Source organism: Podarcis erhardii, assembly GCF_964252035.2.
Source record: "Podarcis erhardii genome assembly, chromosome: 1".
Lineage (NCBI taxonomy): Eukaryota > Metazoa > Chordata > Lepidosauria > Squamata > Lacertidae > Podarcis > Podarcis erhardii.
Genome location: NC_138497.1, coordinates 84,482,919 through 84,555,007, shown reverse-complemented (window position 1 = coordinate 84,555,007; position 72,089 = coordinate 84,482,919). Strand labels below are relative to the sequence as shown.

Here is a 72,089-nt window from a genome sequence, read left to right as displayed (position 1 = left end):
AGCCCTGTTGTAAAACTCTAAGTCTGTGTCTTCCTCTGACATGGCTGATGAGGTGAATCCTGCCTTGAATTTCTAATCTCAAATTGCATCTCAGAGTGTGAGAGCAGTTTCAGTGGGAAAGTGGAGAGCAGAGATAGGGTTCTACACTCCCTCTTGCCTTTCATTTGAAATTGCTCCCTATCCTGCTGTTTTGTGCCAGTCTTTGACACAACCTGCATTCTTAGGTCATAAGTCAGTCCTGTACTGCCTTGTGGTTGCATAACATTGAAACCTCAGTCAAAACAAAACAAATTCCTTCCAGTAGCACCTTAAAGACCAACTAAGTCAGTTCTTGGTATGAGCTTTCGTGTGCATGCACACTTCTTCAGATACACTGAAACAGAAGTTTCCAGACCCTTCTATATAGTGAGAAGGTGGGGAGGGGTATTACTCAGAAGGGTGGTGGGAAGCTCATACCAAGAACTGACTTAGTTGGTCTTTAAGGTGCTACTGGAAGGAATTTGTTTTGTTTTGACTATGGCAGACCAACACGGCTACCTATCTGTAATTGAAACCTCAGCTCAGAGTTTGCAATATTATGCACATGTATTTGGGTATAAAATCTACTGATGTCAGAGTAGCTAATGCCTCAGTAAAACAAGATAACATGGGATTGAAAATTTCCACCTTCCTTTAAAATATGGGAAAACTCTGCCCATGCAGATTATGATGATAATTATGATGAGAGGTCCTAAAATGTGAACAGTGAAAATAAGGAATGAGTGACAAACCTACATTTGTGTTAGGTCAAAATATTATCTTCTACAGAAAACAGCATGTGATAAAATAAAGATGACTACCAGTGCATTACATCTGAGGTCGCCAATATGAATGGCACATTGTGTATTATGAGTGAAATGACCGTAGCTTCCATTGGTTTGGCTCAGAAATAAACTAGACACACACACACCAAGAAATGGGGGAAAGGAGACTGAACATTTATGTGCCAATCTGTTTTTTGCTCCCTGACCCTCATTTGGTAACAAGAACTGTCCTGGTCATTTGCTATTAGTAGGCTGTGGAGAAGAATCTGAACATCCACAGAGGACCCTTGAGACAAGAGCAAGTGAAGAATTCTTGGTTGCTCACCTCTTATATGAGGTAAGAACTTTGAGTTCCTAAAGCTTATTTCTGGGGTGAACTGGCCAGGGTGGGAGCGGGTTAAGCAGTTCCTTGTTATCCCTCAGCTTAAATATGTAGCCTCCAAAAACAGCTTTTGATTAAATGAGAGAGGGAGGGAGAAGAAAATACAGTGGTGCCCCGCAAGACGAATGCCTCACAAGACGAAAAACCCGCTAGACGAAAGGGTTTTCCGTTTTTTGAGGCGCTTCGCAAGACGAATTTCCCTATGGGCTTGCTTCACAAGAAGAAAGCCCATAGGGAAATCTCCGGGGACCTCTTTTAAATGCTGGCGGTGGGGAGCAAAGCCTTTCCCCCCCCCCTCCGGCCTTCAGAAGAGGTCCAGGAAGGCCGGCGGGGGCCGAAAGGCTTTGCTCCCCACCGCCAGCATTTTAAAAGCGGTCCGGGATAGCAGGGAAGCGCTTCCCGCTATCCCGGACGGCTTTTGAAGGCAGGCGGGGGGGAGCAAAGACTTTCGCCCCCCACCGGCCTTCAGCAGAGGTCCTGGACCTCTTCTGAATGCCGGCGGGGGGCAAAAGTCTTTGCTCCCCCCTGCCTGCCTTCCCAGGAGAGCGGAGAAATGCAGCGCTTTTCTCCGCTTTCCCGGACGGCTTTTGAAGGCAGGCGCGCGGGAGCAAAGACTTCCGCCCCCCACCGGCCTTCAGCAGAGGTCCTGGACCTCTTCTGAACGCCGGCGGGGGGCAAAAGTCTTTGCTCCCCCCTGCCTGCCTGCCTTCCCGGGAGAGCGGAGAAACGCGGCGCTTTCTCCGCTTTCCCGGACGGCTTTTGAAGGCAGGCGGCGGGGGGGAGCAAAGACTTTTGCCCCCCACCGGCCTTCAGAAGAGGTCCTGGACCTCTTCTGAACGCTGGCGGGGGGCGAAAGTCTTTGCTCCCCCCCCGCCTGCCTTCCCGGGGGTTTTAAAATCGCCCGCCAGCATTTTTAAAAAACCCCGGGACAGCGGAGAAGTCCTCTGCTGTCCTGGGGTTTTTTAAAATGCTGGGGGTGGGAAGAAAAGCCCTTGTTCCCCCCCCAGCCTTCAGAGGAGGTTGGGGGACAGACTGTCCCCGGACCTGGACTGAAGGCGGTTTCCTTAGGAACGCATTGATTGATTTTCAATGCATTCCTATGGGAAACCGTGCTTCGCAAGACGAAAAACTCGCAAGACGACAAAACTTGCGGAACGAATTAATTTCATCTTGCGAGGCACCACTGTATCATTCTCTTTCATCATTGTTCTCAAATGAGAGCACACCTTTCTTAAATGGAAGAGGGAAACTTCACAATTATTGAGTTTGGGATTCACGGATAATCGGAATATGCACTTTCTCCTCTAGCAAGCTGATTTACATGTCATGACAGAACATTCAGAGGAACCTAGCACTTAATTCTTCCCATTGTCCTTCAAGTCATGGAACGTGATATTTTAAAAGATTGTCATGGTTTCTGATCCCTTCTGCAATTTTCATACAAGTCATCACTTGATTGTGCATTAATTAGCCCCAGTGCTGGTAAAGGTAGTCATAACTAGGGGTAGATGAGAATTTGGTTTGGGTTTAAATAAGAAACCACCCAGTTTGCACTTTTCAAACAAATATGATAACCCAAATCTTTCAACCAAATCTACACTTCAATGAATTTTGTGATGCAGTTCTCCCAGCTAATAATATGTTTTTAAAAAATGCATATATTGCGGAAAGGGTGCACAAAAACGAATACAGTACTGGAAATAACACAGAGAACTGAATTAGGTGAAATCACTTGCCAATATGTATATATTAATTGAAACTTCATGCAAAAATGTGTTTATTGAAAGAAATTCACACAAAAATGCTGACACATTTTCATGAGAATTTTTAAGAATAAAAAAATAAAATTACTTGCTTTTTATTTCCTTTTTGCTTTTCCTCCTAGGGAAAGTATGGAGTTAATGATGGAGTACCGAAATCAAACCATGGTGACTGAATTCATCTTCGTAGGCTTTATGGAACATCCAGAGCTGTGGGCCCTTCTCTTCCTGCTGTTCCTCTTGATTTACATTGTCACAGTGTCAGGGAATATTGGCATCATCATACTAGCCACCCTTGATACAAACCTGCACACGCCCATGTACTTTTTTCTCAGCAACCTATCCTTGGTTGATGTTGGCTATTCCACCACTATCGCTCCCAGGTTGCTGATGACCTTCCTACAAAAGAATAGCACTATTCCGTTCTCAGAGTGTACCATGCAATTCTTTTTTTTCTGTCTGTTTGTCACAGTTGAAACTTGTCTTCTAGCTGTTATGGCTTATGATCGCTTCACTGCCATTTGCAACCCGTTACTCTATTTTGTTTCCATGTCTAAAAAGCTCTGTCTGGTGTTAGTAACTGGTGCATATATTTGTGGCTTTGTAAATTCAGCTGCTCAGACTTTGGTGATATTTAGCCTGTCCTTCTGCAGCTCAGATGTTATCAATCATTTCTTTTGCGACGTTCGTCCCATCCTGAAACTTTCCTGTTCAAGCACAGCAGTGGCTAACACTGTGCATTTCATCTTTGGTACTGCAATAATTATGACCACTTTGTTGATTATCCTCATCTCCTATATCTACATTATTTTTGCCATCCTGCGGATTCGCTCTGCCCAGGGCAGGCACAAAGCTTTTTCCACCTGTGCCTCCCACCTCACGTCTGTCACAATCTTCTATGGGACCATCATCTTTATGTATATGAGGCCCAATTCCAGTGTCTCAACGGATGAAGATAAAATTGTTTCAGTGTTCTATACGCTTGTGATCCCAATGCTAAATCCATTGATCTACAGTTTGAGAAATAAAGATGTGAAGGATGCTTTCATCAGGATGAGGGGGAAGATTTCATTCAATTAATACATTTCCTTTTCAAGATGAGTTTCAGTTTCCAATAGATATTAACCAAGAAATAAAATGTGTATTTGCTTCATTTGTGTGTGTGTGTGTGTGCGCGCGTGTGTGTGTGTAATTGTCCTACTGCAGTGGTGGCAAACCTTTTAGAGACTGAGTGCCCAAACTGCAGCCCAAAACCCACATATTTATCACAAAGTGCCAAAATGTCACTTAGGGGATAAACAAATGAATATACTTCAATTTTTTGTGTATACCATGCCCCCAGAGTTGTTGAGCTTTTTGGGGGAGGATTGCTCAGAGTTGTTGAGTTGTTAAAGCTTTCTTTTTTGGAGCGGGGGGTTGCAGAAAAACACTCACACGCAGGAAAGAAGCAGAAGCAACCGATAGTCTTAACGCTCGACGGCAGGGAGCAATCAACAAAAAACCTTGACGCAGCAACCAATCACGTGACCTTTTCATTTTCCTACACAGTTTCACACCCACAGTGGCATGGCGGCAGTGACGCAGCCAGAAACCAGCTGCTTGGTGGGAACGCTACTTCCCCCAACGCTGCTGTGGGCGGAGAGTGCTCTAGGCAGCATTTCCACCCCACAACGACATGGGGGGGGCAGATATACACCTAGAATGGCACTGCTGGGGCAATGGTGCACATTCCCACAGAGAGGGCTCTATGTGCCCATTCTGGCACGCTGTCAGGGAAAGGGAGACAGCTAGAGAGACGAGGGGGGAGAGAAGCAATTATTGAGAGCCAAAAGCGCTCATTAGCAGTTTGTCTTCCGACTCAGAAGAGGAAATAGGGAGGGGGCAACCAGTCCCCAGAACTAGCTACTCACAGAACAAAGGAAATAGGAGGCGTGCCCTGCACCGATGGGCATGCTGGGGAAAAAGAAGTCACAAATATTCAGTCGAGACATCTGATTGACTGAAGCATGAACGCGTTTGTTTGAACTCTTGTAACTGCTTTGAACTTTTAGTAATAAATCAACAAGACAGAAATGGCTGTGTGCCTGGAGCGTTATCTCTACTAGTTTGGTAGCAACAACTTACACACGCATGCCATAGGTTTGCCACCACTGTCCCAGTGGGTTGCTTTTTTTTGGCCTATTCCTCTCTGAGTCGTCAGTAGGTGGCATTAGTATTCCACAGCATGATTGGCTGTCTTCTGTCGGCCCTGGGAAACAATGGATGAGTGTGCCTTCATGGGTGAAGTCAAAGTGCTGGAGATTTACAGCACCTGCTTTGGCTGTAGAGACTGATACAGGCGAGGCATGTTTTGTTGGTTCTGGGGCAGATGAAGGCATCTGGTTTTGCTGCTAAAGATGCACCATGGCGTTCCTTCTTTCTGCACTCCATCCAGCAGTCCTTCCTCCTCTCGTCACTGCTGTGAATACACAACCTGACTGTCTCCAGGCACTATGGCCACCTGCAAGGGATTCCCACACAACAGGGTTAATGTTGCCAGGCTTCCCGTCCTGTTTACAGACATCTTTCACAACACAGAGTTGGTCTGCCAATTGGTCTGGTGCCAGAAGCCAGCTCCCTTTGCAGCATGTCCTTGGGGATCCTGTCGTTTTCCATTCTGTGGTCATGACCAAGCCAGCATAGATGTCACTGAGAGATTCTGGGATGTGAACATGATGGGAATGTAGGTTTGGAAGACCACATCTTTGTTTGAGACTCTGTCCTGCTTTGCCATGCCCCAAATCTTCCTGACGCATTGCATTTGGGAAGTGTTGAAGCCTTGCTCCTGAAGTTTATAGGTTGCCCTCCGCTCTCGTGGCATATAAATATGTTGATTAAGTCACTTTGGATGGTTAGGTGTAGGAAGGAGCTTTAACCTAGGTGATCTCCTTAGGCACCTTTTGGGTGAGGGGATGCCCCTGAAGTTGAATCTTGGGACTCTGGGGCCCTGGAGCTGGATAGGGAACACCTATGAGACCAACTTGCCTCATCTGCTAGGAGCTCTGGGACCCTGGGCTGGAGTCACGCAGGGGAAACCTGCTTATTTGCCTTCAGGGTGTGGCCAGGTAAAGTGGGTAGGTGGTACTACTGCCACATCTCCAATTCCCACAGGCAGGGGTTGGGTTCCCTTATGGGTTTCAGGCTTTGCCTGGTGTTTGTAGTTAATTTCTGCACTTAGAGGGGTTTTCCCTCTGGAGGTTTTGATTGGTTTGGCCATCAGGTCACCATCACAATACTCACAGATATAAATGGTGGAATGCTTGAGCTGGGAGGGAGTGCTTTATTTCCTGTTCAATGTTACCTTCTTTTAATTATTTTTTAAAAATATACTTCTTTCATTTATTCAAAAATTTATACTTCACTTTTGAAATATAAATCAAAGCCGTCATGGTTTGCAGAGAATCATAAAATTGTTAAAAGACAATGAAAACAGTTCAAACTACTGAAATCATGGTTAGCACTCAATTTTAGTAATCAGTTAAAACCAACAGAGGGACCAAATAAAATTAGTATAAAAACTAGGCAACCCAGACAAAAACACAGTAGAATAAAATGGATTGGCTGCTAATCTGAAGTTTAAGAGGCTCTGTCTTGCATTCTTTTGGATATGAGACACATATTGAAAGCCCTGAAAGCAAAGTCAATGCACAGAATTGTGTTTCTTTGCCACTGACAGCATGGATGACATTACAGTCTCATCATGTTACCACCCTGCTCAGATAACATCAGGTATTTTATAAACAAATTCAAAAGAACCAGTCTTAGCATAGCTCCTTGTGTGACACACTTCTTGCATCCCGTCAGGAACTGTCCCCACTTATTCCCATTACTGCTAAGCTTACTCAGGAGTCTCTGACTAGATAGTGCATGTTTTTGAATGGTTAACAACACCTGTACAAGCTCTACTGTCAGTGATGTGTATCCTTTGGAGTATATCACACACAGCACACCACTAGCAGAATGATATTGCAGCTTGAGTGCCAAGCTGAAAAATGCAAGGTGCATGTAATAGATTATTCAATATCCTCCACTGAGACTGGGAAGAATGGAGGGTGGGAAGAATTTTAGCAAAGGAAATTCTCCACCCACATCAGTGGCTGGTGAAACTGAGCCATTTTGTTTTGACTAATATGATTTTTTTGAAGTGATTCTCCCTAATGTAATCGAGTTTTGAAGGTTATTTTCACTAATATATGTATTTTTGTACCTAAAGTCCCCCATTTTTCTTAAATACACTTCCCTTCTTTTCTTTCCCACATCCAAACTGATTTATTATACCCATTCCCAGGGTTGCCAACTGGATTATTTCAAGGATGAGCTAGTGTGGGGACTTCCATGGAGATGAAAAGGTGAAAAGCCCTGTAGTGGGATTGGGAATTTCTCAATCCAGCATTTTGTTTTCTTCAGCCTCTGATGCAGCCTTCCACCCCATCAACTTCGAGAAATGATCCCTCTCGTCTCCACTGCACTGCAAATGAACATAAATAATAAACACCTCCTCTGGTCCACACTGTCCAGTTTCCAGTCCTTCCTCTCAGCACTCCAGCCTCCACAGGCCATCCCAAAAAATACTGCAGGTGGTGGAGGCAGCAGTGCTAGTCTCCTGCCACTCCAGCTCTTTAATTTGCTCTACTTGGTTTCCAGCCCTGCATCTCACGCCAGGTGTGCAAATTGACTCAAAGCCCCATCTTCCTCTCGAGGCCAGCCCAGGCTCTCCCACTGCTACCTGGAAAAACCCAGGCAAAACTGGAGACTTCAGGTCAGCCCTTGGGGATCATACAGCCCCAAATCTTCCCCTGTATATTTTCAAATTCTATTCCAACACAATGAGTTAAGCATTTTACTATTCCCCTATATTATAGAATCATGGAATTGTCAAGTTGGAAGGGAAGTCAATCCTGCCCAGTGCCATTTCTGCATCTGTACAAACAAACTTCTTTTCCAAAATTCAAAGGGAGATCTTCTTCCTGTGAAACCCCACAGAAGCATGACATGGACAGAACTCTGCCCCTCAGTTGACGCTCCACTAGTCCTTACCCCACCAGGCAAAAGGGGCCCCAGCCTATTTCAGCCTAAAATAAAACCCATTGCAATTCACACAGTCCTGTGCATCAATTGTGACCAAGCTCAGAGGTTCTTTTGTGTGTCTCACCATGCTGAGAAGCATAACTGATTGGGATACAAGACAGGGCCTTTTCTTTCTAAGCACTCTCCTGAGAGACATTCATCTTATCTCCCCACTTTTAACTTCAGATTAGCAGCTAGAACCATTTTACTCTGCCTAGTTTTTGTGTGGCTTTATTTTACCCTTCTGTTGGTGTAAATTGTTAATTTAAAGGGAGTACAAATATTGATTTTAGCAGTTTGGACTATTTATATTGGCTTTTTAAGATGGGAGCCACTGTGAATTAATCTGATAAATAAATGTGAGGTATAATTTTTAAAGTAAATAAAAGAGAGTAACATAGAGTGGACAAAGACCATTCACTTACAGTCTAGTAGTTGTTCCAGTATTTAGATCACTGAGTACTGCTGTTGTGACCTGATGGCTGAATAAAATGTCAGACACATTAGGTTGGCTTTTAAGCCACTTTATTGATTCCGAAACCAAACCAATCAAAACCTGCAGAAGGAAACTTCTGTAAGTGCAGAAATCAACTGTGAACTCCGAGGGGAGCCCCTGGGCAAAGAATCCAAAAAGCCAACCTTGTGGCCAACTCCTAAGAAGATCACTTAGGCTAAACTTGCTTCCTGCACCTAACCACCAAAAGTGATTGAATTGCACAGTACACTCTGTGAACGAAATAGTGCTATTCTTTTGTAGAAAGGTCATCAGCAACCTAGGAGCGATAATGGTGGAATAGCCAACGTCAACCAAGGATAAGTTGCTGAGGAAAAAGTACATTGGGGTATGAAGGTTTGCATCAAGAGCAGCTAGGATGATGATGCCAAGATTTCCTGAGACTGTGACAATGTAGATCAAGATAAATGCCAGGAAGAGAATGGTCCATAACTTTGGATGGTCCATGAAGCCCAGAAGGATGAATTCAGTCACAATGCTTTGATTCATGTATTCCATTATTTACCCCAAAGTTTCCCTAGGAGGAAGAAAATGAAATTGTGAAACAAGTACTGTATATATTTTTAATCCTCATGAAAATTTCCTAGCAGTTTAGTGCAAATTTCTTCTAATAAGAACATTTTTCTATGCTGTTTAACTAATACGAATTTTTTTGAAGTGATTTTCCCTAATGTAATCCAGTTTTGAAGATTATTTTCACTAATATATGCATTTTTGTACCTAATGTTCTTTTTAGAAGGTGGCATCATAAAATACAGGGAAGTTCACATTTCTAAGGATAGCTGAATTTTGGTTTGCATATTGGTTCAAGAAGTACAAATTAAATCATTTCCACTAAAATGCAAACAAAATTCAATGGCGCCCTCCCTGTGGAACACCCTCCCACCAGATGTCAAAGAGAACAACAACTACCAGACTTTTAGAAGACATCTGAAGGCATCCCTGTTTAGGGATGCTTTTAATGTTTCATGTATCACAGTATTTTAATATTCTTTTGGAAGCCGCCCAGAGTGGCTGGGGAGGCCCAGCCAGATGGGTGGGGTATAAATAAATAAATAAATAAATAAATAAATAAATAAATAAATAAATAAAAATTAACCTTCGTCGCTAGTGGACCTCAAAAATCCACTCAAAAATCTGGGACTGATTCTTCCTATCACCTCCCATAACCTCAAGCTCAGTGGGAGAATTCAGTATCACCTTCCAGGCAGGCAAAAATCCTTGAGGAAGGTAGGCTAATGAAAGGCATTGTCTAGTGAGGAAGTGTTAGCTTGGAAGGGTCCTATGGACTTAGACTTACTTGAGGACCACATTTGTCATAGTCCTTACACAGTCCTGTGACAGTCCTGAATGTCACATTCCTGTAATTCTTTACTCCCTTACACAAAGTGTGTCTGCATGTTACTATGTCACAGTGATTCAGTCTCCTGTTGGCTGAAACCATGAAGAAAATGTTTAACAGTAATTGGAACAACAAATGCTCCTGGCTGGAATCTGTCTCCGGTGACATCTGTTTTTGCTAAAGTCACTTAAAGGGAAAATACTGGAACTTTCTCTGTTAGTGTTTTAAACAACTGGAAGACTGCACTGGATATCAAAACAGGATTTTCCAAGTACTGCACTTCAACTAAAGCACTCCTACCCAGCCTCTGCTTTAAACTGAAACACACACAACATTTATTCCTCAAAGTCAGTGTTTAAGATGGGAATTGTAGTCCACCAAAATAACAATGGCAAGGACCTCTTTTCACACCAAAATCAGACATTTCAACTTTCTATATTACACAACAACACCATTTATTACCCCCCCCCCAATACCACTGGCTAGTTGAAGCCGCCTTTGTGAATCAATATAGCTCTATCTTCAGTCCTGGTTTTAGTCTGAAAAACTCATCCATTTTTCTTAAACATACTCCCCCCTTCCACCACTCCTTTCTTTCACTCTAGCATTTTTTTTTATCAGCCTCTGATGCAGCCCCCCGTCCCCCCTCTACCCCATGCACTTCTTTAAATGACCCCTCTAGTCTCTACATGAAATAAAAATAAATAATAAACACCTTTTTCAGTGCTGACTCTGAAGCCTCCAGTCCTGTCTCTCAGCACTCCATGCTCCACAAGGCATCCTGGAGATGCTGTAGGTGGTGAAGGCAGGAGTCCTAGGCTCCTACCACTCTAGTTCTCCAATGCACTCTCCTTGATTTACAGCCCTGCATCTCATGCCAGGTGTGCATGAACACTCAAAAAACCCTCTTTCTCCTCTTGTGACCAGCCCAGTTCTTTTCCTTCACCTGCTCTCACCCTGGAGACTGAGGTCAACTGGGAGGGAAAGATGCAACCCCCCCTGGAGAGTCTATGCAATATTTTGCAGAAATGGGAGTTAATTGGGAGAGGAGAGGAGAGGAAAGCAGACTCCTCAGAGAATCTATGGAACTTTTTAGTTGCTCCAGCTGGGATGAAGCTTGCAAGCTCCCTCTTCAACCTTCTTAGTCATATCTGAGCAGGGTGGTAACAAGATGAGATTGTCATATTGCTCTATGCTGTCAGTGGCAAAGGAACACAATCCTGTGCATTGACTATGCTCAACTTCAGAGGCTTCCAATATGTGTCTCATTACAATTAATTTGGCTTTTTGCTCAGAATATATTGCTTGAATCCCATTATTAAAATTTTCTCCAAAATTCATTTCTTCAAGGACTTTTTTCATAAATTCCCATGAAATGTTATCAAATGCTTTCTCAGCATCTATGAACATCAATGCTGCCTGCTTTTCATTTCTTATTTTCAAGTATTCTACGATATCTATAATATTTCTTATATTATCCTTCATTTGTTTCCCCGGAAGGAAGCCTGCCTGGTCATGATGTATAAATTCCTTCAGTATTATTTTCATCCTATTAGCCAATATGTTAGCAAACAGTTTGTAATCATTATTTAATAATGAAATAAGTCTATAATTTTTTTATTGATGTCAAATCTGTCTCTTGTTTCGGCTTTAAAGTTATATATGCCTCTCTCCAAGCCTCTGGGACCTTACCTAACTTTAAGATTTTGTTCATTGTAGCTTGTAATGTTGTTAATAATTGTTTATCTAATTTTTTACAGTATTTAGCTGACAGTCCATCTGGTCCTGGCGATTTCCCCGTTTTTGCCTGACTGATTGCTTCCAATAGCTCTGTGGATGTCATAGAGGCATTTAAAATTGCTACTTTCTCATCTGTGATTTTTGATAGTTTACTTACTTTCAAATATTCCTCTATCTCTGTTTTATTTTCTGATCCTGTTCTATATAAATCTGTAAAATTCTTGACAAATTCTTTCCTAATCTCTTTTGGGTTGTCTAGAATTTTTTCCTTGACTTTAATTTTACTTAGAGTATTTTTTTTGTTTGTTTAATTGCCATGCCAACAATTGCATGCTCAAAATATATTTGTTTCTTTTTAAAAAAAATTCCACTCTACTTCTTTACAGTGGTACCTCGGGTTACATACGCTTCAGGTTACATACGCTTCATGTTACAGACTCCGCTAACTCAGAAATAGTACCTCGGGTTAAGAACTTTGCTTCAGGATGAGAACAGAAATCATGCAGCAGCGGCGCAGCTGCAGCGGGAGGCCCCATTAGTTAAAGTGGTGCTTCAGGTTAAGAATGGACCCCCAGAATGAATTAAGTACCGTATTTTTCGCTCTATAACACGCACCTGACCATAACACGCACATCGTTTTTAGAGGAGGAAAACAAGGGAAAAAACATTCTGAATGAAACAGTGGATGTATCATTTTTGTGCTTCATGCTGTGGCCACAGACATGTGATCTGATGGTGAATTTGGGGTGACCCAATGCAAAAATCCTGAGAATCCCTGTGGATCCATGCTTTGTAACCATGTTTTTGCACCATTGCAGCCCCAGGCAACAGTGGGTGCGTGATTTTGGGGGGGCAGGCTGTAGCCATGGACATGCTATGTGCTCTGATGGTGAATTTGGGCTGACCCAATGCAAAGATCCTGAGGATCCATGTGGATCCATGCTTTTTAACCACATTTTTGCACCATTGCAGCCCCAGGCAACAGTGGGTGCGTGATTTTTGGGGGGCAGGCTGTAGCCATGGACATGCTATGTGATCTGATGGTGAATTTGGGCTGACCCAATGCAAAGATCCTTAGGATCCATGTGGATCCATGCTTTTTAACCACATTTTAAGTGGGGAGGGAAGGAAAAACACAGAAGGGACAAGGAGCAGGAGAGGGGTGTGCAGAGAAGCAGCTGGCTAAGAATGCAGGAGAGGGGTAGGGAGGAAAGGAAGGCAAAAGTTTTCCCTCACCTACCCACCTAAGCCAGCTAGCTCCCGCTCTCTCTCTCTCTCTCTCTCTCTCTCCCTCCCTCCCTCCCTCCTGCATGTTTTCAGCTTTCCCCTCTGCTTGCCTGGAGGGGAGGGGCTTTCCCTGCTCTTTGTTCCGTTTGAGCAAACACAGCAAGGAAACAGAGGTGGATGGGCAGTAAGACCCTGAGGCAGAATGCCGGAAAGCAGCCGCTTCCTCTTTTCAAGTTTCCCTTCTAGGAGACGCGCGATTTGATTTTTGACTGCTTTTTTTGCCTCCCCTCGCACCAATTGGCTCCAGGGACCACACATTCGCTCAATAACATGCACAGACATTTCCCCTTCCTTTTTAGGAGAAAAAATCTGCGTGTTATAGAAGGAAAAATACGGTATGTAACCAGAGGTACCACTGTACTGATAATCATTGAATATTGTGTTTGTAATAGCTTGATAGCTTGCTTTGTACTCTCTTTGTTTGGTTTGTATATTAACTCTTTTTCTTTATTTATCAGGGCCTCTAAGATTTCCCTTGTCTTTTGTTCTCTCAATTACTTTTGGTATGCATTTTGTTGAATTAAAAAAACCTCTTATCACAGCTTTACTGGCATCCCAAATCATCTGAAGGTCTGTTCCTTTATTTAAATTTGTCTTGAAATAGTCCCCTAACATTTTCTCTGCCTTTTCTACCAAATTTTGATCATCTAATAAATCTGCATTCAATTTCCATCTCAAAGTAGAATGTTTTTCATTTTGTAATTCTAAAATTAATGGATTGTGATCTGTTCTTGGTCTTATTTCTTTTTTTAAACTATTAATTCCAATTCTTTAGAGACCCACATTGCTTTGATTCTTGCACTGTTTTTATGCACATATGAAAACAAGTGAACTCTATGCCTAATGGGTGCTTAAAGGTAAAGAGACCCCTGACCATTAGGTCCAGTCGTGGACGACTCTGGGGTTGCGGCGCTCATCTCGCTTTATTGGCTGAGGGAGCCGATGTACAGCTTCCGGGTCATGTGGCCAGCATGACTAGGCTGCTTCTGGTGAAGCAGAGCAGTACACAGAAATGCTGTTTACCTTCCCGCTGGAGCGGTACCTATTTGCACTTTGACGTGCTTTTGAACTGCTAGGTTGGCAGGAGCAGGGACCAAGCAACGGGAGCTCACCCCGTCATGGGGATTCGAACAGCTGACCTTCTGATCAGCAAGCCCTAGGCTCTGTAGTTTAACCCACAGCACCACCCGCGTCCCAAATGGGTGCTTAGTTCTCCATATAGCTGTCAAATTTAGGTTCTCTACCATGTCACAGAATCTTGTTGGGAGTCTCCCTTCTTTAGTGTCTTTTTCCATTTCAAGTGAAAACACCCTATTTAAATTGCCCATTAAAATCATTTTCTGATCTGCAAATTCCAATAATTCTGTCATTCATATATATATATATATATATATATATATATATATATATATATATATATTCTGCTTTCTTAGGTTTAATGTACAAAACCACGCCTCGTTTTTATTTATTTATCTGCTGTTATAATTTCCATTCCTAATTTTTTATTGATTAGGACTCTTTTACAGTATGTCTACTTGCTATGTGGGTCTCTTATAAGCAAATTACATCTAAATTTTGTTTTAGAATTATATGTTCAGGTTTTTTCTTTTTACTTTATAGTTCAAGCCATTTACATTCCAGCTCCATACCTTTAGATCTGTCATTTTATTTATCTGTTTTCTTTCCCCCATGTCTTATCTTTTCCTCCTCTTGGTTATTTTAATTATCTATCCCCCCCGTATCTCCTTCACCTGTTCCCCCTGTTTCTCCAACCGGTTCTGATGGTGTATATGGGTTATCAAAATCTCTGCCATATCTTTGGCAGGAGTCCTGTGCCTGCTCTGAGTTTGTAAGTCTGTGTCTTTGTTTCTTGTATGTAAAGGAGATTTCTTCTGGAAACTCCCATATGAATTGTATGTTAACTCTAGTCAAAACATTTGTCAGGAATTTGTACTTTTGGCATTTTTGTAACAAACGGGGAGGGATTTCTTTCACCATGAAAATCAGGTTTCCATCAATCTGGAGTCTGTTTTCATAATTATTCTGGACTATCGCGTCCTTCAGCTTTTTAGAATTAAATATCACCAAACAGTCTCCAGGCAACTCCCTTGCTTTAGTAGATTTAGTCCTCACCTGATAACAGCTGTCCATTGCTTCTGCAATGTAATCCTGTTCTTCACCCAAACATTCAGCAATTACGTTGGCTAGGTAGGTTTTAAGATCCAATTCCCCCTTGTCTGGGACACCCCTCATTCTTACCACCTGGGATTTCTGCCTCATCTCTAAAACCGCTACACAATCTTCAAATTGATTCGGTCTACCAGACAGTACCACAATATCAGCCCTTATTGTCTCCTGTTCCTTCTTTATGTCTGCATTCTCACTTGCAATTTTTTGAGATTTAGCCTCTAATCCTTTCACAGAAAGGTCCAAAGCTTCTGTTTTGTTTGTTTGTTAAATTTTCCAGTTTGTTGGAGATTTCTGTGACCATCTCAGTATTTTTCCCCAATTCAGCTACTACCATTACAAACTGTTTTCGCATTTCTTTTAACATATCTTTTTAAAATTCTGTCAGAAAATCTGCCATTTCTGGAGAGACAGGTCTATCAGGTGTCTCCTGCATAGATCCTCTTCTAGCCACAGGAGCCTGTTTCTTAGTTGTTGTCATTCTGAGTTGCACTACTTCTATACCAACAAAACTTCTTTTCCCCCTCAAAGCAATAATTCTTTTAACACTATCTTATCACCCCTCCAAAGTCATAATTCCCCTTGTTTTGTTTCTACTGCCTGACCTTAGTTAGAGCACACAGAGTGAAAGAAAAAGAGAAAGTATCAAACAAAGGAGAAGGAGCAGTTCAGTAGTACAAATACCCTGAATTACAAAGACATCTCCAGAATGTAAAAGTAGAGATTGAAATTTTGATTAATCCTCTCAACATCAGTCTGTCGCCATCTGTTGGAGCTGTTAAAGAAAAAGGCCACAAGAGTAAAGATTAATTTTCTCCAGTCCAAGTAATGTCCTCTGCCTTCCTTTTGTAGTCAAATGTAACTTTCACCCAAAATTCTAAATGCTCTGGTCTTCACCAATCAATTTATTTAACTTGACAATGTGCAAAACCTCCAGCTATTTCCAAGCACTCACCTCTTCCTCCTTGTTTCCAAGGTTAGATAAGTGTTCCCCTGCATAGCTTTGGTTTAGATTGTGAAGATCTAGGTATTTTCAAATAATTCCAAAGAATCCAGTAATATGTTGTCCAAATAAAAGGGAAAAGGAAAAAAAGAAAAGAAAAAGGGAAGAAGATTCCGGTGCTCTGGTCTTCACCAATCGTTTTATCTGGCCTGACTACAAGCCAAACCTCCAGCTATTCCCAGGCACTCACTTTTCCCCCAAAGTTAGATGAGTGTTCTCCTGCGTAGCTTTGGTTTAGATTGTGAAGATCCAGGTATTTTCAAATAATTCCGGAGAATCCAGTAAGATGTTCTCAAATCTAGGAACTGTCACTTCAAGTTCAAGATCAATATTATATCCAATAGAGTTCAAGATCAAGATCAATATTATATCCAATAGTGTTCAAGTTCAGCAATCAAGTTCAAACAGTATTAGCCTCACAGAAGGTATTTCTCACCAGAGGGATTAAGGTAGCCTATAAGTCTTCCACTTACAAATCTTTCCCTAGCAGTTGGCAGATAGTCAGAAAACAGAAGTTGACTTCCTTTTTCATTTCCATTTTCACCAAATTAAAAGAAAAAAAGGAAAGAAAAGGAAAGAAAATCCCATGATGTTTCGGCTTAGTAAAATTAGAATAAAAATCTCCTGCTTACCATGGCAGTCTGAGACTTGGACTCACAGATTTTGATGCAAGCGCGAGAGCTCTCAACCCCCCCCCCACTTGCCTTTCAACAATGTTTTACCGGGTGTGTGTGTGTGTGTGTGTGTGGTGGCAGAACATCACGCTCTGCCGGACCCTTCGGCGTTACACAACCCCTAGTGGAACTTTTTTTTGGGGGGGAGCCTTGCCGTGGTGCTTTCCCCTTTATACCCAGCAGGTCTCGAACTGATCAAACGATCAGTTCTGCACTGCATTTTCCTATTAGCAGGAAACCGGAAGTGCCAAAAAAACACAAACTTTTTCCACTTGTGCCTCTCACTTTATGGCCATTACAATATTTCATTAAATTAAGTCAGTTCTTTTTCAAGATGAGTTTGAGTTTCAAATAGATATTAACCAAGAAAGAAAATCTGCATTTGTGTTTTTTTGTGTGAGCAGTCTACTGAGTTGCCTGTTTTTCTACACCTGCTGAGTGGCAGTTGTAGTCCATAGTGTGTAAATGGCTTGATTCATTCACTTTTGGTGGTTAGGTGCAGGAAGCAGGTTTAGCCTAAGCGATCTTCTTAGGAGTTGGCCACAAGGCTGGCTTTTTGGACTCTTTGGCCCAGGGGCTCCCCTCGGAGTTTACAGTTGATTTCTGCTCTTGCAGAAGTTTCCTTCTGCAGGTTTTTATTGGTTCAGTTTCAGAATCAATAAAGTGGCTTGAAAGCCAACCTAAAGTGTCTGACTTTTTATTCAGCCACCAGGTCACAACAGCAGTACTCAGTGATCTAAATAATGGAATAACTAGACTGTGAGTGAATGGTCTTTGTCCTGCTCTATGTTACTCTCTTTTATTTAAAAATTATACCTCATATTTATTTATCTGATTATTTCACAGTGGCTCCCATCTAAAAAAGCCCACATAAAAAGTCCAAACTGCTAAAATCAATTTTGGTACTCATTTTTAATAAACAGTGTATACCAACAGAAGGGTAAAATAAAGCCACACTAAAACTCAGCAGAGTAAAATAGTTCTAGCTGCTAATCTGAAGTTTAAAGTGGGAATATCAGATGAATGTCTCTCAGGAGGGTATTCTACAATCTGGGTGCTTAGAAAGAAAAGGCCCTGTCTTACATCCCAATCAGTTATGCTTCTCAACATGGTGAGACACACCAAAGGACCTCTGACGTTGATCACAACTGATGCACAGGATTGTGTGAATTGCAATGGGATTTATTTTAGGCCAAAATGGTTCGCCAGTAGTGGCTTAGTCATGCTGGCCACATGACCCAGAAGGTGTACGGCAGCACGCTCGGCCAATAAAGCGAAATGAGCACCGCAACCCCAGAGTTGGCCATGACTAGACCTAATTGTTGGGGTTCCCTTTACCTTTACCTAGGCTGGGCCCCCTTTTGCCTGTTGGGGTAAGGACTAGAGGAGCTTCAACTGAGGGGCAGAGTTCTGACCTTGTCATGATCCTGTGGGGTGTCACAGGAAAAAGATCTCCCTCTGACTTTTTTGAGGCGATGGAGTTATTTGTACAGATGCAGAAATGGCATTGGGCAGGATCAACATAATAAACGGGGCTCCTCATAAGGGGTCTGAGGAGGGGGATTGGCCATGGAACCCCAAGCTTAGGAGTTGAATTCCTGGTTGGAATCCTCACCCTGGTCAGCCAGCAAGATCTTGCAAGCTTTGCCTGCACCACAAGGTTCAACACTATCGGCACATGCCTCCACATTTGGTGGGAATGCTCCAAAATTCAACATTTTTGGACATCAGTCTTAGAAGAAATCTGCAAAATAACAAAACAGGTATTAGAAGCAACCCTAGAACTGATCCTATTAAATATCTTCCAAGAGAACAATGCACACTCAGAATACAAAGAACTCATAAGACACTTTCCAATTATAAGTATTTTGGCACTGTTGGGTTGGCTTCAATGTTCATGAGTTTGGGAATAGACAATGATACCCCTTTTTGAGGAGTGAGGTTATTACCCCTCTACTACTATCCATACTAGGTTGCTCAACCATTGCTACTGTGTCCTTTCTTCTGGCAAATCAAGATAATAAGGTGACAGCAAAAACTGCATTTTTTTTAGCAGGGGCAATTGGAATAAGATATTTTATTTGATTATTGATGTATACCTCCAGAACCTATTTTTTATAGTTAAGTATTTATCCCTGTCTTCAGTATATTCCATTGTATTTCATTGCTATGGCTAGTGGCTGATGCAAATAAAGAGTCTTCTGATTCTACCATACTCTTTATCAATGAGCTTATTTGAAAACAAGGTAGAGAAAAATAACTAATGAGGATTGGGACCATATTGTGTGGGCTGAATGGAAAGCCAGTAGTCCTGTTTCAAACCAATTAAGGATGAACAGTGGGAACAAGAACAAATTCCCACACAGCATGTCCTCTGGCGATTATGCTGAGAGGTCCTACACAACATTTTAATGATACAGCTCTCATTCATATATTTCAGGGATTTGGTTTCTAGACCAAATGAAGTATAAAATGAGCAGTTCTATCTACGCATCTTGATTTGGAAGGCTTTAGAAATGACATCTATCATCTTCACAGGTAAAGTTACTTGGGCTATGTTGACTAACCTGATAAAATCTCAGTTATACAGAATTTATTTTCATTTTCTGTTCACAAAAGTTGTATGGCTGGCAGACCTTGCTACATGTTGTCTCCTGCATGTTGCCTGTGACTGTTAAGAGACCAACAGATAATGCAGATCTCCATAAATGTGGACTGAAACTAATTAGCCAAGCAGTGTTTTCATGAGGCTTTGCAGCCAAAGGGAAGAGATAGCTCAGTTGGTAGAGCATGAGATTCTTAATCTGAGGGTTGTGGGTTCAAGCCATATTGCAGGGGATTGGACTAGATGATCGTTGTGGTCTCTTCCAACTCCAAAATTCTCTGGTTCTATGTATTTGCAGCTTAAACATTCCAGGCATGTTCCTTTTTTACTTGGCACAGCAGCCTAACAAATGAATGGGAAGACACCCTTTCAGTAGGAAGAATAGAACAATTCTTCCCAGCTTTAAATTTCTGTTTACTCAGGTGGCAGAGATGATGACATTAAAAGTAAAAAGAATAAGGAAAAAGAAACACGAAATTATTTGGAAGCCTAAAATTTTATGGATTTGGAAAGACTAGATGGAACTCTCCCTTTGCTGTAGTAGCGTGCTACAAGGGCTGATTAAGGATGTTCTAAAAGATCAACGTTTTGTGAACAAAACATATGGATGATGTGGAAAACTTGTGATGCTAGTCATAATTAGACATTGGTGAATCAGTTTCTCTTAGTGCCTCATTTTTCCAGTGACTAATTTGCAGTTTGCAAAGTTTTATTTTTTTTAAAAAAATGCATATCAATTTTTGATGGTATTTTGCCTAATCAAGAAAAAATATTACAGAATCCAAACACTTCCATTTATCATTCTAAGCTTCTTGGGGAAAGTGGGTACTATGTTTGTAGATATCATCCACTCCTGTCAAAACGTATAGTCATTTTTTTAAAAAAAATCCTAGTTAGTGAATGGGCAAAATGAATTAGGCTAAGACAGTGCCATTCAGTGCCACACTTTTCTAACCATTCTGTCCGTGCACACATTACTGCTTGTCAGATAAAATGACCCCTGTCTCTTTCCTCTGTGTACTGGTTACCCAACCCCCTTGCGTCAATTTCTGGGGTGTTGGGGGAAGAAGAGGGGGGAAAGTGTAAAAGTGTAAGTCTGTGTCTTCCTCTGACTGGGCTGGTTAGGTGAATCCTGCCTTTAGTTTCTAATCTCAAATTGCATCTCGGAGAAAAGCAGGTGTGTGAGCATTTTGCAGTGGAGAGCAGAGATAGGGTTCAACACCCTCTCCTGCCTTTCATTTGAAATTGCTCCCTACCCCGCTGTTTTGTGCCAATCTTTAGCACAACCTGCATTCTTAGGTTATAAGTCTGTCCTGTACTGACTTACGGTTGCATAACATTGAAACCTCAGCTCGGAGTTTGCAATATTATGCACATGTATTTGGGCATAAAATCTACTGAGGTCAGAGTAGCTAATGCCTCAGTAAAACAAGAAAACATGGGATTGCAACTTCCCACCTTCTTTTAAAATATGGGGAAACTCTGCCCATGCTATATATTTTATTAATTATGATGAGAGGTCCTAAAATGTGAACAGTGAAAATAAGGAATGAGTGACAAACCTACATTTGTGCTAGGTCAAAATATTATCTTCTACAGAAAATAGCATATGATAAAATAAAGATGACTACCATTGCATCACATCTGAGGTTGCCCACATGAATGGCACATTGTGTATTATGAGTGAAATGACCATGGCTTCCATTGGTTTGGTTCAGAAATAAACTAGACACACACACACACAAAGAAATGGGGGAAAGGAGACTGAACATTTATGTGCCAATCTGTTTTTTGCTCCCTGACCCTCAATTGGTAACAAGAACTGTCCCGGTCATTTGCTGTTAGTAGGCTGTGGAGAAGAATCCGAACATCCACAGAGGACCCTTGAGACAAGAGCAAGTGAAGAATTCTTGATTGCTTACCTCTTCTGTGAGGTAAGAACTTTGAGTTCCTAAAGCTCATTTCTGGGGTGAACTTGCCAGGGTTGAGAGAGGAAGGGTGAAGAGAATATTACTTTACATGTTGCTATGTGTTACACCTAGAGAAAAGGTTAAGCAGCTCCATGTCACCCTAGTCATAAGCATGTGGCCTCATAAAACTACTGCTGTTTGGAACAAAATGTTAAAGATGATTTGCTATTCTGTGTCATATCGAGTATGGAAGTAATTCTCTTTCATCATTGTTCTCAAATGAGAGCACACCTTTCTTAAATAGAAGAGGGAAACTTCACAATTATTGAGTTTGGGATTCACGGATAATCGGAATATGCACTTTCTCCTCTAGCAAGCTGATTTACATGTCATGACAGAACATTCAGAAGAACCTAGCACTTAATTCCTCCCATTGTGCTTCAAGTCATGGAACGTGACATTTTAAAAGATTGTCATGGTTTCTGATCCCTTCTGCAATTTTCATACAAGTCATCACTTGATTGTGCATTAATTAGCCCCAATGCTGGTAAAGATAGACATAACTAGGGGTAGATGAGAATTTTAATGAGATTTTAATTTTTTAATGGATTTTAATGAGAAACCACCCAGTTTGCACTTTTCAAACCAATATGATTACCCAAATCTTTCAACCAAATCTAGACTTCTCTGAATTTTTTGATGCAGTTCTCCCACCTAATAATATGGGGGGGGGGAATGCATATATTTTGGAAAGGGTGTACAAAAATGAATACATTACTGGAAATAATGCAGAGAACTGAATTAGGTGAAATCACTTGCCAATATGTATATATTAATTGAAACTTCATGCAAAAATGTGTTTATTGAAAGAAATTCACACAAAAATGCTGACACATTTTCATGAGAATTTTAAAGAATAAATCAATAAAATTACTTGTTTTTTATTTCCTTTTTGCTTTTCCTCCTAGGGAAACTATGGGATTAATGATGGAGTACCGAAATCAAACCATGGTGACTGAATTCATCTTCATAGGCTTTATGGAACATCCAGAAATGTGGGCCCTTCTCTTCCTGCTGTTCCTCTTGATCTACATTGTCACAGTGTCAGGGAATATTGGCATCATCATCCTAGCCACCCTTGATGCAAACCTGCACACGCCCATGTACTTTTTCCTCAGCAACCTATCCTTGGTTGACGTTGGCTATTCCACTACTATCGCTCCCAGGTTGCTGATGACCTTTCTGGAGAGCAATAATGCTATTGCATTCACAGAGTGTACCGTGCAATTTTTCTTTTTCTGTCTGTTTGTCACAGTTGAAGCTTGCCTTCTAGCTATTATGGCTTATGATCGCTTCACTGCCATTTGCAACCCATTACTCTATTTTGTTGCCATGTCGAAAAAGCTCTGCATAGTCTTAGTAACTGGTGCATATATTTGTGGCTTTGTGAATTCAGCTGTTCAGGCTTCGTTGATATTTAGCCTTTCTTTCTGCAGCTCAAATGTTATCAATCATTTCTTTTGTGACATCCCTCCCATCCTGAAACTTTCCTGTTCAAGCACAGAAGTGGCTAACACTGTGCATTTCATCTTTTCTACTGCAATAGTCACAACCACTTTGTTGATTATCCTCATCTCCTATATCTACATCATTTTTGCCATCCTGCGGATTCGCTCTGCCCAGGGCAGACACAAAGCTTTTTCCACCTGTGCCTCCCACCTCACGTCTGTCACAATCTTCTATGGGACCATTATCTTTATGTATCTGAGGCCCAATTCCAGTGTCTCAATGGATGAAGATAAAATTGTTTCGGTGTTCTATACTCTTGTGATCCCCATGCTAAATCCATTGATCTACAGTCTGAGAAATAAAGATGTGAAGGATGCTTTCATAAGGATGAGAGGGAAGATTTCATTAAGATCTCATTAAATTAATTCAGTTATTCTTCAAGATGAGTTTGAGTTTCCAGTAGATAATAACCAAGAAAGTGTGTATTTGTTCTATCTCTCTCTGTGTGTGTCCTGGTGTGTTGCTTTTTTTGCCCATTCCACACTTAATAGTCAGGAGGGGGCATTAATAGTACATGGCATGGTTGGCTGGCATCTGTGTGTCTTGGGGGAGAATGGATGAGTTTGTCCTCATGGGTGAAGTCAAACCGTTGGAGAGTTACATTGGGCAGTTGGACATTGGGGGAACCTTGATATTGGGTAGAGGGCATCTTGTAGCCTCTGCCTGCCCCTCCTTGGTTAAAGGCATTTTGTTAAAGGGATCCAGTGGGTGGGGTGGCCTATGACTGATGCCCAGACAGGGACCAAGGTCATATCACACCTCTAACAGGGACCTGCCAGGGGGATCCGCTATTTGATGTAGGTCATAGGCCCACTCCCCATGGTGGTCTACCATTAGATGCATTCCCAGCAGACGGGCTGGAGTGATTTAAACTGGCTTCACCCAATGTTTATGGTCTTTCCTCCTTTGGTCACAACTGTAGATACATGATCTGTCTCCAGGCATAAGTTGAAATCTCCTTTCTTGTAACTTAAATCCATTGGTTTGGGTCCTAGCCCCCCAAAAAGGACAAAACAATCTTGCTTCACATTCCACGTGACAGCTCTTTATTTATTTGAAGATGACTATAGTATCACCTCCCAGTCTTCTCTTTTCCAGGTTAAAAACACCCAGCTCCCTTAACCATTCCTAATAAGGCTTGGTTTCCGGACCTTTTATCACCTTGGTTGCCCTCCTCTGCACACATTCTGGGGATCACGTAAAACCCCCCAAAGTGGCATGTCTGGGAATTTCCAGAGGTATGGCAACCCTACTATTAACTCATGTTCACCAGGGCCTTTTAAACTTCAGATTAGCAGCCGATCCATTTTATTCTACTGTGTTTTTGTCTGGGTTGCCTAGTTTTTATACTAATTTTATTTGGTCCCTCTGTTAGTTTTAACTGATTACTAAAATTGAGTGCTAACCATGATTTTAGTAGTTTGAACTGTTTTCATTGTCTTTTAACAATTTTATGATTCTCTGCAAACCATGACGGCTTTGATTTATATTTCAAAAGTGAAGTATAAAGTATAAAGTATAAAGAAGTATATTTTTAAAAAATAATTTAAAAAGGTAACATTGAGCAGGAAATAAAGCACTCCCTCCCAGCTCAAGCATTCCACCATTTATATCTGTGAGTATTGTGATGGTGACCTGATGGCCAAACCAATCAAAACCTCCAGAGGGAAAACCCCTCTAAGTGCAGAAATTAACTACAAACACAAATCCTGAAACCCAAGAGGGAACCCAACCCCTGCCCGTGAGAAATGATGATGTGGCAGTAGTACCACCTACCCACTTTACCTGATCACACCCTGAAGGCAAATAAGCAGGTTTCCCCTGCGTGACTCCAGCCCAGGGTCCCAGAGCTCCTAGCAGATGAGGCAAGTTGGTCTCATAGGTGTTCTCTATCCAGCTCCAGGGCCCCAGAGTCCCAAGATTCAACTTCAGGGACATCCCCTCACCCAAAAGGTGCCTAAGGAGATCACCTAGGTTAAAGCTCCTTCCTACACCTAACCATCCAAAGTGACTTAATCAACATATTTATATGCCACGAGAGTGGAGGGCAACCTATAAACTTCAGGAGCAAGGCTTCAACACCTCCCAAATGCATTGCATCAGGAAGATTTGGGGCATGGCAAAGCAGGACAGAGTCTCAAACAAAGATGTGGTCTTCCAAACCTACATTCCCATCACGTTCACCTCCCAGAATCTCTCAGTGACATCTATGCTGGCTTGGTCATGACCACAGAATGGAAAACGACAGGATCCCCAAGGACATGCTGCAAAGGGAGCTGGCTTCTGACACCAGGCCAATTGGCAGACCAACTCTGTGTTGTGAAAGATGTCTGTAAACGGGACGGGAAGGCTGGCAACATTAACTCCGTTGTGTGGGAATCCCTTGCAGGTGGCCATAGTGCCTGGAGACAGTCAGGTTGTGTATTCACAGCAGTGACGAGAGGAGGAAGGACTGCTGGATGGAGTGCAGAAAGAAGGAACGCCATGGTGCATCTTTAGCAGCAAAACCAGATGCCTTCATCTGCCCCAGAACCAGCAAAACATGCCTCGCCTGTATCAGTCTCTACAGCCAAAGCAGGTGCTGTAAATCTCCAGCACTTTGACTTCACCCATGAAGGCACACTCATCCATTGTTTCCCAGGGCCGACAGAAGACAGCCAATCATGCTGTGGAATACTAATACCACCTACTGATGACTCAGAGAGGAATAGGCAAAAAAAAAAAAAAAAGTAAGTGCAACCCACTAGAACAGTGGTGGCAAACCTATGGCACACGTGCCAGAGTAGGCACATGGAGCCCTCTCTGTGGGAACGTGCACCATCGCCCCAGCATTGCCATTCTAGGTTTACATCTGCCCCCCATGCCATTGCAGGGTGGAAATGCTCCCTAGAGCACTCTCTGCCCACAGCAGCGTTGGGGGAAGTAGCATTCCCACCAAGCAGCTGGTTTCCGGCTGCGCCGCTACCGCCATGCCGCTGTGGGTGTGAAACTGTGTAGGAAAAGGAAAAGGTGCACATGATTGGTTGCTCCGTCAAGGTTTTTTGTTGATTGCTCCCTGACAGCGAATGTTGAGACTATCGGTTGCTTCTGCTTCCTTCTTGCATGTGAGTTGGTCCAACAACTCAACAACTCTGAGCAATCCTACCGCAAAAAGCTCAACAACTCTGGGGGCATGGTATACACAAAAAATTGAAGTATATTCAAGTGTTTATCCCATAAGTGCCGTTTTGGCACTTTGTGATAAATATGTGGGTTTTGGGTTGCAGTTTGGGCACTCGATCTCTAAAAGGTTTGCCACCACTGCACTAGGACAATTACACATGCACACACAAATGAAACAAATACACATTTTATGTCTTGGTTAATATGTATTGGAAACTGAAACTCATCTTGAAAAGGAAATGTATTAATTGAATGAAATCTTCCCTCTCAACCTGATGAAAGCATCCTTCACATCTTTATTTCTCAAACTGTAGATCAATGGATTTAGCATTGGGATCACAAGCGTATAGAACACTGAAACAATTTTATCTTCATCCGTTGAGACACTGGAATTGGGCCTCAGATACATAAAGATGATGGTCCCATAGAAGATTGCGACAGACGTGAGGTGGGAGGCACAGGTGGAAAAAGCTTTGTGTCTGCCCTGGGCAGAGCGAATCCGCAGGATAGCAAAAATAATGTAGATATAGGAGATGAGGATAATCAACAAAGTGCTCATGATTATTGCAGTAGAAAAGATGAAATGCACAGTGTTAGCCACTTCTTTGTTTGAACAGGAAAGTTTCAGGATGGGAGGAAGGTCACAAAAGAAATGATTGATAACATTTGAGCTGCAGAAGGACAGGCTAAATATGAATGAAGTCTGAGCAGCTGAATTTACAAAGCCACAAATATATGCACTTGTTACTAACACCAGACAGAGCTTTTTAGACATGGCAACAAAATAAAGTAACGGGTTGCAAATGGCAGTGAAGCGATCATAAGCCATAACAGCTAGAAGGCAAGTTTCAACTGTGACAAACAGACAGAAAAAGAAGAATTGCACGGTACACTCTGAGAACGGAATAGTGCTATTCTTTTGTAGGAATGTCATCAGCAACCTAGGAGCGATAGTGGTGGAATAGCCAATGTCAACCAAGGATAAGTTGCTGAGGAAAAAGTACATTGGGGTATGAAGGTTTGCATCAAGAGCAGCTAGGATGATGATGCCAAGATTTCCTGAGACTGTGACAATGTAGATCAAGATAAATGCCATGAAGAGAATGGTCCACAACTTTGGATGGTCCATGAAGCCCAGAAGGATGTATTCAGTAACAATGCTGTGATTCGTGTATTCCATTATTTACCCCAAAGTTTCCCTAGGAGGAAGGAAATGAAATTGTGAAACAAGTACCGTATATATTTTTAATCCTCATGAAAATTTCCTAGCAGTTTAGTGCAAATTTCTTCTAATAAGCACATTTTTCTATGCTGTTTAACTAATACGAATTTTTTTGAAGTGATTTTCCCTAATGTAATCCAGTTTTGAAGGTTATTTTCACCAATATATGCATTTTTGTACCTAATGTTCTTTTTAGAAGGTGGCATAATAATACACAGGGAAGTCCACATTTCTAAGGATAGCTGAATTTTGGTCTGCATATTGGTTCAAGAAGTACAAATTAAGTCATTTCCACTAAAATGCAAACAAAAGTAATTTTAACCTCCATCGCTAGTGGACCTCAAAAATCCACCCAAAAATCTGGGACCGATTCTTCCTATCAGCTCCCATGACCTTAAGCACAGTGGGAGAATTCAGTATCACCTTCCTGGCAGGCCAAAGCCCTTGAGGCGGGTAGGCTAATGAAAGGCATTAACTAGTAAGGAAGTGTCACCCTTGGAATGTCCTATGGACTTAGAGTTACATGAGGACCACATTTGTCACAGTCCTGAATGTCACAGTCCTGACATTCTTTACTCCCTGTATATATAAAGAGTATATGCATGTTAGTATGTCATAGTGATTCAGTCTCCTGTTGGCTGAAACCATGAAGAAAATGTTTAACAGTAATTGGAACAACAAATGCTCCTGGCTGGAATCTGTCTCCGGTGACATCTGTTTTTGCTAAAGTCACTTAAAGGGAAAATACTGGAACTTTCTCTGTTAGTGTTTTAAACAACTGGAAGACTGCACTGGATATCAAAACAGGATTTTCCAAGTACTGCACTTCAACTAAAGCACTCCTACCCAGCCTCTGCTTTAAACTGAAACACACACAACATTTATTCCTCAAAGTCAGTGTTTAAGATGGGAATTGTAGTCCACTAAAATAACAATGGCAAGGACCTCTTTTCACACCAAAATCAGACATTTCAACTTTCTACATTACACAACAACATAATTTATTGCCCCCCAAAATACCACTGGCTAGTTGAAGCCGCCTTTGTGAATCAATATAGCTCTATCTTCAGTCCTGGTTTTAGTCTGAAAAACTCATCCATTTTTCTTAAACATACTCCCCCCTTCCACCACTACTTTCTTTCACTCCAGCATTTTTTTATTCAGCCTCTGATGCAGCCTCCCCCCTCCCATCCACTTCTTCTTGAAATGACCCCTTTGGTCTCCACTTGAAATGAAAATAAATAATAAACACCTTTTTCAGTGCAGACTCTCCAGCCTCCAGTCCTGTCTCTCAGCACTCCATGCTCCACATGGCATCCAGGAGATGCTGTAGGTGGTGAAGGCAGGAGTCCTAGGTTCCTACCACTCCAGTTCTCCAATGCACTCTCCTTATTTACAGCCCTGCATCTCATGCCAGGTGTGCATGAACACTCAAAAAACCCTCTTCCTCCTCTTGTGACCAGCCCAGTTCTTTTCCTTCATCTGCTCTTGCCCTGGAGACTGAGGTCAACTGGGAGGGAAAGATGCAAACCCCCCTGGAGAGTCTATGCAATATTTTGCAGAAATGGGAGTTAATTGGGAGAGGAGAGGAGAGGAGAGGAGAGGAGACTCCCCAGAGAGTCTATGCAGCTTTGGAGCTGGCTCCAGCTGGGATGAAGCTTGCTAGCTCCCTCTTCAACCTTCTTAGTAATATCTGAGCAGGATAGTAACAAGATGAGATTGTAATATTGCTCTATGCTGTCAGTGGCAAAGAAACACAATTCTGTGCATTGATTGTGCTCTACTTCAATATGTATCTCATATCCAGAAGCCTAATTGGTAGGGATGCAAGACAGGGCCTTTTCCAATGTGGCACCCAGGTTGTAGCATTATCTCTCCAGAGAGAAACACCAGACTCCCACCTTTTAAACTTCAGATTAGCAGCCAATCCATTTTATTCTACTGTTTTTTAGTCTGGGTTGCCTAGTTTTTATACTACCGGTAATTTTGTGTGTGTCCCTATTTTGGTTTTAACTGATTACTAAAATTGAGTGCTAACCATCATTTTAGTAGTCTGAAGTGTTTTCATTGTCTTTTAACGATGTTATAGTTCTCTGCAAACCATGATGGCTTTGATTTATATTTAAAATGTGAAGTATAAATTTTTAAATAAATAAAAGAAGGTAACATTGAACAGAAAATAAAGCAGGCCAACTGCAAGACTAGCTCTGCATTACAAAAGATTTCTGCAAACGTAACATGAATGCTAGCAACATTAACCCCATCATTTGGGAATTCCTGGCAGACAACCACAGAGCCTAGAGACAGTCAGATCATGTATCCACAGCAGTGACCAAAGGAGGAAAGACCACTGGGAGGACCACAGAAAGAAGAAATGTCATGGTACATCTGTAGCAGCAAAACTAGATGCCTTCATCGGCCACAGATGCAACTAAACATGTCTCTCTTGTATCAGTCTCTACAGCCACAGCAGCTGCTGTAATTGTGTGCCAGGACTCCTGGACCTGCAGCTCCCTAGGGGTGAATAAATAGACAGGCAACAGTATATATGATTTGTGGATCAAATAGGCCACCACTTTTATTAGTTACAGATGTGAGTGGTTTTTCATAAACATTGGGTGAAGCCAGTTTAAATCACTCCAGCCCATCTGCTGGGAATGCATCTAATGGTAGACCACCATGGGGAGTGGGCCTATGACTTACATCAAATAGGGGATCCCCCTGGGCAGTCCCTGTTAGATGAGTGATATGACCCTGGTCCCTGTCTGGGCATGGGTTATAGGCCACTCCTCTGCCCCGGATCCCTTTAACAAAATACCCTTAACCAAGGAGGGGCAGGCAGAGGCTACAAACTGCCCTCTACCCAATATCAGGGCTTTCCCAATGTCCAACCACCCAACGTAACTCTCCAACGGTTTGACTTCACCCATGAGAACAAACTCATCGTCTCCCAAGACACAAAGATGCCAGCCAACCATGCTATGTACTATTAATGCCACCTCCTGACTATTAAGTGTGGAATGGGCAAAAAAAGAAAAAGAAGAAAAAAAAGCAACACACCAGTAGGACAATTACACACACACACACACAAATAGAACAAATACACACTTTCTTGGTTATTATCTACTGGAAACTCAAACTCATCTAGAGCAATAACTGACTTAATTTAATGAGATCTTTCCATTCATCCTTAGGAAAGCATTCTTCACATCTTTATTTCTCAGACTGTAGATGAAAGGATTTAGCATGGGGATCACAAGAGTATAGAACACTGAAACAATTTTATCTTCATCCGTTGAGACACTGGAATTGGGCCTCAGATACATAAAGATAATGGTCCCATAGAAGATTGTGACAGACGTGAGGTGGGAGGCACAGGTGGAAAAAGCTTTGCGTCTGCCCTGGGCAGAGCGAATCCGCAGGATGGCAAAAATAATGTAGATATAGGAGATGAGGATAATCAACAAAGTGGCCGTGACTATTGCAGTAGAAAAGATGAAATGCACAGTGTTAGCCACTTCTGTGCTTGAACAGGAAAGTTTCAGGATGGGAGGGATATCACAAAAGAAATGATTGATAACATTTGAGCTGCAGAAAGAAAGGCTAAATATCAATGAAGTCTGAGCAGCTGAATTTACAAAGCCACAAATACATGCACCTATTACTAACACCAGACAGAGCTTTTTAGACATGGCAACAAAATAGAGTAATGGGTTGCAAATGGCAGTGAAGCGATCGTAAGCCATAATAGCTAGAAGACAAGTTTCGACTGTGATAAATAAACACAAAAAGAAAAATTGCACGGTACACTCTGTGAATGCAATAGTGCTATTCTTTTGTAGAAAGGTCATCAGCAACCTGGGAGCGATAGTAGTGGAATAGCCAACGTCAACCAAGGATAGGTTGCTGAGGAAAAAGTACATGGGAGTGTGCAAGTTTGCATCAAGGGTGGCTAGTATGATGATGCCAATATTCCCTGACAATGTGACAATGTAGATCAAGAGGAACAGCAGGAAGAGAAGGGCCCACAGCTCTGGATATTCCATAAAGCCAAGAAGGATGAATTCAGTCACCATGGTTTGATTTGTGTACTCCATCATTAATCCCATAGTTTCCCTAGGAGGAAAAGCAAAAATGAAATAAAAAGCAAGTAATTTTATTTTTTTATTCTTAAAAATTCTCATGAAAATGTGTCAGCATTTTAGTGTGAATCTCTTTCACTAAACACATTTTTGCATGCACTTTCAATTAATATTGGCAAGAGATTTCACCTAATTCAGTTCATTTTGTTGTTTTCAGGAATGTACATATGCATTTTTGTACATATTATTTGGTGGAAGAACTGCATAACAAAATTCAGAGTAGTGTAGATTTGGTCTAAAGTTTTTGACTGTCATATTGGTTTGAAAAGTGTAAACTGGGTGGTTTCTCATTAAAACCCAAACCAAATTCTCATCTACCCCTAGTTATGACTATCTTTACCAGCATTGGGGCTAATTAATGCACAATCAAGTGATGACTTGAATGAAAATTGCAGAAAGGATCAGAAACCGTGACAATTTTTTAAAATATCACCTTCCATGACTTAAAGCACAATGGGAGGAATTAAGTGCTGGGTTCTTCTGAATGTTCTGTCATGACAAGTACATTAGCTTGCTAGACAGGATGTTCCATTATCTTCTCCCACTGTGTGCAGTTTGGGGTTTCTCCTTACCAAGGCTATAGGGGAGGAGAGGGAGAAACCCCCGTTGTGAAGTTGGAAGTCATCAAATGGGCTCCTGTTCATGAGAGTTGTTCACTGAATCCCACCAAATAGTTTTAAATGTCAGCCATTGTTGAGCTTAGGCATGAGTCATCAGGTCATAATCAACACATGATGAAAAGGACCCCTGGATGGTGCAGGTATGAGAAGGATTTTTTCCAAGTGAGATGCACATTACCTGGTAGACAGCCTTCTGGAGTATACATGGCAGTTGGGTGGGATCAGATCGGCACACACCCATGAAATCAGAAATCCTCAACTGAAGCCCATTCATTTCTCATGTAAGCATAGTACTCAGAAACAACCAGCTCAGGCATAAGACTTTGAAGAGTCTGGTGCAATCATCAACTGCATGTTTCATATGGTTACATACCCATATTGCTGCTTCCAGAAAGACTTGCTTCCAATATCTTTTTCAGCAGCTTCCATCCATACCACCTGCTATTCTTAAATCTTGGACAATAAAACAAGCTTCAGTAATTAAGGCTGCAGTTAATAGGGGGAGTATATATGGCTGAACGCAATGAGATTTATTTCTGAGCATAATACTCCATATTATATTATGTTTAAGCAAATACAACTGGGCACAGGTTCTTTCTTTTGACTCCCCCCCCCCCCCCGATTTTGTGTCAGTTTGCTGCAAATGTCAAAATGAAAGGCTTTTAAAGAGTTGGTACAATTGAATGCAATATCTCTTACCGACATAACAAAAATGCAGGAAAAAATGATGATGGTATCAATTTCAGCTTTATTAGCCAAGCTGGTAACTCTTACCAGTGGAAAGAAAAGTCATTTCATGACTACAAGCGTATTACTGTGTGAATTAGCAAGATGTGTTTATATAGGATTCCTTGGAAACTAGGGACATAGACCTCCTGGGACTTTCTAAGTAAGATATAGCTGGGATTGCAACATTCCCTTCAGGTCCACTAGGGCAGTGTTTCCCAACCTTGTGCCGCCAGCTGTTTTTGAACTACAACTCCCATCATCCCTGACTAGCAAGACCAGTGGCAAGGGATGATGGGAATTGTAGTCCAAAAACAGCTGGAGGCACAAGGTTGGGAAACACTGCACTAGGGAATAGTAGATGACTACAAAGTAATATATTGTCTCAGATCTAGAGCACCAGTTCACATCACTTCTTGGTTGTTGTTGTTTTTATTTAATCAGTATACATTCCAAGAATACATGAGTAGTGTACAAAAACAGAATATCAAACAGAATACAAATCATAAAGCAATGATAAAAACATGAAGCCAACAAGAATTCGAAACTGCAGAACTAGAATTCACTAATTCAGGAAGTTTTGGGAGAAAACAAAAATTCTCAACACATTTGGAAACATAACAATGGGTGGTATCCAACTAACATGTCTCATTAGTGCATGGATTTTGACTTGCACAATGAGACTTTCCCCCTCTCCTCTCCCTGTGCATCTCCTGTGGACTCCCCAAATCTGCTCCAGAGGGCTGAGAGAATCTCAGAACATATTTAGGGGGCATGTGGAAGGAGAAGGGGGGGAGTCCCATTGGGCAAGCCTCAGCTGACAATGCATCAAAGTGAGTTAAACATATGTGATAACCAGGTGTGAGGCTCGGGGGGAGGGGGAGGGGGAGGGGAGGGAATCCAATACCACCCAAGGCCATGGATCAAAACTTTAAGAATAAATGGAGAACATGACCAACAAAGAAATCATTTTTAAAAAGGTCAGTGTATTTCATCCCAAGAGTCATGTGTGTGTGGTGAACCTACCATGGCTTTTCATAGTTCACACAGATGCCCAAACACAAAGAATTTAACTGAACATCACTGGCTCAAAACAAGTCCCTAAAGTACAGGTAGCATCAACAGTAACAGGAAAAGTGGCTTGCTTGTAGGAACCATTGGCCACTGCTGTGGGGTAACTGGACAGGGGGAATTCATGCCCTTTTGGCAATGATGGTGGAGGCAGGATGAGCCTTAATCAGTACTGTGGCAATGAGCAGTTGCAGAGTGGCTACTTCAGAAATGCCACCTTGCCTACTATCCTGCATGCAGCATCTTTCACATCTTTGTTCCTTAGGCTGTAGATGAGAGGGTTGAGCAAGGATGTCACAAGAGTATAGAACACAGAAACTATTTTGTCCTGATCCTTTGGGAAACTGGAGCCAGGCCGTATATACATGAAGATGATGGTTCCAAAGAAGATAGTGACTGTGGTCAGGTGGGAAGCACAGGTGGAGAAGGCTTTGTATCTGCCCTGGGCAGAACGGATCTGTATGATAGCAAAAACTATGGCAATGTAGGAGACTAAGACAATGAGAAAAGTTGTCAGTGCAATGACAGTGGATAAAATGAAATGCACAGTGCGAGTGACATGGGTGTCAGAACAGGACAACTGGAGTATAGGAGGAACATCACAGAAAAAATGATTAATGATATTTGAACTGCAGAAGGACAAATTGAATATAAAAATAGTATGGATAGTTGAACTTGCCAAGCCACAACTATATGCAACTACCACCAATATGGCACACAACTTCTTTGACATAACAGCAAAATAGAGCAGTGGGTTGCAGATGGCTGTGAAGCGATCATACGCCATCACAGCAAGAAGGCAGCCTTCAGTGGTCACAAACAGACAAAAAAAGAAAAACTGCACTGTGCATCCCTTGAAAGAAATGGTTGTCTTCTCTGCCACAAAGGTTGTCAGCAACTTGGGGGCAATGGCAGTTGAATAACCAATATCAATAACAGAGAGGTTTCTCAGGAAAAAGTACATTGGGGTGTGGAGCCGAGCATCCACACTGGTTACTATGATTATCCCAAGGTTGCCTATTATTGTGGCTACATAGATAACCAGGAACAAGATGAAGAGGGGGACTTGGAGGTCAGGGTGGTCCATGAATCCTACAAGGATGAATTCCGTTACAGAAGTGAGATTTTGCTTCATTATTATTCCTCTATAATGGGATAAAAATAATTATTAGCATAATGTGACAATCAAGGTCAACCACATCTTTGCTTTTCTACATCTCTCAGGAGTATATTGCGAAAAGGCAATAGAGATGATCCCTGCTTGATATGTAATAGGAGGAAGTTCAAAAGGGTAGGTACCACCACACTAAAAGCCTGATTCCTATGTCATATGGTATGGACTTTCTAGTAAGATGGAATCTGCAGGAGGCCCTCTCCTGAAGTGTGAGGTGATTGATCTGGTACATAATGAAACATTACAATTTCATAATACAGCATCAAACAATTGCAAAACAGGGACAGGGCCACATTTTTTAAAAAATAAATCATAAAAATAAAACGATTTCAGGGTTCCCTAACCTGGGTGCAGCCACTGGGAATACCTTCTCTTTTGTCCTAAGTGGGAAACTGAGAAGAGTCTCTTATTATTATTATTATTATTATTATTATTATTATTATTAAATTGTTTTGTCAGAAACAGTAACACGGTTTCTGCTTTGATGAATTTGTTCACTAGACATTGATGTGAAATGAATAAGAAAGGAGGGGAAAATCCAGAGGAGGAGACAGGAGGGTCGGAGGAGGGGGAGGAGGGGGGGACAGAGGGAGGAGTCTAAAGGGAAACAGCAGTCGTTTTCTATCCTTTTTTTTTTTTAGGTAACCACCATGGCGTTAAAAATTTACAGTTGGAATGTTAATGGGATGAACAATAGGGGAAAGAGAAATAAAATTGAACATATCCTAAAGAAGGAAGGCCTAGATATTATTTGCCTGCAGGAGACGCATATAGCGAGGAAGCATAAAAGGGTTTTGACTAACCAAAGACTGGGGAATGAATTTGTATCGTCAGATCGGAGTAAAAAAAGGGGGGTGGTCATCTATATTAATAAACAAATCGAAGCGAAACAATTATTTAAAGATGAAGGAAGGATATCAGCAGTACAAATTAATTGGCAGGGAGAAAAGGTAATAATAGTGGGGATATATGCGCCGAATGTTAATAAGTCAGAGTTTTTTAGGAGGTTAGAAGGAAAGTTATTTGATTACGCTGATCAGAAAATTATACTACTGGGAGACATGAACGGTGTGGTGTCGCTAGAGTTGGACAGGCTAAGGGACATGAAAGGTATAGAAGGAAAGCTACCTAGAACCTTTTTCTCTTTGGTCCAAAACTGTAATCTAGTGGATATTTGGAGATTCAAATACCCCTTGGAAAAACAACACACTTACCATTCAGAACCCAATGATTCATTTTCAAGATTAGACCAGATATGGATCTCGGCAGAATTAATCCCAAGAGCTGCAAGGGTGGGGATCCAGGCCAAAACAATTTCTGACCACAACCCAATAAAAATGGAACTGAAAGGGCTGGAAAGAAGATTAAACAGATGGAAAATGAAAGATTATTTATTGGACGACCAAGAGATAATAGAGAAAGCTCAAAACAGGTTAAAAGAATACTTCGAAGATAATTTAGGTAAGGGTACAAAACCAAAGGTGGTGTGGGATGCAGGCAAGGCGGTGATGCGGGGCTTCTTTATCCAACATAATGCAATTAAGAATAAAAAGAGAGAAAAAGGGAAAAAAGAATTTTTACAACAAATATTGGAGAACAAACAGAAATTAACTAAAAATCCCAAAAATAAGAAAATAAAAGAGAACATTAAAGTTCTACAATCCCAGTACGCGATGTTGATAAACAGAGAGATAGAATGGAAAGTTAAAAAATTAAGACAAAGGAACTTCGAATATGCTAATAAATCAGGGAAGCTACTAGCTTGGCAATTAAAAAAAAGGAAGGAGCAGAATACAATAAACAAAATTGAGGTGGAAGGAGAAGTGATAAGTAAGCCCAAAGAAATAAGGAAGGCCTTTCTGGACTTTTACAGAGGACTCTTCAAAAACACAGAAAGGAATAACATGAGAAAAATAGAGAGATATTTAAAAGGTAAGAACATCAATAAGATTTCCACAGTAGAAAAAGAGAAGCTGAACGCTCTAATTGAGATAGAAGAAATCAAAGTAATAATTAAGAACTTAAAAAATGGGAAAGCCCCAGGCCCAGATGGGCTTACTGGTAGATATTATAAGGAGATGGAACCAGTCCTGCTGACTCCATTGCAAGAAGTAATGAATAACATCCTCAAAGAAAGAGAAATACCAGAGACGTGGAAGGAGGCATTGATCACATTAATTCCTAAACAAGACTCAGACTTACAGCAGATCAAAAACTATAGACCGATTTCCTTGTTAAATATAGACTACAAGATTTTTGCGGGAATCCTAGCAAAGAGATTAAAAGACACCCTGGTAGAAAGTATACACAAAGACCAAGCCGGCTTTTTGCCGGGTAGGCAAATGAAAGACAACATAAGAAACATAATAAACATCATAGAATACTTAACAGACAGGTGTGATAAACAAGGTTTGTTGTTATTCGTGGACGCTGAGAAAGCGTTTGATAATGTAATCTGGGATTTCCTGCTGAAACAATTGGAACATATGGAAGTGGGCACTGAATTTTACAACGGGATAAAAGCAATCTATACAGATCAAAGGGCAAGACTCATAATAAACAACGTAGAGACTGCAGAAATAACAGTAACAAAAGGAACGAGACAGGGATGCCCACTGTCCCCACTACTGTTTGTAATGGTGTTAGAGGTCCTACTTAATTCTATAAGAGACAATAAAAGAATAAAAGGAGTAAGGGTCGGTCTGAATGAATATAAAATCAAAGCTTTCGCAGACGATCTGGTTGTAACAATGGAAGACCCAATAGATTCAATAAAAGAGGTACTTGAAGAATTTGACCAATTTGGAAAAGTAGCGGGCTTCAAAATAAATAAAAGGAAAACAAAAATGATAGTTAAGAATATGTACAAGGACAAAGTTGAAGAACTACAAAGAGAAACGGAATTAGAGGTGACCAAGAAGGTGAAATATCTAGGAGTATGGGTAACGCCAAAAAATATAGATTTATTTAAAAATAATTATGAAACAGTATGGAAAGGAATTAAGAAAGATATAGAAACGTGGGGCAGGCTCAGATTGTTGTTTTGGGGTAGAATAGCTACAATTAAAATGTCCGTACTTCCAAGATTATTATTTCTCTTCCAAAATATCCCCGTGATCAAAGGCACAAGGATATTTAAAGTCTGGCATAGGGAGATCTCAAAATTTATCTGGCAGGGGAAGAAGCCCAGAATAAAGTTTAAATTGTTGACGGATGTGAAGGAAAGGGGAGGCTTCGCCCTGCCAGATTTGAAACTATATTATGAGGCATCATGCCTATGCTGGGTAAAGACATGGATCAATCTGGAGGACAGAGAAGTGCTGGACTTAGAGGGTCACGACAATCGATTTGGGTGGCACGCCTACTTGTGGCACGGGCGGAGGAGAACGCACAAGGAATTTGGAAATCACATATTTAGGGGCCCACTGATCGAGGTATGGGAAAGGTATAAAGACGTGCTAGAACCTAGAACACCCCACTGGCTGTCACCATTAGAAGTTATGTCCGTTAAAAAGACCAACATGAGGGCCAACTGGGCCACATATGAACAACTGTTAATGAAGGAGGAAGGAAAGTGGAAAATGAGACCGTACGAGCAGGTCAAGGACCAAGTTTACGATTGGTTGCATTACTTCCAGACAAATGATATGTTTAGGAAAGATTTCAAAGATAAAGGATATGCTGATAAAAACTCCAGATTCCAAATTGAGATCCTGAAAAATAATATAAAAATTTTGTCTAAAATGTATAATCAGTTACTGGACTGGAATCTAATTGACGAGGAAGTCAAGTCGGTAATGACATACTGGGCTAGAGATTTTGGCCGTAACATCTACTTCGAAGAATGGGAAAAACTATGGAAACAACATCTTAAGTTTACGGCTTGTGTGACACTTAAGGAGAATCTAATGAAAATGTTCTACCGTTGGTATATGACACCCGTCAAACTAGCCAGAATGTACGGATCCTGTAACAAATGTTGGAAGTGCAAGGAAAGAGAGGGGACCTTCTACCACATGTGGTGGGAATGCCAAAAGGTTAAAGGGTTTTGGGAGAGTGTGTATAATGAAATGAAGAAAATCTTAAGTTATACTTTTGTTAAAAAACCTGAGGCATTCCTGCTGGGATTGGTAGGAAGGGAGATAAAAAGGAAAGACTACAAGCTGTTTCAGTACGCAACAACGGCAGCAAGGGCTTTATTAGCTAAAAACTGGAAATCAGAGGGTCTGCCGACAATTGAGGATTGGAGATCAAAATTACTAGACTATGTGGAGATGGATAAGATGACAGGGAAAATTAGATATATAAAAGACCAGAGGTTTGTAAAAGATTGGGAAAGTTTTACGAAATATCTGGAAAACTTAAGCGATGGACAGATAACGTTAGTGGGCTTTAAGGGAGCTCTGTAAGAAGCAAAGGGTACTGTCTAAAGAAAAACAGGTGAACTAGAATGATTAATGGCACTACAAAACAAGAAATGCGGAATTATTTGTTTTTATTAGTACGGATGATTTGTGGAAAGGTTGAAGGAAGTCACTTTAAAAAAAAATTTTTTGTGAAACATTAAGTGGAATATTATAGTTTGTTTTGTATTTTGATTTATGTAAACCAATAAAAATTATGCATGAAAAAAAAAAAAAAGAAATGAATAAGAAAATTCACTGAAGCAGCCCTTATTTGGGGGAAGACCAGTCTCATAATGACTGGAGTGCTTGGAGACTTCCGGGTTAGCGCCATCGATTAATGGCGGATTCCCTCCGAGCTCCGGAGGGAATCAGCTCCGCAGGATCAGGTCTTGTCCGCGGCAGCGACGCGGGGACCCTCAAAAATCACAGGCGTGGATGCCTGTGAGCGTGGTGACTCGGCGGGCACCATTTGCGCCCCCAAGCTGCGAAGGAGCCTTTTTAAAGGCTCCGGAACGGGGACGGGGTGCGGTGCGGTGCTGTGAGTAGACTGCTCCTTCTGCAGAGTGAAGCCGCAAGCCATTGTCGGAGAGCGCTGACTTTTTCTTTGGAACAATTGGACTTTAAAGTAACAACCTGTGAGTAGTACGGAAATTGGAATTTAAAAAATCTTTGTTGAATTAGGAACGAGCGGGGAAGGGTTAAAAAGGAAGTCCGCCCCCCCCCTCTTTGTAAACAATCTAAAGCAAAGGACTGGCTATCTAAGGTCGAGAAAATATTTTCTTTCTTTTGTTTTAAAGACTTTAACTTTCACGGTTTGACATTATAAGAAAACTTTACTGGAGGATAAAAGATTAACTTTGTGTGCTGGTCCCAGGGGGGATGAGGTACTATTACCGTAGGCCAAGATCAACAGGGAGCCGGGCGGGGTAGCAGGAACGATGGTAGGGCAGAAGCAGGAAGCCAGGCGAGGAACCGGAACACTGGTAGGGTAGAAGCAGGAGTCCAGGCGGGGAACAGGAACACTGGTAAGGCAAAGCAGGAGTCCAGGCGGGGAACAGGAACACTGGTAAGGCAGAGCAGGAGTCCAGGCGGGGAACAGGAACACTGGTAAGGCAGAAGCAGGAAGCCGGGCGAGGAACAGGCACACTGGGAGTGCCGAACAAGGACTGGGTAAAGCAGATACTTCACAACGACGTTGCTCCCGCAACCTGGGACCGGGCTGCCTGACCTTTATCTTCTTCTAAGGCCGGGGGCGGTCCCGGCCCCCAGAAGCCCCGCCTCTCTTGGCCTTAAGGCGAGCACTCCTCCTGGGAGACACCAGTTCCCTTCGCCTCTCTGCCCTAAGCCTCTGCAGATCAGGAGAGGCCGAAGGGTTACTGGGCCCCGGGGGAGGCTCACCTGTAGCCACTGAGTCTTCCAGCACCTCTGGGGCCTGAATGATTTCACCTGGTGCCTGCTCTTGAGTTTCCTCAGCAACTAGGCCTTGCCCCAGTTCAGCCGGCCCTGGAGGCGGGGACTCCTGCGCCGGCTGGGATTCCTCCGGATCACTCTCAGACTCGGAATCCCAGGCCATCACACCATCCCCCCTCCCAGGCCCCCCCTCACTTGAGGGCCCGGACCCGGCTTGCTGGGGTACGCTGCATGAAACTCCCGGATGCAGGCAGGTGCGTGGACGTTGACCGCTGGTTCCCAGGAACGGTCCTCTGGCCCATACCCCTTCCAGTCAATGAGATACTGCAGCCTTCCCCTGCGGTATCGGGAGTCCAGAATGCGTTCCACCTCGTACTCAGGCTCTCCCTGCACCAAGACTGGCTGCGGTCGGGGACGGTCCGGGTGGAACTCGTCGGGTGGGGCCACCGGACTCAGAAGGGACCTGTGGAATACCGGGTGAACCTTCAGGTTTGCTGGCAACCGGAGACGGAATGCCACAGGCGAGACCTGGTCCACGATAGGGAACGGGCCGGTGAACCGGGCGTCCAGCTTCCGCGAAGGTCGAGAAGGGTGGAGGTGGCGAGTGGAAAGCCATACCAAGTCACCGACGTGAAGTTCCGGCCCCACCTGGCGGTGGCGGTCGGCCTGGACCTTGTACGCCTCCTTGGCCTGGTGCAGCTGCTCCATCAACAGCTGTTGCTGGGACTGGAGCTCCTGAAGCCACTCTGTCACCGCAGGGACCGTAGATGCCGGCAGCACATCCGGAAACAACCGTGGATGAAGGCCATAACTGGCTTGGAACGGGGTCTGCTGGGTGGACGCATTCACCGCGTTGTTATAAGCGAACTCCGCCAATGCTAGGTGGTCGACCCAGTCGTCCTGCTGGTAGCTGCAGTAACACCGGAGGTACTGTTCCAGTACCGCGTTCGCCCGTTCCGTCTGGCCATCAGTCTGTGGGTGGTAAGCAGATGAGAGACAGACCTCTGTTCCGAGGGCCTGGTGCAAAGCACGCCAAAACCGGGACGTGAACTGAACGCCGCGGTCGGATACTACACGCTCAGGTAGGCCATGCAGGCGGAAGACATGCTGAAGGTACAGCTGCGCGGTTTCCTTAGCTGAGGGTATGGATGGGCAGGGGGCACAGTGCACCATCTTCGTGAAGTGGTCGGAGAAAACTAGAAGGCAGGTGCAGCCACGAGACGGGGGTAACTCCACTACAAAGTCTAGAGAAACTGTGTGCCAAGGACGTGGTGGAACCGGCAACGGCTGAAGGAGGCCGGGGGGTCGCCCGGTAGGCCCCTTGGCCCGCCTGCAGACGTCACAACCAGCGACGTAGCGAGCCACGTCAGCCTTCAAACGGGGCCACCAAAACTCACGGCTTACCAGATGGGTGGTCCGATACCGCCCAAAGTGCCCCGCCGCTGGAGCGTCATGGGTCATCCGGAGAACCTCAGCCCGCAGCGGCCCTGGTGGGATGTACAGGCGCCCGTAGTGCAGCAGAAGACCCTGATGCGAGACCAGCCCTGGATACTGAGGGCATGATCCTTCGGCCAGTTCCCGGAGTCGTTCCTGGGCCCAAGCGTCGACCCGCTGCTGTTCCCGCACCCGAGCCTGCAGTGGCTCGACCTCCTGGGTGGCCAGGAACGCAGCTGGTGGTAGGATCATGGTGGGTGCTGCTTGCTGAACCGTGTCTGCGTTGTCTTCAGGTTTCCGGGACAGGGCATCCGCCTTCTGGTTTTGGGAGCTAGGGATGTAGCGGATCCGGAACTGGAACCGGGAAAAGAACAACGCCCACCGGATCTGCCTTTGGTTCAGCTTGCGGGTGGTCTGGAGGTATTCCAGGTTCCGGTGGTCGGTTCTCACCTCCACCGGGTGTCTTGCTCCTTCCAGATGGTGGCGCCAAACCTCAAAGGCCACCTTGATGGCCAGCAGTTCCCGCTCCCACACGGTATAGTTACGCTCCGCTGGAAGGAGCTGGCGGGAATAGAAGGCGCAGGGTAAGAGTGGCGCTTCCGGTCCGTGCTGCTGAGACAAGACGGCACCGAGAGCCGTACTGGAGGCGTCAGTCTCTACCACAAAGGGTCGAGAAGGATCCGGATGTTGCAAGATTGGCGCTCTCTGGAAACAGGCCTTCAACCCTTGAAATGCCTCCTCCGCCTCCTTGTCCCAGGAAAACGGCGTCTTGGGGCGCAGAAGCCGGGTCAACGGGGTGGTGCGGTGAGCATAATCCGCAATGAAGGTCCGGTAATAGTTGGCGAACCCCAGGAAACGCTGTAGGTCCTTGCGGTTCCGAGGTGCCGCCCATTCTCGAACCGCTGCCACCTTCCCAGGATCCATTTGCACCCCACCTGGTGAGAGTCGATGACCCAGGAAGTCCACTGACTGCTGATGGAACTCGCACTTGCTGAGCTTTGCATACAGACGATGCTCGCGCAAGCGCTGCAGCACGGTCCGGACATGGCCCTCGTGGCACGCCGGGTCACGGGAGTAAACCAGAATGTCATCCAAGTACACCACCACGTACTTGTCTAGCAAGTCCTGGAACACGTGGTTGATGTACCGTTGGAACACAGCAGGCGCGTTGCACAAACCAAAGGGCATAACCAGGTATTCAAACTGTCCGTACCGGGTCCCGAATGCTGTCTTCCACTCATCCCCGGCGCGGATCCGAATCAAATTGTAGGCTCCCCGGAGGTCTAGCTTGGTGAACACCTGCGCCCCTTGCACCCGCTCCAGTAACTCCGAAATAAGGGGCAAGGGGTACCGGTCCGGGATGGTAATTTTGTTCAGGGCCCGGTAATCATGGCAAATGCGGAGCTCCCCACATTTCTTTTTAACAAAGAGCACTGGTGCAGCAGTGGGCGAGGTAGAGGGTCTAATGAACCCACGCTCCAGGTTCTTGCGCAAGAAGTCCTGCAAAGCCTCGCGCTCTGGCTCTGTTAACGAGTATAAGCGACTCACCGGTAGAGGCGCTCCGGGCTGGAGGTCTATGCCGCAGTCAAAGGACCGATGCGGCGGCAGCTGGTCTGCCCCCCGTTCCTCGAACACGTCGTGATAGTCCCGGTACTCAGCGGGGAGCGTCGCAGCCGCCTCCTCAGTGGGCGCAGCTGCTAGCATCTCAGTCTCAGCAGGAGAATTGGGGTCTGGGAAGTGTACAGTCCGTTTGACCCAGTCAATCTGCACATTGTGAGCCTCTAGCCAGTCCATCCCAAGCACCAGGGGGAACCGGGGCATGGAAGCAATATCCAGAGTTCGCATCTCACGGTGCTGCTGGAGGCACAGGACCAGGGGCTGGGTCTCTTGAGTGACAGCGCCCGAACGCAGTGGCCGTCCGTCGATTGCCTCCACCTGTACCGGTTCTGGCTTGTTCCGAAGTGGCACCCGATGCTGGGCAGCAAAAGCAGCGTCCATATAAGAGCGGGTTGCCCCTGAATCCACCAGAGCATGGGTAAGAATCCATGGCCCTCCTGGAGGGTATAGATGTACCGGAACCATAAGGTGTTGTAATTCAATTGGTGCGGCCCCATTCTGTGCTGTTTGGGACCCCCGGTAGCTAGGGCCATCAGCTACTGGGGTTGGCGGTTTCCCTGCGGCTGGCATTTCTCTGGACAAGACCGAGCGAAGTGTCCACTTCCGCCACAGTAAAGACAGATATTTCCCTCCCGACGCCGCGCCTTCTCTGCAGGGGAAAGGCGTGGCCGCACTGCCCCGAGCTGCATAGGCTCCTCCGTTAAATCAGTTGTGACCGTGGGGCTGCTGGAAAAAGCTGGTGCCGTGAACTGGAAGTGTCGGCGACCCCGGGCCTGACGACGATCCTCCAACCGATCGTCTATTTGTAGACACCGTTGAATGAGAGTGTCTAGCGTGGTGGGGCGTTCCATTGTGGCCAACTGGTCCAGTACCTCGTCTGAAAGCCCCTCGAGATACTGGTCCCGCAGTGCCGAATCATTCCAGGTCAAGTCCTGTGCCAGCAGCCGAAACTCCGTGGTATATGCGGCCACCGTGGACTTGCCCTGTTTCAAACGCCGAATCGCCCGGTTGGCTTGACTCCCTTTCTGGGGATTGCCGAACGCGGCCTCCAAATGATTGCAAAACCCCGTATAGTCTGCCAGCAAGGGGGAGTCTTGCCTGAGTAGCGGCAACGCCCACTTGGCCGCCTGGTCCTTTAACAAACTAATCAAAAAGTGCACCTTGGTGCTGTCGTCAGGAAAGTTCCGGGCTCGCCCCTGAATATACAGCTTGGCCTGGGCCAGGAACATGGGAAAGCTGGCCGGGGCTCCATCAAATTTCTCAGGCAAAGCCACTGGGTACTTGCCAGGAGCCGGGGCGTCGGCCCCAGGAGCCGGTAGGGCTTCCAAGCGTTGCTGAAGTGCCACAACCGCGTCACTGAGCTGCTGCACGGTGTGAGTCAAGGTCTGGTTCCTCTGGGCCAAATCCACCAGTGCAGCCGCCTGGTCAGCCATGGCCTCTGGCTCTTCCCGAACGCACCCCTACGAAGGGGGAGTGCGGGTAGGGCGGGAGCAAACTGTGCTGGTCCCAGGGGGGATGAGGTACTATTACCGTAGGCCAAGATCAACAGGGAGCCGGGCGGGGTAGCAGGAACGATGGTAGGGCAGAAGCAGGAAGCCAGGCGAGGAACCGGAACACTGGTAGGGTAGAAGCAGGAGTCCAGGCGGGGAACAGGAACACTGGTAAGGCAAAGCAGGAGTCCAGGCGGGGAACAGGAACACTGGTAAGGCAGAGCAGGAGTCCAGGCGGGGAACAGGAACACTGGTAAGGCAGAAGCAGGAAGCCGGGCGAGGAACAGGCACACTGGGAGTGCCGAACAAGGACTGGGTAAAGCAGATACTTCACAACGACGTTGCTCCCGCAACCTGGGACCGGGCTGCCTGACCTTTATCTTCTTCTAAGGCCGGGGGCGGTCCCAGCCCCCAGAAGCCCCGCCTCTCTTGGCCTTAAGGCGAGCACTCCTCCTGGGAGACACCAGTTCCCTTCGCCTCTCTGCCCTAAGCCTCTGCAGATCAGGAGAGGCCGAAGGGTTACTGGGCCCCGGGGGAGGCTCACCTGTAGCCACTGAGTCTTCCAGCACCTCTGGGGCCTGAATGATTTCACCTGGTGCCTGCTCTTGAGTTTCCTCAGCAACTAGGCCTTGCCCCAGTTCAGCCGGCCCTGGAGGCGGGGACTCCTGCGCCGGCTGGGATTCCTCCGGATCACTCTCAGACTCGGAATCCCAGGCCATCACACTTTGGGAGCTGAAAGTTTCACCCCCCCCCGGACCCGGGAGCGTCCCGCGAGAGAGCCTGTTGAGGAAGTATTGAAGAGTTTGACAGCTGTCAAGTTAGCTGTCAGAAGGAAAAACAGAACTTTGTTTCTGTTGCTTCTGCTGGTTATATCTGTTACAATTTGTTGAAAATAAGGAAGAGTTGATACAAACTAACTTGATTTTTGGACTTGAGCTGAAAGGTACATTAAGGAACCAAAATCCCCCTAGAGGGGGCTTAGGGACATTACAAGAATGGCTGGAGGAGGGAAAATCCAGGCTGAATTGGAAAGAACATTTGTTCTCTTGGGAAAGTTACAAGGCCAAATTGATGTTTTGGCTATAAACTTCACAACTCTGGACTTAGCAGTAAATAACATTGTTGACTCTGATAAGGATTTGAAGCAGGAAGCCTATTCAATTGGACAAATAGAGAAACTTGAGAGCCATGAGAATATGGAGAAGGAGACATATGTTGCCCCTGAAGAAAAGGAAGGAGGAGCTGTTTTGCAGATGTTAAAGGAGAGTTGCACTTTGCGGCCTGACATGATGGCAACAAAGGGGAAAAAAAAACCTGATGTGGAAAGTCTGGCCTGAATTGGAGAGCGGAAAACTGAGAGATCTCCTTATGTGGAGATCTGAAGACTGAAGGATTATAAATTTGACCAAGGTGGAAGTTGGAGCTTTGGGGACATTTGGATTTGAAAGGAGCATGAAACAAGATTTGGAGTACCCCATAGGCTTTACTTTTAAGTATGGAGGTCTGGCTGGAAGAAACATGGATCCTGTTGGGCCGGAGCCTCTCCGAGATTTGGGGTTTAACATTAAGGACTACCTAAAAGACCGGCAGAGAGGAACTGAAAGAGATTTAAGAGCCTTGGATGTGAGATCCCCAGGCTAAGCAGTATATTGAGACTGACGGACACTTGTTGGGGACTGAAACCGGGAAAGGGGTGGGTGGAGTCTGGGAATCCAAAGGGTATATAATTATAACCTGTTTTGTTTTCATTTTGTTCTGATATCGGTATGGAAATTGGGAAAGTTGTGGAAGGGAAATTTTGGTCGACTTTAGGAAAAATGTTTAAGAATGAGTAATGATGTATAAGTATTGATGTTTAAGTTTGGTTAAGTTAAAATTGGTTTTCAAAATGGTTTAAATTAAATGAAAATAAGGTTTGCAAAAATAAAATGAGGAAATAGAAGAAGAGGAAAGGTAAAATAACAATATGCTAAAATAAATCATTAAGTTAAAGTTGAGAAATAAGTATTAAGGATTTGTTGAGTCCATAATTTAAATTGGAATACAAGAAGGGGAGGTGTGAGGAGGTCTGAGAAACAAGTTAAATGGAAATAAGTAACTGAAATCTTATGTGTCTTTTTTTAATTGTTTTTTAAGTTTTGGACTTTTGTATTTTTGTTATTTTTTTGTTTATTCTTGTTTTTGTGTGGTTTTTTGAAAATGCCAATAAATATTCATTAAAAAAATAAATGGATTGCTTGGAAAAGCAGCCTCCATCATTTCATGTAAAGAGAGGTTGAGAAAGCCTTTGTCAGACATTTTCTAGAGCACAGTTTCAAGTCTACCAACTCTGCTTTAAATAACCAGAATAAAAATCCATTAATGAAAAAAGAGCTATAACCAGTGCCTTTTTTCTGGGGGTATGCATACCCCTAAACATTTTGTGAATCTAAGTTTGGCCTCATTGGGGGGCAGTATTTCAATATGAGCAGGAAAATGAGAGTGCCCCTAGACATTATTTTAGAAAAAAAGCACTTGATACAATGGAGGTTTTGACTGAGTAGTTCTCTACCTACTGCATTGAATGAGGGGGTTAGCATTCTTACCACCAGTTTTGAAAGGAATAACTAAAAATGTCTTTGTTTCCTACCTTTTCCTCTCCCCCCTTTCTTTGTGTAGAATTCAGGTAGACTATTTTGAGTAGCAAATCAGTTTGACATCAAAACATATATTTAGAATTAGGTATAATAAGCACTCAAGTAGGCTTGCCAACATGCATTCTAACTGTAATTTCTACAGCAACGTCCTTCCTTGTGGGAGGATGAAGTCTCTCTCTGTATCTTTCTGTATCTCTTTCTCTCTCTCTTTTGCACAAAACTTGCTAAAACTGAATTGCTGGCATTTTGAAATTCTCTCACCCCCACCACATGTAGAAGTGCAATCTATTGTGCCTATATTTTGTGGGATGTACTTCTGGATGAATAATGGGCACCTATTGGCTAGTGCTCACAACATCATTAATGCCCAGTGATGCATCTTTTCCATCCATATACCAACATTCTTTTACACATCAAAAAAGTAGGTATTAAAAATTATGTTATTCTATGAATTTAAGATTGCAATCCTTAAACACATTCACATCAGAGTAAGTTCTGTGCTCCCAAATTTTACAGTGCAAATATAAGATGCCAGTCAGAACTTGTTGCACCATTGCAGCTGGGCAATGTGGATAATCTAGCCTTTCAAAATATTTCTGCACTGGTTGCACCCAGCACTTTCTTTTAAGAAAGCCTGGATTGTGGCTGTGAGTCCCAGAATGGTTTCTCTTCTCCCACCTGTGAAAAGCCCCTCCCCATTTATTGCCAAGGCAGCTGTAGACAATAAATAAATAAATAGCCCTGCAGCACCCAAACAGTCCTTAGGGTTTGCTGGGTCACAACAAATATAGATAAATAAGGAGATATTATAAATGGATGATTAAAAAGATAATGCACCAATAATGATCCCCTTGACTTTAAAGTGGTTTTGCATGGGTTAGAGTTTGGCAATGCCAAAAGGATTAATAAACTTCTAGATTAATAAATGGATGATAATAAGTGGATGAATCTATGTGATGTTCGAACCTCACTCAATGTTTCTGAAGATCAGCTTTGGCTGCGTAGATCCCTAGGAAACCTGCAAGAGATTTGTAATGCAGCATCACAAAAGGGCTTTCAAACCCTGCCCAACTTTGGTGGCTCCTGAAAACCTGTTTAGCTTCCAGACAATTTAGCTGCTTATACTTCTGAATGCCAGAGAACATTTTTTATTGGCCAATATTTCATGAGTCAACCATAATAAGAAGAAATAGTCTAAGAACTCTTACCTGTGAATCACAAAATGTCATTCCCAAAGCTTAAAAAGCAAGGAAATGTGGATAGAATTTCTTGCTTTATAGTTGGTTTGGTATTGAGCTAGAAACAGAATTGCTGAAATTCTCAGGAGAGAAACCCATATCATTAAAATATTCAGTATGACCTCTTCGCATAGTCATCACCTGAGGACCTGCAAGCTGGGAGTTTATTTCCATAATTGGTTTGAAACAAAACTGTCCCCATGCCATTCATTTCAGTACATATTTTCAACCATTAATCTACTCCATGTCACTTTAATGTAAGCTTGCATACAGAAGTCATTTACTCTTTGCTTATTGCTGCTTATTGCTGCACTATTTCTGCCAGTGCAATACTCACAATGCAGTAGATCAGGCTTCCTCAGCCTCGGCCCTCCAGATGTTTTGAGACTACAATTCCCATCATCCCTGACCACTGGTCTTGCTAGCTAGGGATCATGGGAGTTGTAGGCCAAAAACATCTGGAGGGCTGAGATTGAGGAAGCCTGCAGTAGATTCAGCAGCAGCTGCAGTATATCTTATCCCCCACATAATGAGCAATGAGGCCAACCTAACAATTGCAACATATTTGGTATGTTGGCCTTTGGCTAATTAATCACTATATGGCCATTTAAACTATATAGGAGGTTTATTGTTTTGGTTTGTTACTATGTGTTCTGTTGAGGAGGCCAGGTGGGAATTTTTCCACTTGGCAAATTGGCACCGACCATGTGGTTTTCGCCCGCCTCGTAGCAATCGTCACAAATTTGTAAGGTTTGGCGGTTAGGCATTGGTAAAACCTGGTTTATGGGAGGGGAGGTTGTGGCCATCACCTGCCCCTGCTCTTTAAGGATATTCCATTAAAGGGATCCGGGGGTGTGGATCTTGTCCGAAGCCTGGGTAGGGGCTAGGGCCATGCCATGACCCCATTGGGGACCCTGGGGGAGCTCTCAGTTGATGTACATCAACAGGGCTCCCCCTACTGGTGATTGACCCTAACTGGACTACCTGCATGGTGGGCAGGAGTCAGATATAGTCAATTCATTTCCAGTGACTAAGCCAATACCACTCACATTCTGTAAGCAATAAAGTTGTGGCCTTAATTATCCCATTAACCTAAAATACTGGTGTCTTATGTGTTTTATTATTCAACAAATGGGGGAGGGCTCAGGGCCTTGACATGCAACTGTGTTGTTGTTGTTTAGTCATTTAGTCGTGTCCGACTCTTCGTGACCCCATGGACCAGAGCACACCAGGCACTCCTGTCTTCCACGGCCTCCCGCAGTTTGGTCAAACTCACGCTGGTAGCTTCAAGAACACTATCCAACCATCTCGTCCTCTGTCGTCCCCTTCTCCTTGTGCCCTCAATCTTTCCCAACATCAGGGTCTTTTCTAGGGAGTCTTCTCTTCTCATGAGGTGGCCAAAGTATTGGAGCCTCAGCTTCAGGATCTGTCCTTCCAGTGAGCACTCAGGGGCTGATTTCCTTAAGAATGGAGAGGTTTGATCTTCTTGCAGTCCATGGGTCTCTCAAGAATCTCCTCCAGCACCATAATTCAAAAGCATCAATTCTTCGGCAATCAGCCTTGTTTATGGTCCAGCTCTCACTTCCATACATCACTACTGGGAAAACCATAGCTTTAACTATATGGACCTTTATTGGCAAGGTGATGTCTCTGCTTTTTAAGATGCTGTTTAGGTTTGTCATTGCTTTTCTCCGAAGAAGCAGGCGTCTTTTAATTTCATGACTGCTGTCACCATCTGCAGTGATCATGGAGCCCAAGAAAGTAAAATCTCTCACTTGCCTCCATTTCTTCCCCTTCTATTTGCCAGAAGGTGATGGGACCAGTGGCCATGATCTTCGTTTTTTTGATGTTGAGCTTCAGACCATATTTTGCGCTCTCCTCTTTCACACCCATTAAAAGGGTCTTTAATTCCTCCTCACTTTCTGCCATCAATGTTGTGTCATCTGCATATCTGAGGTTGTTGATATTTCTTCTGGCAATCTTAATTCTGGCTAGGGATTCATCCAGCCCAGCCTTTTGCATGATGAATTCTGCATATAAGTTAAATAAGCAGGGAGACAATATACAGCCTTGTCGTACTCCTTTCCCAATTTTCAGTGATCACTTCATGGATCACTGCCTTGCCGTGGTGAAGGGGCTTGAATAACTCAGAGAAGCTATCAACTATGCTGTGCAGGGCCACCCAAGATGGACAGGTCATAGTGGAGAGTTTTGACCAAATGTGATCTACCTGGAGCAGGAACCGGCAAGCCACTCCAGTATCACTGCCAAGAAAACTCCATGGACAAAGACAACAGACATGCAACTAGCCTTCCTCATTGATATCAGCAGCCTCTGCTCATGTGTTGCATCTAACTAATCAGACCTAGGCACTTGAACAATTCTACTTCTCCCATTGGTTTCTGATAAGGGTGGAAATGCCTCTTTTTGATTGCACCACAATGGAATCTAGAGGTTACTACTGGACGGCACTGCTAGAGTACACCATGGGCAACAATGCATCTGTTACAGCATTTTCCATGGTATAAAAACACACCCATTTTTCCTTCCTGAATTTTGAAATGTATCTTTACCTCTTAGTAAAGGTTAATGGTAGTGATCCCTTTAGCAGCTTTAAGTTAGGTGCCTGACAATGATATTAAGGATTTGTTTCAGTTTTCATGTCAACATTTGATCTGCTGATGATGGGTCCTAGTCAAGGTCCCTACTTCAAGGACACAGTGGAACAATCCAGCAGTTGCATTAAGGAAGAAGCTGCACTGAAAAAGAAAAAGAAACATGGAAACATGCCTTTCTTTTAGGAAGGCGCATAAGGCTGCAATACATGCCTGGATTGTGAAGATTCTAGTCCTTGTGTCAGAAGACCTTTTGGCAGATACAGGGAGATACAAAAGTGGTATAAATAAAGCAATTTTAGATAAAACAGGTATCTGGCTATTTATTTAAATGGGCAGTGGTTAAACATATGTTTAACTCTTGTATTGAGTTCCCTGCTGCTTAAGTGTGGTTGTCTTGTGTCCTAAATGTAATAGACATCAAAGCCACAATGGTAAATATATGGTGTGTAAGTAAATCCCACTGATATTTTGAATGGATGTGCTGTTGGTTATAACTTTGATACATGTTGTCAGAGCTGCCTCTAGGTCCCAGCTCACAGAGGACCAACGCTAGGCTGTCGTAACGTACAAAAGTCTTTATTGAAGTTCAGTTTCCATTTCAAAGCCTCAGCGTGCAGCCCTACGTCTTAAACCCTAGATCGGCGAAGTCCCGTCTGAGTCTCCTCCCCTCTGACACCAGTTTAAGATCCTAGCCCTGCTCCACCTTTTCCGCTGCTCTCTCCTCCTCTGGGTCCTCCTGCCCTCTGGGGCATTGCCCTTTCTGGACTCTTCCGACGCTGAGTCGCTTAGCTCCTCCCCCTGCCTCCGGCGGGCTTTAGGACCCGGTTCCCAATCCTCATTCTCTGCTGTCCCACGCTCCTGTACATTTGAACTTGCCTCTCGCGCCAACCCCATGACCTTTCTCCTAACCGTTACACTACTTCTGTCACTGCTTCCCTCTTCCGGGATACTGGCCGGATCTGACCTCCCCTCCGTTGTCCGACTCTCCGATGGATGGGTGGTCAGCCCTGCCTTGTTTTCTCTCCCTGGTGGGGAATGTACTGGCCCCGATACTTGGGACTCTTCCCCCCCCCACTCTGCTCTGGTGGGGAAGCTGGTCCTGATTTCCAACTACTGCTCTGGGAGTCCCTGCTGCCCCCTTGCTCCTGGGGCGTTCCCCTTGGGAACCCCCTACCCCTGGCCACTGGCGCCCCCTTCTGTGAATCTTCTGATTCACTGGAGAGGCTCATGGAATCCCTCAGGCCACTGTCCTCTTCTCCTACGCTCCCCTCGGATTCTTCCCCTTCACTCTCCATTTCCTCTCTTCCCTGTGCCTCTGCTCCTGAGCCCCTGACACATGTACAGTGGTTTCAGATGGAGTACCGTATTTTTCACCCCATAGGGCGCACCGCCCCATAGGACGTACCTAGGTTTTGGGGGGGGAATAAAGAAAAAAAAAATATTCCCCCCCCCAGGCACAGGGCTGAAGCCCAAGCTTCCCCCGACCCCAGCCCCCAGAACAGCCTGCTATCCGCAAGCCTAGGGAGACTGGCGGGAAGTCGCGCCGGTCTCCCGAGGCTTGCAGAAAGCTGTGCGAAGCCCGGGCGTGCTCTTCAGCGCACCCCAGGCTTCAGAATGCAGACAGCTCTGCGCAGCCCTCGGGAGCCCGGCGCGACTTCGCACCAGGCTCTGTAGGGTTGCGCAGAGCTGCACGAAGCCCCGGGCTGCAGGCAGCTCTGCGCAGGCCTTGGGAGACCAGCGCGACTTCGCGCTGGGCTCCCTAGGGTTGTGCAGAGCTTCCTGAAGCCTGGAGAGCGAGAGGCACCGACCCCTCTTGCTCTCCAGGCTTCAGCGAAAGCCTGCATTTGCCCCATAGGACGCACACACATTTCCCCTTCATTTTTGGAGGGGAAAAAGTGTGTCCTATAGGTCGAAAAATACGGTAATTTCATAGCTCTATAAATACTTGAAGAGGAACATTTCACAAGTTTTTGCTCAAGACAGCTACATTTCATTAAATAAACAAGGTTGTTAAACAGATAAAGCAATAGCAAATAGTGTGATGGACAGATCTAACCATGTCCAGGAAAACTGACATTTTGGTGACACTATATTTATTGATCATGATGAGAACTGTAATCTGCTATATTGGTCACTGAAAGGTGACCAATCTTTAACAAGATGCAGAAGATGGACATATATTTAGGTATGCCTAGATTTACATTTTTGGATCATATCAATTGACTGTGAGTGACAAGGAAGCAGAGTTCCTGAAACTGACATGGTAAAAGGGCACATGCATGTGGATGCAAGCCCACACCCATTCCTGATTTTGAGAGTTGATAGCGGCTAACTTTGCAAGCTTGAATGGCACATAAAAACAGTTCAAGTTCAATATCACAGTGCTGATAGCTTTCTGTTACAGAACCATTTATTTATTTATTTATTTATTTTTACATACCAGTCCCTAAGCAAAGCTTTTATTGAGAAGAAAGTTTCCTTTGTCTAGACCTCTTCAAAGCAACCTTCACTTCCTTGTTCCTTAGGCTGTAGATCAGGGGGTTTAGCATAGGAATTATAGAGTATAGAACAAAGAGATGATTTTGTCATGGGCAACTGCAAACCTGGAATTAGGTCTTACATACGCGAATATGGCAGTTCCCAAAAATGGTCACAGCAGTCAAGTGGGAAGCAATAGTGGAAAAGGTTTTGCATCGACCTTCTGTAGAATTGATTCAGAGAATGGCTGCTAGGATGTATATGTAGGAAACAAGAACGGTTAAGATGGTGCTTGACAAAATAATGGTGGAGAAGATGAAATGTACAAGATGGATAAAATAGGTGTTAGAATGCGACAGTTTCAGAATGGGGGGGCACATCGCAGAAGAAATGATTGATGACATTAGAGCCACAGAATATCAAACTGAATATGAAAATTGTCTGAACAACTGCATACACAATGCCATAGGTATATGCAACCATAATCAAGAAATGTAGAGTCTTCTGGACATGATAACTGTATACAGCAACGGGCTGCAGATGGCTGTGAAGTGATCATATGCCATTGCAGCCAGGAGGTCACACTCCCTGGACACAGAAATGCAGAAAAAGAAGAACTGAATTGCACACTCATTGAACGAAATAGATTTGCTTTCCATCACAAAAGTTATCAACATTTTGTATTCTGTATTGTTGTATTCTGTTGTATATTCTGGTTTGGTGTGGGATGTTGTGTAATTTAATGTTGTCTGTCAAATAAAGTTTGATGATGATGATGATGATGTTATCAACATTCTGGGAGCAATGGTCATTATATAGGCAACATCCAAGAGAGACAGGTTGCTGAGGAAGTATGGAAGTACATGGGAGTATGAAGTTGCCAATCCATCCTGATCAACATAATCACCCCAAGATTTTCCACAAGAGTCGCAACATAAAAGAACAGAAACACCAAGAAGAGGCGCACATCTGGAACTCTGGGTGCTCTGTAAAGCCCAAGAAAATAAATTCTGTCACAATGGTCTGGTTTTTTGTCACCATTTAGCCTAGATAAGGTCTCTTCTGCATGTGAATACATATAGGATCTACAGTTATATAGTAAGCAGATGATGGTTGGATTTGCTTTCTTCACAATTCCTATATGCCAGGGACTGGCAACCTTCTTGGGCACATTTGCAAATCAGGAAAATTGTCATGAGTGCCACACACACTACAACCAAGCACACAATGCAGCTTATCCTATTGGTCAAAATAGGATGCTTCTTTCAAGCCCAGAAGGGCAACCTGTGGGCAGCAGAGAAGGTCCATGGCCACCTGATTGATGATATTTTCTATACACCTTTGCAAAAGTAAGCTCTAGTTGATTTCAGCTGCAATATCTGTGAGCAGGATAGCAACTTTAGGTTCTAGCCTTGCACTAGTTTCACTTAGCTGAGTAAGAGCAATGAAATCCTAGCAATGCCTATGCAAATCTCTGCATACTCTTTATGTATTTGAACCCATTCATGAGTTACTATCCATAAAGTATCTCAAAACAATTTCACAATAAAAATGGTTGGTTTTTTAAAAAATAGAATTCTATATGTAAAACCATTTACACAGCCGATATAGATAGAGACTGAGATAAAGGGTGGCTGGAAAAGGAAGGTCTTCAGTCAACACCAAAAAAAAAAAAGAGAGAGAGAGAGAGAGAGAGAGAGAGAGAGAGTGCCTGTCTGCATTCCAAAGGATAGATGCTGCCACAGTAAAGATCTGATTCCTATATCATACATCATCCTGATGTGATGGTATCATCAGGTGGCTCTCTTCTGCAGAGAAAAAAAAGATGAATTTGGGATATTAAAGGGTAAGGGTATCTTTCTCATGAGTCCCAAGGAGATATCCTGGAGAGTCTAGTAGAATGAAAGGAGCTGAAAGGAGCTTAGGGATCCCAACGGACTAGGGTGAGACTCATCAGGGCCCCAAAATCATCTGAGTTAAAATCATCTATGATTAAAACATTAGAAACTGGCTGACTGATGATTGACTTAAACTTGAGTAAAACAAGATGGATAATTGCTAGCATTACTAACTCTCAGGAATCATTATTGATGAAAATGTGTTGTGAGAGACATTTAAAAGTTAAACTATTTCATCAGTTCATGAGTTTTCTTTGAAACTCATTAAAGGTGATGTGTAATAATCTTTGGAGGAGGCATGCATTCATGTGATTAGGTCCCGAAGGCATGAACGATAACTGAAGAGCATCATGTGCCTCATCCAAAATTCATATTATTCCGAATCGCATCCTCAGCTAACCATTAAACTATATCAAATACAAATGCCTCATGGAAATAACACATTATGCTGTATTGTGCAGGAATATTTTGAGAACAGATACTCTTCCTGGGTAAGTTACCGTAATTTATTCCAGCTTTCTTGAAATGGAGTTGAAAGTGAGAGGGCTGGGTCAATTGCCAGGAGAGGATGCGTGTAGAAATCATTCAAACAAATTTTACTCAGGCTTCCTTCACCTACCGCTGGCTATCTTCCCAGACTCATTGTAACACAGGGATATCTTTTCTTCTAAAAGAAGGACAGGCAACCTGTGGCTTTCCAGATAGTGTGGGACTCCAACTGTGTTCAACGTGACCCAGCATGCCCAATAGTCAGGGATGTTTTATGTATTACTTTATGTCCTACATGAATATTTTTGCTACGGGAGCAGGGGGAGCTGCAAGCAGGAGGGGGAAGCTGCAATCAAATAGATTGCAATAATACTTATTCTCATTTCATTTCTTAAGAACAACCTTGAAGTCATTTATCATTGCACTGAGTACAATGTTCCACTAAATTGGAAATATTAGGGGTGGTAGTCAACTAAATATTTGAATACAAGGATTAGCACTAGCACAATGGGACTTTCCTTTCTCCATGTCATCCCGAAATCTGTGCTGGGGTGTTGGGAGAAATCCAAAAAAGATATAAGGAGCTAACAGAGGGAACAGATGAGGAGAGTGTTCCAATGTGCAGGGAGAAATCCTTTTGCTAGTAGAATAATTTCCTTAGTGCTATGTTGAACTTGATTTAGTGCTACTTCTGTAAGTATCCCAGCTCAACATTTGTGTAAAACTCCTGGATTAGAAACATTATATGGATATTTCTATTGATACTTAAAACTTTTCAGTAGCAAATGGGACAAAGAGGGGTAGATGGCAAAGGAGGGGAGTACTACATATTATTTGTTTTAGGAATAAATAAGCAGTAAGAATAGAAATTCTGGATTAGTATTGCATCCTTGTATGGACATCATGTTGGTATTTTGCAGTTATACAATGTTAGAAAATACATGGTCATTATTAAGATTTATTTTTTTTAAAAAAGGTAGGATGTATTTCAAACATAGCTTCAGCTTATTTCAATGGGGCAGGTAAAATGGAATGTAACATGGAATGTAAAAGAGTTTAATTTCAGTAACACTGTACTAACTATAGTAGCACTGTAATTCTAAGCAGAACTCAATGAGAGTTAAAGACGTGGGGAGGACTGGGCTGTTGGTTTGAAGACCATTTGCCAAGCAGCATCACATTAACTCAATGAAGGATGTTAGGGAGCAACCAATATACTGGGGTGCCTCTGTGTTTCTCATCTAAATTTCTCCTCAGGTTTTAAAATTTCAGAACTGGAGAATTTCCCCACTGTTTTATACTTTATTGTTTGTATTTCTGAATGTTGCACAGTGCCCTGTACATGCACATTTTACCACAGATTTTTGTGCATTTAATGCCTTCCAGGGGCATGTCCAGTAAATTTATCTTTGTGGGGCCCCATAAATTTTGCTGTAATGTGCATGTGTGCAGCAAACTATCATAACATGCATTGTAATCCATGCCCCACTACAACACACTTGCACATCTGTGTGTGTGTGTGTGTGTGTGTGCATCCATGCATTGTTGCTTAGAGCCACATTCAGTAGCTTAAAAAAACAACCCAGAATGGTGAATGCAGAAGAGTGTTCCATCTTCAAACTTGTTTTCTAGCCACATGAGGGCTGGCCCATGCATTCCACCATATTGATGAAATAATTCCTATCTGCTCAGTAACAAATAGGGTGTGAATCTCTTTCCCCATTCCTTACCTCTATTTGTGATCTTCCCATACTGTTTGCTATACTATAGCACCTACTGTATTTACAGCACTTTTTTTTGCTCTCCAAAGCAGTCTTCCAGGTGTTAAAACCACTGACAAAGAGGATTCATTTCCAATATTTATCTTTGAAATATATTCTACGAGGGTAGCAGAGAACAGTGTCACTAGAAACAGAGTATTTCAGGTGTTTCCATTGTGCCAATTACTCTCAAACATTGCTCTCTGTTTTCAAGTGAGGCTTTTGGGTGGCTGAGGAAGATACAGTTGTAAAATGTGCTGACAATTTTGGAATCATTTTCCTATAAATGTGACTGTGTCAGAGACTGGGCAGAGGAGGAATGGTGGAGACTGCCTCCCCAGGGAGGAGGAGGAGGAGGAGGAAGACAGTTTAGAATTACAACAGGGGTTTGAGGGAGGTCACAGCTCAGAGGCAGATGAGGGGAAAAGTTGGGAAATAATGGGATAGGAGGAGGAAGCACCAGGGGGCAGTGCCAGATTTATGTATAGGCTAAGTAGTCTGAAGCCTAGGGCCTCTAAATCTAGGGGGCCTCGCCAGCCTGCCCGCTCCCCAGTGGGCAGTCTCCCCGCTCCCAAAATTGCAAACCCAAGACTTCATGCGAGGGCAGGGCAACTCAGGCCTCTAAATCTAGGGGGCCTTGCCAGCCTGCCCACTCCCCAGTGCCACAGTCTTCCCTCTCCCAAAATTGCAAACCCAAGACTTCATGCAAGGGCAGGGCAATTCAGCCCCAGCAACTATGAGACTCAGGGCTAGCCAGTGGGGCCCAATTTGAAGCAGTGGGGCACAACTTGAAATTTTTTTTTTGTAGGGCCTCAGTTCACAGCCAAAGTCTGTTAGATAAAATGGCGTCCAGCACGTTTCCTTGCTGCGTCACTGGACGTCTGTGCCGATTGAAAACTTCTTCCAGCTCCCTTAGCTCTCTTACTTAAGGCTTTAGCAGAGTTCACGCAGTGGGGAAAGCTGTTGCTTTGTGTGGGTAATAAATCGAACTGGATGCAGGCTTTTCTCTTATCTCCAATAGTCTTTAATGAGTAGAATAACAACATAAATCAGCCCGGCGAATTGGCTGGCATCTTTCTGCTTCACCGTCAAAGCGAAAGAGACACACACACACACACAGAAACACTCCCCTATGTGAATATAGCCACGCCTCAGAATGTGAGACGTCACTCAGAACTGTTTAACCCTGTAAGTTCTGATTCTCCTCACAAAGTCTGCAAAATCTTATAGATAATAATAATAATAGTAATAATAATAATCACATCACATGCTTTTGGGCATGCAATCAGGCAATCACATCACATGCTTTTGGGCAGCATGTCATCACTGCTACACATAGGTAATGCTGGGGGAAAAAGAGACTCAAATGAGCTCATGGAGCTTAAAGTAGCAAACATTGCATATTCCAATGCTAGAATTAATTTTAGGAATTATTCTACTGAGAAATATGAATTTATAATAACAACTTTGTGTCAGTCCATATATAAGATTGAGAACTGTGAATTGGGTAGCTTCCCATTGAAATGCAAACAAAATCAAATTTCTGACTCATCCCTAGACTTCAGAAAGCACACCTGCAAATTTGGTTAAACTGTGTTGAAAATGTTTATTTTCTTCCAAGCCTTCCTGAATTGGTCTTTTCTATTTCTGCAACTTTTAATTATTGTTGGCTTCATGTTTTTAACATTGTATTATGATTTGAATTATATTTGATATTCTATTTTTGTACACCAGCCATGCATTCTTGGATTGTAGACTGGTTAAATAAATAAATAACCCAAAGAAGAAGGAATGAAGGTATGTGAACTGGTGCTATATCTGAGACAACATGTTACTTCACAGTCATCTACAAATGCTCAGTAGCCCTGAAGGGAATGCTGCAATCCCAGCAATATCCTACTTAGAAAGGTCCATGGGGTCTATGTCCCTAGTTTCCAAAGAATTATATATAAACAATGCTTACTAATTCACACAAGACTCTTGTATTCATGGATGAAATACCTTTTCTTTCCACTGGTAAGATTCATCAGCTTGACTAATAATGTTGAAAGAGTTGTTGTTGTTATTGACCTTCTTCTGCATCTATTTAAACTGTGTGCAAAATATTACGCTCATAGAATCATAGAGTTGGAAGGGATCATGAAAGTCATTTAGTCCAACCTCCTGCAATGGAAGAATCATTTGCCCAATGTGGGGCTCGAACCCATGAACCTGAGATTAAGAGTCTCACGCTCTACTGACTGAGCTATCCCAAGTTTGTTGGACCAGCTTTTTAAAGGCATTTCATGTTGTCGTTTACACCATACTGATACAAGATCTGGGCAAGAAGTGTTAGAAGAAAAAACAGCGTCTAATTGAATTTTTGAAAACATACTATAACGTGGAGTTTTATGCCTAGAAGTAAATCTCACTGAATTTACTCCCACTAGTAACTGTGGATAAGACTGCAGCCTTAAATGGTGAAACTTGCCCAATATTCAGGAATAATCAACTGGAGTGGTGATGGTGTAGATCAAAGCTGATGCACAGAAGATATTGGACATATGATGTTCATATGTTACCATATGAAACATGTATACAATGATTGCACTGGACTATTTAAAGTCTCATGTCTCAGTAGGGTGTTTCTTTCAGAGTACTATACTTTAATGAGAAATTAATGGGCTTCAGTTGAGGATTTGTGCTTCTGTATAATGTCAGAACGATTCTTCCTAGTTTCATCCAGTGTGGAACTGGGAATCTATCCATCTCCTTTCTGTTGCTCCATAAACTTTTCAAGGCAAGGCACAGTTTTCATATTTATCTTTGGATAAAAGGAGTGGAAAGGTTTGTATGTACCTTCACTGAAGGAGGCAGTAGGCTTCTAAATACCAGTTGCTGGGAATCAAATAAGAGACTGCTGTTGCCTTCAAGACCTGCTTCTTGGCTTCCAACAGCCATGTGGTTGACCACTATGAGAACAGGATACTGGACCAGATGAGGGACTGGCATGTTCAAGCAGTCTTTTCATATGTCCTTACTTAAAGCTTGCTTTGAATGCCTATTGGCAGGATACATGGATACATAATACCAACAAAAACAATGGGCTATATCCGCTCTTGCACTTCCATTTGCAGAAGGCTCTATGATTTAGCAGAAGCCTCGACTAAAGGAAGCAGTTTCCTTCTATTTCTCCCTGCAACCTTCTCTACAACTTGCAGTGCTGATTTGGGGTGCCCCCAATCTTTAGGAGCAGAGTTTTGGAAGGCAAAGGGGGATGCATGGAAAATTTCTGAAAATCACTTCCCACCCTTTTTTCTGTTCGTGGAAGCCTCTTTTGGATCAGAAGCCCTTCTATAGTGAAAGAGCAGCATTTTATTTCATTTATTTTAGCGGAACGTTTAGACTACACCCTTCTTATGTATTAAGAACATCCCTCAGGCTTATAACATAAAACATCTGTTGAACTTTCTATATATAAGACATTTATGAAAAAGAAAAACATTGGATACAACATATTATCCAATGTATTGAACATTTTTCAAGGTACTGGAAATGTAGAACAGAAGAAGGACCTGGTTGGCTGAAATCAGAGGACCATCAGCTCCAACATATTGCTTCAAACAGTGACCAGGTAGATGCCTCTCAAATGCTCACAAACAAGGCATGCATGTGGCAGACCTCACCTGTTCTTCACCCCAATATGCAGTATTCAGAGAAACAGCCTCTCACTGACTTTTTAATGGAACTTAATTTCCCTTCTCCTTTCTGCTGACTTGCCTCAGATCAGTAAAATGTTGTTACAGTTCCATCCCAATAATATTTACTCAGAAAGAAGACTCATTGCAACTGATAGTACTGGAGACTGTAGTTAGGTGTGATGCCTGAGGCTCTGGTGGAGGAGTGGCTATTTTGTTTTGACCTGAGGGTAACAGTCAACCTTGGCCAATCCTCTGAGGGGTGCATGCCAGTGATGGGCATGGATACCCATGCTCTTACACCTGCTGTTGTGTGCATAAGAGATGCAGGACATTGAGGACACATGCACAGCCTCTCCTCAACTGATCTGTGCAGAGAGGGTGGTTATCAATGCTCAATCAAATGATCAAACTGGATGCTGGGTTGGATGAAGAGATTTAAATTTCTTTGCTTACCCCTGTACCATGTCTACTTAACCCCCCCCCCTTTTTGATAGGGTTGGATAGAATAAAGTGTTGGAGGACTGTACCACTAGGACCATCCCTGCTCTAGTGGAAGGAACAAAACTGCTGCTGTTAATGAGTGTTGTGGAACCTATTGAGGTGCATCACGCAGTAGGCATTTGGAATGCAGTCATCAAAGAAGGGGCTGGAATTATTCAAAAATGGGGGACCAAGCAAGTGTGCATGAACTTGTCTTGAAGAACTATTAATGTTGGTGCTCATTTAATTGTAAATGCTCCTTATCTCTTTCAGTGGGGAACAAAGGAACATAAATGGAAAGAAAGAATCATACCAGTGTGACAGAATTCATTTTTGTGGGATTTATGGATCACCCAGAGCTGCAGATACCTCTTTTTGTGCTGTTCCTTGGTATTTATATCACCACCCTGGTGGGGAACTTTGGGATGATTATTTTAATCCAGATTGATGCCCGACTTCAGACTCCAATGTATTTCTTCCTCAGTAACCTGTCTCTTGTAGATGTTGGTTATTCAACAGTTATTGCCCCTAAGATGCTCATGACCTTTGTATCTGAGAACAGAACCATTCCCTTCATTGAGTGTGCTGTGCAGTTTTATTTTTTCTGTATCTTTGTAACAAATGAATGTTGTCTTTTGGGTGTGATGGCCTATGATCGCTTTGTAGCTATTTGCAATCCATTACTTTATCACACCGCAATGTCGAAGAAACTTTGTATCTCGCTTGTCATTTTGTCATACATAACTGGTTTTGTGAACTCCACTGCACAGACAATTTTTATATTTAGTTTGTCTTTCTGTGGCTCCAATGTAATTAACCATTTCTTCTGTGATATCCCTCCAATCCTGAAGTTGTCCTGCTCTGACATCCACAGTACAGACATTGTTCATTTTACCTTGTCCACAATAGTTGTCATGAGTACTATCTTGATTGTCCTAGTGTCTTATGTTTCCATTGTCACCACCATCTTAAAGATCAACTCTGCTGAGGGTAGGCACAAAGCCTTCTCTACCTGTGCATCCCATATCATGGCTGTCACTATCTTCTATGGAACTCTGATCTTTATGTATTTGCGGCCTACCTCGGGCTACACAATGGACCAAGACAAAATTATCTCAGTGTTTTATACACTGGTGATCCCTATGCTAAACCCTTTGATTTATAGTCTGAGGAACAAGGAAGTGAAGGAAGCTGTGAAAAGGGCAATCGGCAGAAAGATCTTTGCTTGTTGAGCAGTCAAACTTCATTTGAGATAAAACTGATTTGCTAAGATAACTTTCTGTACCCATTGTTAAAGTATCTATTAAAATCTCTTTGATCCTGTTACACTTTACAGTCTTTCCTCAAACTCATCCCTTTTGAGGTTCCTCAGAATCCCAGACCATCTTTGTTTAAAAGTAGACTTTGTGAGCCCTTTGTCCCCAGAACTCAGGAGCCTGGTTCATCATAGGACCCTCCTATGGGCTTCTCCTGCATTCATATGATCAGGTTTCCCCCTTCCTTCTCTTAGTCTAACATAAACAGTATTACTGCTTCCTTTCTCCCCCTAGAAGCCTTCCCCTTGGCTCCCTCGGAAGCTAGGTTGCCAGCCTCCTCCTTGGCCTGTCAGCATTTGGGTCATCTGTGGCATTGAGGCAGAGGGATCCACCATCTTCCTTGCCTGTCTGTGCCTGTCTGTGTTCCTGTTGGAAGCACCAGATACTGTGGGAGTTTTACCCATAGGACTTTTAAAAAGCCTTTCATAAAGTCCACCACCACTGAGTTCTGAGTAAGTCATGGGATAAGGTGACCAGTGCTTTTATTGATAAGAAACTGGAAAAAAGTATAGGAGGCAAAAAGTAGAAATAAATGAAGTTTTCACAATGAAGAGAAGTAAGGTGTGGGGTTCCACAATGATCTGTATTGGGACTGATGCTTTTAAATCTGTTCATAAATGAAATCAGAGGTAAGCAGTGAGAAGACCAAATTTGCCATTGTTGGTGACACCTAGTTATCAGGGCTGGTAAAAACAAAAAGCAACAGTTCAGAGGTTCTTGTGTAGCCAGGGATATGAGCACAGAAGCCCACTTCTTCATGGGGGAAATCACCACATAGATTGGTGTGTTTCCTTCTGAAAATTTTTCTTTTGAGCCTGAGTCTACCAGCTGGAATCCATGAGAATCCAAGACACTTGAACCTGAGCACCCAAACACAATGTCAGGGGCTGGACTGAGGAGGAATGGTGGGGGCTGCCCCCCTTCTTCTGAACCTTCCTGAGAACAGGAGGACAGTGTAGATTTAGAGCAGTGGTTTGCAGAAGGGCACAGTTCACAGGCTGCAGAAGCTGGGAAATACTAGAGGAACAGCAGGAAGAAAGAGAAGCACCAGGAGAGAGACAGGCAACAGAGCATTCCTGAGACCCCCTCCCCCAGGATTAGGAGTGCTGCGAGAGTAGCCAAACATAAAGCTCAGAGACAGAAAGCCCAGACCAACTGGCACAGGGATGACGTAGTATGAGAGAGATGCAGGGGGGGGGGACGTTACTCGGAACAATGCCATTTCTAGGAGAGAGATGCATTATTTTGTCTCTTGCTCTGATTACTGAATAAACTAATTGCTAAGAACTCTTTTTTTATCTGCTTCTTTGCTGCTGCCGTGGGAGTGATAGGATTCACTGAAGCCTTGACACCCAAGCTGAATGAGAAAGAATGAGAAGGCTGTGATTTTTAATTATCTGTTAGCCAAAAGAGCACTTGGGAAAGAAACAAGGCACCCCAAGAGTGCTATCACTCTGCTTTCTGCTTTCACTGTTCTCTCACAGCCAAAACGTAGGGCAAGGTTGCTCCACATGAAGAACGACTGTTTATTTCTCCCTTAAATCACTGTGATCGGAACAGACTGTATTTTTCTAATGGATATTTTAGATTAGTGGGTTGTTGTTCTTTAAATCAAGTAAACAGTAGTATTACACACACACACACACACATTATCCCATGTGATATTAGGTAGGTTCCATTACTGGCTGTAAAAACTATATTTCTGCCTTGTCTTTCAGGAACAAATTGTGTCTGGGTATCTGATTGTGTGGCCTGGCCTTGGTGGCTTTATTATGCTGCTTTTCTGAGATTATGTTGGACAGCTAGATTTTAAAATATGGGGTTGTTTCACTGGTTTGCTTTGAAATGTTATCGATGTGAATTTTGCTTTTGTATTTTGTGTGTATTGCTTTGGGAAGCATTTTATTCTCGGGAGGAGATAGCCAAATGAAATAAATAAACAAAGGCATTTTCTGCACCAGCTTATTTTCCCTCCATTTTATTTTATTTGTACATCATATTTGTATATCAGAGAAATTAAGACAATATCTGCTCTCCCCATTTGACCTCCAACTCATTCAAAAGAAATGACTCAATATGGGATGGGGAATCTTTGACTTTGAATCGTTGGATATTGTTGGACTCCAACTCCCATCTGCTCCAGTCAGCATGCCCAGTGGCCACAGATATGAGCCATGGTCCAACATCTGGAGGTCCACAGATTGCCCACCCCTGCAGTCTAAACTATCCTGAGGCAAGGAGACTCAGATTATTTCTTTTGACAATTGATCACTTGCTTCAAAGCATCCTTTACCTCTTTGTTTCTCAAGCTGTAGATTAATGGGTTCAGCATTGGGACCACCAGGGTGTAGAACACAGCTGAGATCTTCTCCTGTTCTACAGAGTACATGAAACTGGGCTGCAAGTGACTTAAGCTAACTGGTCCATAGAACAAAGTCACAGCTGTCATATGGGAAGCACAGGTAGAGAAGGCTTTGATTCTGCCCTCAGAAGTGCGCATCTTTATGACAGAGGAGAGGATGTAGAGGTAAGAGATTACAATGATCAGGAGTGTAGAAATAGCAACTGTTGCAGAGAAGGTTACCAACAAAAGTTCATTAATATGGACATCAGAGCATGCAACCTTCAACATAGCTGGGGTATCACAAAAGAAGTGGTTGATTATACTAGGGGCACAGAATGACAGTCTCAGCAATCCAGAAGTATGTGTGATGGAATTCAATATCCCCCCAAAGTATGCCCCTGCTACTAAGTAAATGCAGACACTTTTGGACATAATAGCAGTATAGAGCAGGGGATTACATATGGCAATATAACGGTCATATGCCATTGCAGCTAAGAGGAAGCCTTCGGTACTCACGAACACTACAAAGAAGCAATGCTGAGTGATGCATCCCGCATAAGAAATGATCTTAGATTGTGCTAAATTCATCAACAGCCTTGGGGCAAAGATGGAAGAATAGCAGAGATCAACTACAGAAAGATTGCTAAGGAAGAAATACATAGGGGTGTGAAGCCGAGGGCTAATCCTGATCAGTACTATCATCCCCATATTCCCAGCCAATGTCAGAATATAGATCAACAGGAATAACACAAAGAGGGGAACTTGAAACTCCAGCCGATCTGTTAGTCCAAGAAGGATGAATTCAGTCGCCATAGTGTAATTGTTTACAGCCATTTAGTTGTGTTGACATGATACTTGCACCTGGTTAACACAATGAAAAGAAGAGGGTCATCACTTCTGATAGGTAGCACAGTTACCAAGCCACTATAAAGATTTAAAGAGTTATATGTTTTTATATCACATTTAAATGTGAGCTTACCTAATTCACACTTTCAAAAAGAATCAGTAAGCCAGAACACACACATACTTTGGCATTTGCACTCCTCTGAATCTTGCAATGAAGTTATCCAGTCAAGTACTGTGTAACAAATAAATCCTATACTAGGGTGTTGTGTATAAAAATCCATGTATTTGTTAAAGTAACATGCAAAAAAAGCATAATAGCAAGGGAAATGGCTTTGTAAAAATGTTTTTATATACATTAGAAGGAAATTGCCCAGAAACGTGTGTATTAGGAGAAATAATGAAAATAAGACTTCTCCTTTTAGAGGCCTGCCCAATTTTTGTTTGTAAGAGCAGCACGTTATGAGGCAAACAGAAGGTACTCAACTATTGTCTTCTTCCTAATACTAATTTACAGGAGGAAATAAGCAGGAACTGGATATGGGACAGCCATTTTATCCTGGTTTCCCTTCAGCTGGACTACATGACTGGAAATTAATCCAAGGGAATGACATATTGGAAGGGCACTTGAAGGGAAGAATTGGGGGTAGGGCACAGAAATAGTTAAGAATCTCTATCTTCTGATTTACCCCTATAAATCCCCACCACCACCATTTGCATTATTTCATCAAATTAGGGAACTCACATTTGCTGATGGGTACTTATGTTTTCGGGACACGGGTGGTGCTGTGGGTTAAACCACAGAGCCTAGGGCTTGCTGATCAGAAGGTTGGCAGTTCAAATCCCTGCGATGGGGTGAGCTCCCTTTGCTCGGTCCCTGATCTTGCCAACCTAGCAGTAGATAAATAGGTACCACTCCGGCGGGAAGGTAAAGGGTGTTTCCGTGCGCTGCTCTGGTTTGCCAGAAGCAGCTTAGTCATGCTGGCCACATGACCCGGAAACTGTCCGCCGGCTCCCTCAGCCAATAAAGTGAGATGAGCGCCAGAGTCGGTCACGACTGGACCTAATGGTCAGGGGTCCCTTTACCTTTACCTTTACTTATGTTTTCAGGCCCTTGTAATTCTAACATTACATTCCCGTTCAAGGAAAGTATTTTTAAAATGAACAAACTGAATCAATGTTTATTATTACGGCTAAACAGCCAGCATAGTGAAACCAGAAATTCAGAATATTTTTTACATAAACATAAAAACGGTCAAAATGGAATTTAACAGTCAACATACTAATTGAATAGATTTAAAATATGTGTCCAAGGAAATGTAAACTCCAATTAAATAGGCAAACAAACTCTGTTCTTACCAGCACCTTTGTTGGATTTGTCAGGTTCAGGCATGAATCACATACATCTTCATTATCAATCAGTTTGCAATGGAAAACGAAACACTGAATGCAATTTGCTTGCTGCTACCTTAAAACATGCAAAGGAAATCTGGAAGTCCCAGCTACAGCCGACACCATCTGCAAATAATAGAGGAAGGCAGTCTACCTTTACCAGGAGGCTGGAATGAGTGCATGGCAGCATCACTGCACAATTTTTACAGGACAGTTGATCCCAGATTCAATGGTTTATGATGGGAGAGGGATTTTTTATTATTATTAATGAAATCCCTGAAGTCTCAGAGAAAATAATTAAAAATTACACTTGTGGGAGCTCTAAAAAAGGCTCTGTTTTTTAAGTTAATTAAAAACTGAATTGCTGTTTTCCCCCTCTATTTGAATATAAATAATGAACATACCTTTCCTCATAATTTATTTTGTTCATGCTTCAAGTACAAGGAACACCATAATCAATATTTGAGTTAGCCCAGTCTTCAGCATGACATATAAATAATTTTATCAGTTTTATATATGCCATATGGGCAGTGGCGGACTTTGGGCTCTCAAATTCCAGTGATGTCCTGTGCAACATTAAAATTCAGCACCCTCTGCCTCTTGTGCTCCTTTCTACAGCATTGTTGTGGTGCCCAGTGTGCCCAAACTGGTCATGCTAGCAGTTTGAAAGCATGCCAGTGCAAGTAGATAACTAGGTACTGCTGCAGCGGGAAGGTAAACGGTTTTTCCATGCACTCTGGCACTCATCACGGTCCTCCGTGTGCCAGTAGTGGTTTAGTCATACTGGCCACATAACCCGGAAAACTGTCTGTGGACAAACGCTGGCTCCCTCGGGCTGAAAGCAAGATGAGCATCGCAACCCCATAGTCACCTTTGACTGGACTTTACCATCCAGGGGTCCTTTACCTTACTACCATAAAACTGCCTTTGATATGGGGAGTGTACAGTGGTACCTCTAGATACGAATGGGATCCGTTCCGGAGCCCCGTTCACATCTAGAAGTAAATGTAAGTAGTGATGGCACATCTGCGCATGTCGCTTTTCGTCGCTTTTGAGCATGCGCGTGACGTCATTTTGAGCGTCTGCGCATGTGCAAGCGCCGAAACCCGGAAGTAACGCGCTCCGTTCCTTCTGGGTTGCCGAGGAGCGCAATTCGAACGCGCTCAACGTGAAGCGTATTCAACCCGAGGTATGACTGTATTCCATTGCACTTGAGCCAGAATCCAACAATGGCAGAGCTGGATCCTTTCCACCTGTCTGAATTACGCAAATGGTGGTGGTGTGTGTGCTCCAGTGTCTTGAATCAGACACAGTCTCCACAATACAATTTGACTGGGCATTTTGTACTGTTTTGTATCTAATTGGCCTAAAGGGCTGTAAAGGATAGCATGAAGTTTAGGACTGGATAGGACTTTTGCTTCTCTTCCTTCACAGATTCAAGAAACTCTCCTTACCTGTCATATCTACCATGTCCATGTAAGGATCTCCCATGTATCACTACAAGGGAAATTCTCTCAACACACACAGGGGTATTGCAGTACATTCAGTCATTCAAATTCTGTATGATAGATACATTCTTGGACGGGTTTTCTGTGAACATATGCAACCTCCCACAGGTGTTGCTAAAGACACTGATGTGTGTCAGCATGTAGACCCCCCAATACCACTACATTGCTTGACCAAGACCTGTTGAACATCTAAAGGATTCACTTTAAATGGCATTTTCAATTGTGTGCAGTGTTTCATTTTGTTAATTAAGTTGCGCTAGTTTTTGCTGTCTTCTAATCTTTACAACCTTTGACACATTCCTACATGTCTGTAATGGGGAGCTTAACTTTTGTGCTCCTATTCCAACCATAGAGTGTTAGCTGAGGCAGTCAAGTATGCTGCTTTTGTTCTTAGCAAGGATGAGGGTGGCACTGTGGTCTAAACCACTGAGCCTTTTGGGTTTGCCGATTGGAAGGTCGGCAGTTTGAATCCCCGCAGCAGAGTGACCTCCCATTGCTCTGTCCCAGCTCCTGCCAACCTAGCAGTTTGAAAGGATGCCAGTGCAAGTAGATAAATCAGTACTTCTGTTTTTTTAAAATAATATTTATTAAAATTTTTAAGGGTTACAAAAAGCAAAAATAAAAACACCATATTAAACAAAAACAAAACAACACATCACAATAAGGAAAAAAACAAGAAAAGAAAAAAACCCCACACAACTAATCTTCCCATAACTTATCTTTCATTTGCTTGTTTCCTTGACCTCCTCACACCTCCCTTTTTTGTATTCTAATTCGGTTAACTATTTCAGCAAATCCTTTCCATCTTTTCCAATTTTTGTTCTGTAATTTATCTCAATATGATGTAACTTTACTTTCCCTCCTTTCACCAATTAACAGTCTATTTTTCCCTAAACCCTTATAACATTTCTGCTAAAATCACATAACTTCATCCCAACATCCTTCGTCTAACATTCATTAATTTTACAATGTTTCTGTAAATAGTCTTTAAATTTCTTCCAATCTTCCTACACCAACTCTTCTCCCTGGTCTCGGATTCTGCCAGTCATTTCCGCCAGTTCCATGTAGTCCATCACCTTCATCTGCCATTCTTCCCGGGTGGGTAGATCTTGTGTCTTCCAGTACTTTGCAATAAGTATTCTTGCTGCTGTTGTAGCATACATAAAGAAAGTTCTATCCTTCTTTGACACCAATTGGCTGACCATGTCCAGGAGAAAGGCCTCTGGTTTCTTCAGAAAGGTATATTTAAATACCTTTTTCATTTCATTATAGATCGTCTCCCAGAAAGTCTTAATCCTTGGGCATGTCCACCAAAGGTGAAAGGATGTACTTCGGTCTCTTTGCATTTCCAACATTTCTTTTCGGGCAAATGATAAATTTTTGCAAGCTTGACTGGTGTCATTTACCACCTGTAAATCATTTTCATTATATTCTCTCTTAAGGCATTACATGCCGTGAACTTCATACCTGTGGTCCATAACTGTTCCCAGCCATCATAATATTATGTCCAACATCTTGTGCCCATTTAATCATAGCTGATTTCACCGTTTCATCCTGAGTGTTCCATTTCAACAGCAAGTTATACATTCTTGACAAATTCTTAATTTTAGGATCTAGCAGCTCTGTTTCCAATTTTGATTTTTCCACCTGGAAGCCAATTTTTTTGTCCAAATTATATGCCTCCATTATCTGATAATAATGGAGCCAGTCTCGCACTCTATTTTTTAGCTTTTCAAAACTCTGCAGTTTTAATCTGTCTCCCTCTTGTTCCAAAATTTCCCAATATTTTGGCCAATTGGCCTCCATATTGAGCTTTTTCTGAGCCTTCGCTTCCATTGGTGACAACCACCTTGGGGTTTTATTTTCAAGCAAGTCCTTATATCTTGACCAGACATTAAACAATGCTTTTCTGACAATATGGTTTTTAAACGCTTTATGTGCTTTGACCTTATCATACCACAAATATGCATGCCACCCAAATACATTGTTAAAACCTTCTAAGTCCAGCACGTCAGTGTTTTCAAGAAGCAGCCATTCTCTCAGCCAGCAAAAA

General features: G+C 43.0%; 5 protein-coding genes across 5 annotated transcripts; 2 read left to right on the top strand and 3 right to left on the bottom strand.

Moving 5' to 3' along the window:
* Positions 1–3,077: 3,077 nt before the first annotated feature.
* On the top strand, positions 3,078–4,025 carry LOC309350759 (olfactory receptor 5AR1-like; the record flags this gene model as incomplete). Its single annotated transcript, XM_081877945.1, has 1 exon — positions 3,078–4,025. One exon carries the CDS (start codon positions 3,078–3,080, stop codon positions 4,023–4,025), a length of 948 nt encoding a protein of 315 aa, XP_081734071.1.
* An 18,263-nt stretch (positions 4,026–22,288) lies between these two features.
* LOC309350708 (olfactory receptor 5AR1-like) lies at positions 22,289–23,242 on the top strand (the record flags this gene model as incomplete). Its single annotated transcript, XM_081877791.1, has 1 exon — positions 22,289–23,242. One exon carries the CDS (start codon positions 22,289–22,291, stop codon positions 23,240–23,242), a length of 954 nt encoding a protein of 317 aa, XP_081733917.1.
* Positions 23,243–26,288: 3,046 nt separating this feature from the next.
* On the bottom strand, positions 26,289–27,224 carry LOC309350883 (olfactory receptor 5AR1-like; the record flags this gene model as incomplete). Its single annotated transcript, XM_081878167.1, has 1 exon — positions 26,289–27,224. One exon carries the CDS (start codon positions 27,222–27,224, stop codon positions 26,289–26,291), a length of 936 nt encoding a protein of 311 aa, XP_081734293.1.
* Positions 27,225–30,427: 3,203 nt separating this feature from the next.
* LOC309350743 (olfactory receptor 5AR1-like) lies at positions 30,428–32,041 on the bottom strand (the record flags this gene model as incomplete). Its single annotated transcript, XM_081877898.1, has 2 exons — positions 31,981–32,041; positions 30,428–31,382 (listed from the first exon to the last, which is right to left on the bottom strand). Exon 2 carries the CDS (start codon positions 31,373–31,375, stop codon positions 30,428–30,430), a length of 948 nt encoding a protein of 315 aa, XP_081734024.1. The 5' UTR covers positions 31,376–31,382; positions 31,981–32,041.
* Positions 32,042–34,024: 1,983 nt separating this feature from the next.
* Positions 34,025–67,127, bottom strand: LOC309331264 (uncharacterized protein; the record flags this gene model as incomplete). Its single annotated transcript, XM_081843390.1, has 3 exons — positions 34,025–34,970; positions 64,701–64,809; positions 66,200–67,127. The coding sequence occupies 3 exons, from the start codon at positions 67,125–67,127 to the stop codon at positions 34,025–34,027; spliced, it is 1,983 nt and encodes a 660-aa protein (XP_081699516.1).
* Between the last annotated feature and the right edge of the window lie 4,962 nt (positions 67,128–72,089).